The 71,787-nt window shown below is 41.4% G+C and overlaps 2 protein-coding genes across 6 annotated transcripts in view; one reads left to right on the top strand and one right to left on the bottom strand.

Annotated features, from left to right (window-relative positions):
• Nucleotides 1-3,083: 3,083 nt before the first annotated feature.
• Nucleotides 3,084-31,537, top strand: PLEK (pleckstrin). 2 transcript variants are annotated; one of them, XR_004903717.1, is made up of 10 exons: nt 3,084-3,242; nt 15,698-15,853; nt 16,038-16,219; nt 17,849-17,940; nt 20,894-21,078; nt 22,662-22,766; nt 27,469-27,552; nt 28,404-28,473; nt 29,803-30,181; nt 30,919-30,930. XR_004903717.1 is itself a non-coding variant. In XM_028516339.2 (9 exons), exons 1-9 carry the CDS (start codon nt 3,201-3,203, stop codon nt 29,937-29,939), a joined length of 1,053 nt encoding a protein of 350 aa, XP_028372140.1. In that variant the 5' UTR covers nt 3,084-3,200; the 3' UTR covers nt 29,940-31,537. The 2 variants fall into 2 exon arrangements, 1 of the variants encoding a protein (XP_028372140.1); XM_028516339.2 differs by having other exon boundaries at nt 29,803-31,537.
• Nucleotides 31,538-67,569: 36,032 nt separating this feature from the next.
• FBXO48 (F-box protein 48) overlaps nt 67,570-71,787 on the bottom strand; it is a 4,946-nt gene continuing 728 nt past the window's right edge. The window contains exons 2-5 of one of the 4 annotated variants that reach the window (XM_036028060.1): nt 71,555-71,659; nt 70,895-71,004; nt 70,136-70,465; nt 67,570-69,654 (exon numbers count right to left, since the gene is read on the bottom strand). In XM_036028060.1, the coding sequence (XP_035883953.1) occupies nt 69,457-69,654; nt 70,136-70,429 (492 nt within the window). In that variant the 5' untranslated portion in view covers nt 70,430-70,465; nt 70,895-71,004; nt 71,555-71,659 and the 3' untranslated portion in view covers nt 67,570-69,456. Of the gene's footprint in view, nt 69,655-70,135; nt 70,466-70,894; nt 71,090-71,534; nt 71,660-71,787 lie in introns of all 4 variants that reach the window. The other 3 variants (XM_036028059.1, XM_036028058.1, XM_028516798.2) reach the window with 3 other exon arrangements.

Below are 71,787 nucleotides of genomic sequence, written 5' to 3' on the forward strand. Positions count from 1 at the left end.
AGCATTTGATTAAACTATTTTTAAAATTTTTTATGTTTATTAAGTTATTGGGGTGACATTAATAGGTTCATATAGGTTTCAAGTGTACATTTCTGTGGTACATGATCTGTATATTACATTGTGTGTCCACCACCCAAAGTCAAATCATCTTCCGTCACCAAATATTTCATTCTTTATCTCCCCTCTCTTCCCCACTCCCTTCCCTCTGGTAACCACCATACTGTTGTCTGCGGCTATGAGTTTCAGTTTTATATCCTACAGGAGTGAAAGTCCTAAGTATGTCACTGATTCAGACAGTTCCCTCTACTGACCACTAGGTGTTGCTAAGCAGGCATGATGACCTGTGGCAGGGAAAGGGGGAGTGGGAGCATCTAATCCATCCCTGGTAATAATGTTCAGCTGATTAATAAATTTAAGCTACTTGATGGCAAGTCATTTTACCTAGTCCAGGGCATATAGAGGCATTCAAAACATAATTTTTAAATAAATTATTCAGAACACAGGGGGCTGCTTTTATACTGTACGCATCTAAAAAATATGATATTTCAGTAAAAATTCTTTAAGACCTTTGACCACATTTGGACAAAGGGAGAAAACATTAGTGTTTGGAAGTCACTTGGTTAATTAAACACGAGGTAAGTTTAGCTATAAAATCAGACTTGGTGAATCTAGGAACTGTTTCCATTGCCTAAAAAAAATGCAGACATCGCAAAACACTTGTTTACATGCAGACAGGACAAATCATCCCTTTGTTTGGTTTCTGTTTTGCTCAGGTGCCATCGAATGTTGATTTTTTTCACTCTTACTCACCCAAACTTTCTAACAATTGTCAACTAAGCTGGTGCAATAAGAAATTGATAACAAGCCATCTATAATTTTATGTAATGTACATGAACATAAAATGAAAAGTGAAAATGGAGGGACAATGACTACTGGTTAGATATGGAGTTGGAAAGGAGGAGAGTGAATCAGGAGGCTGTTAGAAAACCCCAAGAACAGATCTTCCTGTTGCTGAATTTTCTGGGTTTTTACACGCAGGGACCTTTCACTCTTCTGTTGTTCAAAGTGTCCCAATTTTTCTTTGGGGGGTGAGCCCTCCCTGCCAGGCACTGTCCTGAAGGGGCTGGACAGTCCACATGCTCTCCTGTCAGGTGGCTGAGAGGTAAGCACTGAGCCAGGCTTGTTCCATCAAAGGCCTGGTTGCTGGAAACTATTGCAGAGCTTGAAAACCACCGAAATTCTTTCAGCTTGGTGTCTCAAAGAAACCGCCCATTAGTTCTTGCTTCCCGATTTCTATCCTTTCAAAAACCTGAGTCTTTATTTTTTTTTCTTCAACTCTGTGAGCCTCTATTTGCCTATGTTAGTCAGAGTTGGTTTCTGTTGACTGCAGCCAAAAAATGCTGACTGATGTAATGAGGAATGGGAACTAGTCAAAAATCTAGTCCTATGTTTACTCCTATAATCTCTGCTGAATTTATCATCGAGAAGGATCAGAATACATGTTATTGTCCTCATCTTACAAATGAGAAAACTGAGGCACCGAGTGATTACATAACCTATTTTCACATGGCCAGATAAACATTCTCAAAGTTTTTTGTGTAGAAGGCTAGCTTTTCACAATTGAATTACTTTCCTAGGGCTGCTGTAATGAAGTACCACAGGCTGGGTAGCTTAAACCAATAGAAGTTTATTGTCTTACAGTTCTGGAGGTTAAAAATCTGGGATCAAGGTGTTGGCAGGGTCATGTTCTCTGTGACTCTTCCAGGACAGAATCTTGCTTGCTCCTCTGGCTCTGGTGCTGGCAGGCGATCCTTGGCTTGCAGATGTGTCGCTCCAGTCTCTGCCTCTGCTGTCACGCGGCTGTCTGCTCTCTGTGTTTTACCCCTCTTCTAATAAGGTCACTAGTCATGTTGGATTAAGGGCCCACCTACTCTAGTATGACTTCATTTTAACTAAACTAATCACATCCCCCAAACCCTATTTCCAAGTAAGATGATGTTCTAAGGTACTGGGGAGTAGGATTTCTTTTGGGTGGATACAGTTCAGCGTGTAATAAGAACGTTTGTAGAAATTATTCAAAACAGAATTCTGCAGTTAAATAATTTTGGGAAATGCAAGATTAAACAGCACTACAATAGGATTCTCTGCTGTAGCACTTGAATTTGTTCATCTAAATGGGAGTCACCAAGCCAGGAATGTAAAGTATAGTGTCTCAAACTCTCTGTCTCTCTCTCTCTCTCTCTCTATATATATATATATTAAAGATTTTATTTATTATTTATTTTTAGAGAGGGAAGGGAGGGAGAAAGAGAGAGAGAGAGAGAGAGAGAAACATCAATGTGAGGTTGCTGGGGGTCATGGCCTGCAACCCAGGCATGTACCCTGACTGGGGATCGAACCTGCGACACTTTGGTTCACAGCCCGCACTCAATCCACTGAGCTACACCAGCCAGGTGTATATATATATATATTTTTACAAGCTACTCTAGGATTAGCGTTTTGTGTTACACATGGTTCTCAGGCTGAGGGGAGGCGCCAGGATCCTGGGAGGTCTCTCCCTCCTGTTCTGGTTCTATCTCTTATCTGCTGTGTCACCTAGAGACAACTGCTTTCTCTTCTGAGCATGAACTGATTTATGTGTAAGATAGAGACAATCATAAACTTCTCCCCACGCGTTTCCTGTAAGGACTGCAATAAATGAGTCTGACTGAAGAACACCTAGAAGAGTACCTGGCAGAGAAGTAGGCATTCATTTAATAGTCACTACCTTCACTATGCTAACTGTTCATTTTGAATTTCTTGGCATTTTTATTAAGCATGTTCAGAATCTCAAGAATGATTTCTAGGCCAGGACTATTTCTACCAATAAGATTTTCTTGTTCCTTTTCCTCTTCCTTTGACCAGTTTTCATCTCTTTAAGAGAATGTGAGTTTCTTTACGGTAATAAAAATACCCACCTGTACTTTTCATAAGTCTCCAGCATTAGCACAGAATGGGTCGTTTCCCTCTGCATTTCCTTATTCTGATCTTCCACCTCAGTGAGGGGAAGAGGATGTGATCATGTGAACGCCAGCCAACGGGAAATTGTGAAAGGGACCTCACTATAGAAAAGCAGACCACAACTGCCTCAGCCCTCAGAGGAGGCTGAGCTTCTGAGAGAACTTTCTGAGTGGACCCAGCTGTCTGTTTGTCCAGCCAGCATGGAACCAAAGCAGATCAGGGAGGGCTACCTTGTGAAAAAGGTAAGCAGAAATGCCACCTACAAGGGTGTCAATGGAGATAGGGTTGGGGAGGACTGCAGTCCAGCTTTGCACTCTGTATGCTCTCATTTTAGGAATGTTTAATGCCACACCTATCAGGCTGGACTAGGAGAACATCGCAGCATGTAGAATGTTCAGGAGGAAGCCAGCACAGGTCCCTCTTCATTCTGGTTCGTAAAGGTGAACTAATCCAGCTCAGGTGTCAGCACAGCTTGATCTTGTGGGACACAGGCTACGGGGTCTAGAAGGTGAAGGTCTAAGCAAAATTCCTCATGACTTACAGTGTCCTTCTCAGGAGCCACATATGCCTGTCATGCTAAAAGACTCAAACTCTTCTGCTATAGAGGTCACTTGAAGAGACTGTTTATTTGTTATTTAAATTCTAATGCCCTGCTTTTTTTCTGGAAGAGAGAGAGAAGAATGTGATCAAAGATGAGCTGATAGAATAATGCTATAATTGTAGCTTATTTCTTGGGCTTTTTTCTTTGAATTGGTGCATTAAAAACTCTCTTTTTTTATTAGGCTGAATTCTCTTCATTCACAATTCTTAGTGAATTTATATAACATGCCATTAGGTGGTAGATAGTGTGCCATTTTTAGGACTGGAAAATAAGGACTCAAGTGCACCAAGAAATGCTTAGTCTCGCTGGTGTGGCATCAGGAAATTAAATTTTATTAGTACTGTGGTTTTTCTTCCGATGGTGAGCATGTGACACGTCACTGTGAAACTCCCCAGGGTGTGAAGTTCACACACAGTACTTATTGTCATCCTGTGGCCAACACCTACACAAATAAGCACACTCATACTGATCCAAGTGAGCTACACAGGTCAGAAATGAACTGAATTCAGTCCATTCCTTTGGATGCCCAGCTTTTTAATTGAATGATGGCCTGCTGTGACTCTTTTCGGTTGTTTGTTGATTTGACATTTTCGCCAAAATGTCCTACTCATAAGGGCATTAAACAGCACACGTCGCTGCCTGGTTCTCTTTTAAAGCTGGAAAGGACCTTAGATCATCTGGCCTCATTCTATCATTGGCAGAAGAGGAAATTGAGACCCAGAAGCTGGGTGACTGCCCAAGGTCACACGGCTGTGACAGACCAGGAACCTGCTTTCCTGAGACCTGAGTTTCTGACTTGTATGTGTGATATAATGCATGTGTCACACACACACATATATTATATATTGTATGTAAATATGCTAGGAACCTATGCATATTATGTAGTAGGCACTACATAAGTGACAATGGTTATTAGTATCAGTGTTGTTATACATACACTGCAATAGATGGACGCCCTCTTCTAGATTTGCGTGGTGATATATACTGGTACCTGGGGTAGTTGTCAAGTTAATAGTGAAGAAAGGACTAGGGAAACCTCTCTCTGACAGACCTTGATGATAGTTTTTGATGTTAAAGCATAGCAGGCTGTCATGTATGGATCTCCCTCCTTGCTCATTTTTTTCTTATGTGGTTTCGGATATCTGGGTGGTAATGAAAATACCTTTCTCCTTATTCTTGTTTTATGAATTTTATAATTTTATTGGCAATAAAGATGTTTGGGGTGGGAAAAATACAACATTAAGAAAACTCTGGTGAAAGGATTTTATCAAGTCAAAAATCTTGGGGTCAGCGGTCAATGGTATTTACTATAAAATGTTTCCGCTTTTCTTCTGTATGAGGTAACTGTCTGCATTCTACGATGCAGGTTTCTTCCTTTGCCTCCTGTCTAAGATCTCTAAATAGAAGTGACGGCTAAGAGAGAGAAGAAGAAGAAATACAAAGTTCTGTCATTTTGCAATTTTTGTCACTTAATAAGAGCCAGATTTCCTTGCCTCAGAATCTTGCCACTTCTGAATTAAAAAAAAAACAACAAACACATAGAGATTACTATGGGGGCTAAAAATAATGAATACTTTTTCTTCCACTTTCTATGTTCTAGCTAGGCTAATAACCAAATTAACAGGGAACATGTAATGGGAGGAAATCAAATTTTAGTACATGCTGATGAAAATTCACATAAGCATGAAAATTCCAAAGATAGTGAGGCAACATTGGGTATATATGACTTTTTTATTGGTTTTCAAGGTCTGTTGTCTCCATTTTCCCTCCACTTCTTTTCCCCACCCCATCCACCCCCATGCCCCACCCTCAATCCTACCTTTTGGCTTTATCCACGGGTCTTTATAGTGTTCCCTGGTGATCCTTCCCCTTCTCTCCCCTGTTATCTTCCTTGCCTCTCCCCTCTGGTTACTGTCAGTTTATTCTTTATTTCAATGTCTCTGGTTCTATTTAGCTTGTTTGTTTTGTTGATTAGGTTCCACATATAGGTGAGATCATATAGTATTTGTCTTTCACTACCTGGTTTATTTCATTTAGCATAATGCTCTCCAGTTCCATCCATGCTGTCAAAGAGGGTAGGAGCTCCTTTTTTCTTTCTGCTGCGTAGTGTTCCATTGTGTAAATGTACCATAGTTTTTTGATCTACTCATTTACTGATGGGCGCTTAGGTTGCCTCCAACACTTGGCTATTGTAACTAATGCTGCTATGAACAAAGAGGTGCACAGGTTCTTTTGAACTGGTGTTTTGGGATCCTTAGGGTATAATCCCAGCAGTGGAATTGACAGGTCTAAAGGCAGTTCCATTTTTTGTTTTTTTGAGGAAATTCCATACTGCTTTCCACAGTGGATGCAAAGTCTGCATTCCCACCAACAGTGTATGAGGGTTCTGTTTTCTCCACATCCCCTCCAACACTTGTTTGTTGATTTGTTTATGATGACCATTCTGACCGGTGTGAATTTAATTTGCATCTCTCTGATGGCTTGTGATGTTCAGCATCCTTTCATATGTCTCTGGACCCTCTATATGTCTTCCTTGGAGAAGTGTCTGTTCAGGTCCTTTGCCCATTTTTTAATTGGGTTGTTTATCTTCCTGGAGTGGAGTCATGTGAGTTCTTCATATATTTTGGAGATCAAACCTTGTCCCAGGTATCATCTGCAAATGTATTTTCCCATCCAGTTTGTTCCCTTTTCATTTTGCTGATGTTTTCTTTAGCTATACAGAAGCCTTTTATTTTGATGAAAACCAATTTGTTTATTCTTTCTTTTATGTCCCTTGCTGTAGGGGACATATCAGTGACATACTGCTGCAAGGAATATCTGAGATTTTCCTGCCTACGTTCTCCTCTCTATATACAACATTTTTGACAAACGAGAAAAGAGGTGGAAGAGGGGGTCTTAGATTTCAGAAGTGAGAATAGGTGACTTACAGGTAGTTGAGAAAGAGCAGAATGTACATGGCAGGCAAATCCTTGCTAGGTGACTTAGGAACAATGGGACACAGGGTATCTAAACTAAAGGCCCCTGCCTGAAGCCCTCCACTTACCACATTTGATTCAAATTAGGTTAAGGCAATATTCTAAGATTTCCCTACTGCAGTAGGTTTTACTTTTCTTTTTTTCTTTTTTAATAGTTCACTTTTATTGTATTTTTTCCGTTACTGTTTATCCCCTCATAACCTCTTCCACCTCCATCTACTCCTCCCTCAACACTATTGTCCTTGTCTATGAGCTCTTTTTTTTTCTTGTGTCTCCTACCCCAACCCCCACTCACTGTCCACACCCCGCCCCCGCTGGAGCTGTCAGCCTGCTCTCTATTTATGAGTTTGTCTCTATTGTGCATGTTACTTCACTTGTTCGTTTGATTCCAGATATGAGTGAACTCATATCTGAACCTCTTGGGCAAGAAAGTGGGGAGGACCAAAATTTCTTTCTGAGTTCTTTTTGAAAAAAAATCCTCACCTTAGGATATGCTTATTGGTTTTAGAGAGAGAGGGAGGGAGGGGGTGGAGGGGGGAGAGAGAGAGAGAGAGAGACCAAGGGAGAGAGGAAGAGAGGGAGAGAAGCGCTCATGTGAGAGAGAAACATCGATCTGTTGCCTCCTGTATGCACCCCAACCAGGGATTAAACCCGCAGTTTATGTGTGTGCCCTGATCAGGATTGAACCTGTGATCTTTTGGTGTACAGGATGACACTCCAACCAACTGAGCCACCTGACCAGGACTCTGAATCTTATTTCTCAGTAACCAGCTCAAAATTGATATCCCAAAAGGCAGTTTCAAGGTAGCAAAACTTTGGTTCCCTTCACCACCATGTAGTAGCCCATTGCTCTGTGAATATGATCTCATTCAGTTCAACCATCCTACACAATAGTGTCCTTATCCCCACCTTACAGATGAGAAAACTGAGGCTCAGAGAGAGTAAGTGACATGCCCACAGTCAAACAGCTGGTAAGAGGACCACCTGGGATTCAAACCCAAGCTTATTTAACAGCAATGCCCATGGTCTCATTGACCCACACAGCATGCTGAAAGGCAGGATTACCCAAGCCAGCAAAAGGAAGGTCAGGTGAACTTGCCAGACAGAGTGAGAGTGGGGCCTGGACAAACTGTATGATAGGCAAGATTGGGTTTCATGACCTCAACCTCCCTTTCTCTCTGAATAGGAGTTACTTCCAGCCAATAAACATAAATGTCTTTTGGAGGTCATTGAAAACATTCTACTAATTTATATATGCTTATAAGGATAGCTTAAAAAAAGAGAGAGGAGTAGGTTATGCAATTAATAACCTGGACTCTTCCATGTCATGTCCCAAACCAACCTCATTCCAAGAGGTTTATGGAGCAAACTGTTGTTGAACGTTTGACAACCAATGCAGCAGGATGGACCCAGAGAGCAGCTTAGGGTTTTGAGTGGCCCGTTATGCTGGGAGAAAGCACAGGAGTTGGGGCGCCCAAGGCCAAGTGGGTTGGGCAGGAAAGAATAGGGTCTACAGAGAGGTGTGGTAGAAGGAGGAAAGCCTGGGGTCAAAAAGAGAACAGGAGTCAGGGCTAGACTTCTTTCGTACAGCTACCTTGTCTTCTGGACACAATACTGTTAAATAATCTCCAGTGATTTGCACCCATTGATTCCCAATGTCATAATAGCTAACAGATGTGGTAATTACCTTGCAGCAGGGACAGATTTAGTATTTAATGCATTGATGCACTTATAAGAACCCTACAAAGTGGGTACCACTGTTGGCCTTACTTGACAGATATGGAAACTAAGGTACAAAGAAGCACAGGTTTGCCCAAGGTCACACAGAGCTGTGCATAATCATGTTACCTGTGGCCCTCTTGGGCTTTTACTGCATTGATTTTTCTTTTACAAAGCATTGTTGTTGTGATGGGTGGTACCCAGGAGAACTGTATGCCAGAATGATTTCCCAGAATTTCCTAGAAAACTATGTAATCTTATCTGTCTATATGGTAATCACTTTAGACCCTGTGCTACAAGCCAGCCGTAGTGTATTATTTCATTTAATCTTTTCAACAATGGAAAGCAATACAATATTATCTTTGTTTTACAAGTGAGGAGACTAATGTTTAGAAAAATCAAGTAACTTGTCCATGGCCAGACAGCTTGAAAGTGGCAAAGTCAAGATTTGAACCAAAATTCTTAAGACACCAGAAATCACACTATTAAGTACTCAGTGCCAATTTTTTTATGTTTACTTAGTATGATTTTACTGAGAAATTGCCCAATCTGAGAAATTTTATTAATGTAGAAAAATATGTCACTGAATAGATTAGTGTCCTTGCCTTCAAAGAATTGGAATAGGTACATAATAACCACTTATCCGGGATGTTGTACAAGTGATTTCATGGATCAGGCTGGAAAGCCAGAAAATAAAATTTACAATGCAGCAGAAATAAAGATGTAACTTAATGCAACACCAACTTAAAATAACATGTCCCATGAGTGTGGGATAAGTGATCATACTAACTCACAGTTCTGCTTTAGCTAAGAACGTAGGTTTTGACCATAACGTAATTTTCCATTGAGTTCCCGCTCTAAGTCAATACCTGAAACGAGAAGTGTGAGGGAAAGGAGAAGTTGAAGGAGGTGTCCTCGCTCCGTGGGAAGTGACTTGGGAGGGGTTCTAAACACCAGAATAAAGTTGCCCCAGTGCTTAGCAGCGGGCTGTGGCTTCTCACAGTGAAGCTGCTCACAAACAGGAGGGCGTGCCCCAGTGTGTGCTTTCTTCGACTTGAACTGGAGTCGTCAGTCGAGGTCACTCCCTCCCCCGGTAGACGGTGAACATTGAAGAGCAGAGACTGTGTCTTACTCACCCCAGCACCAGGCCAGGGTCTGAAGCACAGGAGTTTCTCTACCATTATTTGTTGAATGAACATGTCCCCAGGAAGGAAACTTGTCTAAATCATAGAAACCAAGCAATCAGGGGTCTATATTGTAGTTACTTTTAATGTGTTAAAAATTTCTAATGAGGCTCTGGCTGGTGTGGCTCAGTTGGTTGGGCACCATGCCACAAACCAAACGGGAAGTTCACCGTTTTGATTCCAATTTGGGGTTCATGCTGAGGCTGCTGGTTCGGTTTGAATCAGGGTGTATAATAAGGCCAACTGATGTTTCTCTCTCACCTCTATGTTTCTCCCCCTCTCTTCCTCTCTCCTTTCCCCTCTTTCTAAAATCAATAAGCATATTCTCATCTGAGGATAAAAAAATTTCAATGGGTATTCATTTTTAGATGATCATGTTAAATATATTTAAAAAATTTATTTACCTTTGGCTTGTAGGTGAGACCCAAAGGTTGGCAGGGGTATCTTGAAATTGAAGATCTCCATATAGATAATAGGAACAACAGGTTTTTTTGGAATAGATATGTAGAACCTGAGGGGTGAAGGAATATTAAGTATTGAAATGACTTGTAGTTAAATTTTCCACCCGAGGCCTGCGTTTCTGTTGCTATTCCACAACAAGCATGCTTGAATATCTCTTGTGTCAGAGACCTCACTAATTTAACTTTCTCTCTTAAGTAATACAGCAAACTTTTTTTCTGAAACCTTCACAGTCTGTGACAATGTTTGACACTCTGAAGACAGTCCTCACCTGCTCTGCCTGTTCCTTTTGGGGCTAAAACCTAGCCATTTCTTCAACAATTTCCCAAAAGAGATGCCATCATGTCACTCTTTTGAACAGGCTCTGGTTTATCTATGGCTTTGAGGTTTCCTGAGCTTAAGGTCATTTTCTAGGCACACCTGAGAGGCACAGAATTACAGGAAATAGGTAGCGCGTATTGAGTGCTCACTATGTTCTAGATACTGTCATAAGCAATTTACGTGGATTATTTTACTTAATCTCCTAATAACCCTGAAAAATAGTGTAGCATTGCTCCCATTTGCCAGATGTAGAAAATAAGGTGCAAGAACTTGCTCAGGGTCACACTGCTAGAATGCGGCAGAGCTGGGGTTCAAGCCTGGGCCATCCAGTTCCACAACCTGCAGTCACCTACTGATTATGCTCCGTTTAACTTCAGAGTATTACTTTCTCACTGTAGATCTTATGCTCCTATATAGCCTACAGTGATTTTAGGGTTTTTTTCAACAGCCCACATCAAACTGCTGAGTCATAAAGCTCCTTTTTTCATTCCTATTTCCCCAAATTTCACCAATACACTTTATAAATCTTAAAACATTTTTATCAAAGAGTTATATTTTATTTAATTTTTGTTTCTCTGAAGACTATTGAAAGAATACATTTTTATGTCTATTGAGCCTGAATATTTTTCTTTTGAAAATGGCTTACTTAGATTGTTTGCCCATTTAAAAGGTTGAGACTGTTCCTATATTTTTACTGATTCTAAAGAATTTTTAAAAACATATTAAAGATATTAACTTAATTATATGATAATATATTATAAATATCCATATTTCATTTTACAGGGTTTTTAAAAAATATATTTTATTGATTATGCTATTACAGTTGTCCCACTTCCCCCCTTCACTCCCCTCCACCCTGTACATCCTCTCCCACCCACTCCCCCCCTTTAGTTCATGTCCATGTGTCATACTTACAAGTTCTTCAGCTTCTACATTTCTCATACTATTCTTACCCTCCCCGTGTCTATTTCCTACCTACAGTCTATGCCACTTATTCTCTGTACCTTTTCCCCCTCTCTCCTCCTCCCACTCCCCTGTTGCTAGCCCTCCATGCGACCTTCATTTCTGTGGTTCTGTTCCTGTTCAAGTTGTTTGCTTAGTTTCCTTTGGTTTTCCTTTAGGTGTGGTTGTTAATAATTGTGAGTTTGCTGTCCTTTTACTATACGTGTTTTTTTTAATCTTCTTTTCTTAGATAAGTCCCTTTAACATTTCATAAAATAAGGGCTTGGTGATGATGAACTCCTTGAACTTGACCTTATCTGAGAAGCACTTTATCTGCCCTTCCATTCTAAATGAGAGCTTTGCTGGATAGAGCAATCTGGGATATAGTCCTTCTCTTTCATGACTTGGAATACTTCTTTCCAGCCCCTTCTTGCCTGTAAGGTCTCTTTTGAGAAATCAGCTGACAGTCTGATGGGCACTCCTTTGTAGGTAACTGTCCCCTTATCTCTTGCTGCTTCTAGGATTCTCTCCTTCATTTTTACCTTGATTAATGTAATTATGATGTGCCTTGGTGTGTTCCTCCTTGGGTCCAACTTCTTTGGGACTCTCTGAGCTTCCTGGACTTCCTGGAAGTCTATTTTCTTTGCCAGAATGGGGAAGTTCTCCTTTATTATTTGTTCAAATACATGTTCAATCTGTTGCTCTACCTCTTCCCCTTCTGGTACCCCTATAGTTCAGATGTTGGGACGTTTAAAGATGTCCCGGAGGTTCCTAAGCTTCTCATCGTTTTTTTGAATCCTTATTTCTCCATTCTTTCCTATTTGGTTGTTTCTTTCTTCCTTCTGGTCCACTCTATTGTTTTGAGTCCCAGTTTCCTTCCCATCACTATTGGTTCCCTGTGCATTTTCCTTCATTTCTTTTATGGTAACCTGCATTTGTTCATGTAATTTGTGACCAAAATCAATCAATTCTGTGAGCTTCCTGATCACCAGTGTTTTGAACTGTGCATCTGATAGGTTAACTATCTCTTAGTCACTCAGAAGGATGAGTCTGGGGCACTGTTTTTTTTTTCTTCCATTTGAGCCATCTCTCTCTCTCTCTCTCTCTTTTTTTTTTTTTTGTCTGGTCGCTCCTGTTATAGGGGGGGGGGGGGCAGAGCCTTAGGTGTTCACTAGGGCTGGGCGCCCCAGTCGCTAGATTGTGACATTGTATGTGAGGGTGGAGTCGAGAGGGAACAATGGCGGTAGCTCCGTTCTCCATGGGACCTCAGTCCCTTCCCTGGGATCCTTGGTTGCACGCTCTGCCCTGCTCCACAATCGCCACCTCGCTGGGTCTGCCAGCTGCCGCTGTATACTCAGGGTCTACCCGCTGTGATGTTGTGCGCACCAGATGCCTTACACGCTCCCGGCACCGTGACCTGTGCCCGGCTGCTTGTCTCCACCCCTCCTACCAGTCTGGATAAACGGGTCTATTTCAACTTCTTGGCTGTCCCACTTCCATTCAGAAATTTTCTATCAGTTCTGGGTGTTATTCTGCCTCTAAATTGTTGTTGTTCCAATCCTGGTTGTGCCTGGAGGTACGGTGCATCCACCTATGCCTCCATCTTGCTGGAAGTCCTCACTTTACAGGGTTTTATTATTGTACAGAAGTTCAACTTTTTATAGTCAAACATGTTGTCCTTTAAGATTTCTTCTTCCGGTGTTACACAGTGTCGGACTCCTATGCACTGAGCTATACTAGTCCCGTGATGACCAACAGTTATTTACTGGGAAATTTTAATAAATCTGACTCAGCATCTAAACCCACCCACTGCAACAAGTAATTGTATAAGGTTTCATCTATAATGGGAAAAAACAGACATGTGCTACACAATTATTAAAGCATTTTGTGATTATGTGAAATTATAGTCATATAATTTTATGAGGTTATGTGTATAGCTACCTAGGTGGCCCGAAAAAAATGATTTAGATTCTAATTACTCAAAGATGCATGAGAACCAAAATGAAGATGACACCTGAGGGGAAGTGGAAAGAGCACAAAATTGGGACTCAAGGAACCTGGATCCTAGTTCCAGTTCCACATTTCTGGGTCAGGTGTGATGTGCCCTGGACATTGCAGGGTCACACTTCCAGCTTTGCTCTTGGGTGAGCGCCTCGTGGGCTGGCGACAGGAAGGGTTAAATGCAGGGCAGCACAGGGGAGGTGCTGTCAGGTTGCTGCTGTGAGAATCTGGCTGCTGTCGCTGTCATAATGGCTGGGAGGAGAGAGATCACCCATAGTCCCATCATCCTAGCCTGACTAGCCCTGACCAAGTCTGGAAGAAAGTTTGCACTTTATGAGGAAGCTCTCATTTCTCTTGTTTTACAGAGGATCCGGCTTCTCAATGTGTATAATGACCCTGAGTCCCAAGTGACACATCCTCCTCTGACAGACCCCTGAGGCTACGTTTGAATTAGAGTAGATTTACTTTGTCTACAGAAGTGATGTAGTGCTGGCTAACCTCTCCCAATTTATCCCAATTCCAAAGTCAAGAGCCCTGAGGGACTGTGGCAGTTATTAATCTGTGATAGGCCTGAGGTAGAATATAACATTTTGGACTTGAAAGGCATTTAGCAGTCATTTATTCCAACTTTTTACTCCTAGGTCTGTGAATATAGCTCTTATTATTATTAGTTATTTTAATTATTTCATTAAATTGACTTGTCTCTGTTTCCCTTAAAGTATACCCCTAGTTTTAATATATTGTAGTGTCATGTTTTGTCCATATATTAATTTTCCCCAATTACATTTGAAAAATGTCAAACCCACAAAGAAATGAGAAAAATGGTACAACGACCTGTATGCTCTTCACCTGGATTTATCAGCTGTTGACACGTGGCCATGTTCGCTTTCTCTCTCCACATCTCCACATTCTCCATAAACATGCACACATATTTTATGAGAAGAAGTTGCAGACCTCCTGCTACCTCACCCTTAAATACTTCAACCAACATATATCCTCCACGAATTAGGACATTCTCCACAGCTTTCCAGTGGATGTGCTGTTCTGCACTCCCGCCTGCCACGTTTGGGAGTTCCAGTTTCCACCCTTGCCAGTTCTTGCTCTCCTTAGCCTTTTACGATGTTAGGTATTCTAGTGCGTGTGCACAAGTACCTCACTGTGGTTTTCACGCACATTTGCCTGATGAACAATTATTTTAACACCTTTTCAGAGGCATTCTGGAGAACTCTTTAGTGAAATGCCTCTTTTAGTCTCTTGCCCATTTAAAAACTAAATTGTTTGTATTTTTCTCATTGATTTGTGGAAAGTCTTTATATTCTGGGTCTGTGTTTCTCCCAGATAAATGTAAAACAGAAAGGCATTTAACTGAACTTATTTCATGTGTTGGGATAGTGTCCAACCTCACCTCTTTTCAAGAAAGGAATATAGTCCAGTGTTAGTACAGAGTCATTCTGCCTGTGCAGAAAAGAGATAGTGTTTTATTTAATTTTTTTTCAGTAACTAAAATAAAGGAAACAGTTGGACAAGTGAAATGATAGCCCCACAAGTATTTACCCTTTTTGCATAACTAGACTTCCTTTTCAGGCAACTGGACCTTTATATAGACCTCTTTGTGTTTTCAGATAAGCAGCAGGATCTGCTGCAAACTGGATGATAATTCTGTTTGTGGCAGTCATGGCAGGGTGACCTCATGGGTCCCAAGAGGCAAAGCACCCTATTTTCTTCCTTTTCCAAAACTCTCCCAAAATATAGACAAGAGAGACTTCCTTGAGCCAGCCAGAATGGCTCTTTATTGCTATAGGGGCAGTTGACATTAACCCAAACTGACAACTTTTCAGTGAGGATTTTCCTAAAAGCTTCACGGACATGAACAGCAGTGCTCTGGCTTTACCGACAGTTTTGCAAAGGGTTTTCATACAGCTTAGCCATCCTGTATGCAAGCTGCTGTCTGAGTTTCTTTTTGACACTCACATTGAGAGAAAAACTGATTAGACCACAGGATGGATGTAACTGCAGCTAGCACACCACCATTTCTGGCCTCCACATCTGTGGTGAACACAGCCATTGGGACATGCCACTTTTTCAGTGAGTCCTGTCAGGCATTTCTAATATTCAGTGGAGTTGACACTTGAGATAGAATCTATTTGCCATCCCCGAGTGGAACTGAACACGATGGGCAGGGTTGGGAACAGAAAATAGGCCCCTGAAGGCTGAGAAGAATAGAGGTTCATACTTGATTCCCTTGGTAATGACCCATGGGAAGCTTATGGGCTAATTATAGACGTGCATACAGTTTATCTTAAGTTTTTTTAAAGTTCTAAAAGATTGGCAGTCTTCTCCTCCCTTGAAGGCTGCTTTCCCAGCACCCTGGTCACACAAACATGAGTTGCCTGTGCCCACAATGGCCAACACGAAGCCATTTACCCAGTCCTGCACCATCTATAGAATAGTTTTAGAAAACATTGTTTCATGGCTCTTTTTTTTTCTCATTACAGGGGAGTATGTTCAACACCTGGAAACCCATGTGGGTTGTACTGTTAGAGGACGGAATTGAATTCTATAAGAAGAAAAGTGACAACAGCCCCAAAGGAATGATTCCCCTGAAAGGAAGCACTCTCACCAGCCCTTGTCAGGACTTCGGCAAAAGGATGGTGAGCTGTCATTACTAGTCACAGTGAATGTTTCATCAGATGCTGACCTTGGGCCTGTGAAGAGCCTATAATATGGTGGTGGCTAGTCCCCCTCCCATCACCCACACTCCACCCTGCCGTGTTTCATAAGGGGCCTCGGGCCCTTGAAAATAATTATTCCTAATGGATGTGTTTTGATTTTTAGTTTGTGTTTAAGATCACTACGGCCAAACAGCAGGACCACTTCTTCCAGGCAGCCTTCCTGGAAGAGAGAGATGGCTGGGTTCGGGACATCAAGAAGGCCATTAAGTGCCTTGAAGGAGGCCAGAAGTTTGCAAGGAAATCCACCAGGAGATCTATTCGACTGCCAGAAACCATTGACTTAGGGTGATTTTCTGTGTTTGCTTCCTTCCACTCCTTCCTTTTTTCCCCTTTGAGGAACTCTCATAATGGGGACTGTTCCAAGGCTTGCTTTAGTCACCTCCAAAGGCTGTTTTCACTCTTCCAGGTGGACTAAAATGTTCACCTACATCTGAAGGAGTGATCATGGCTTCTCCAAGGCCTCACAACCAAGGAGAGAAAGCCAGTGGAGAGTACATTCCTCATTTTGGATAACCTTGGCAGAGAGAGAGAAAGAGAGTCAGAGAGAAAGAATTTATTGCATTTATGAAGTAGCCATAATAAGCCTTGAAAGAAAGGCTAGTCTTGAAAGAAAGCTTCAAGATCTCTAGGAAGGGAGGAAAAGACAGGTGCTATGCATCCAAGTATGAGAGGTTTCAAGTTCAGGTGCACACGTTCACACTGTCAGCAAGGACCAGCCAAGCTGATCACCCATCTTAGGCAGAAGCCATTTGTGCCCTGACCTGGTTTAATGTCCTCTGACATTGACTGGCTTGGAACTGAAGGTGATGGTTGTTGTCTAAAGGCTATTAGAGGTTCACAGGTAAACTCAGCCCCTGCCAGGGGTTGGGAACAGGGCTCCTTCCTTTCTTCCTGCACATTTCATATCTTCAATCACATGAGTCCCCCCGCCCTTTTTTTCTGGGATTCTTGTTGCTTCCTGATACTTTTGCATTTATGTCGAGTATAACCTGAAATAGGAGCCCAGTTGGAAAGAATTCCACTGGCTGCTAAAAATTTTCAATAAGTGTTCTGTTTACACAATGAGACCCTGAGAGGGACTGAAGATAAGTCCTTTCTACAATCTAACACAAGAATTGCACGTCACAGGAGCATGACAAAGTTTGCACACTGAGCTTGGTGAGACTGAGCACCTTCTCCCACCAGGAAAGCTTTTTGGTAAAGACCCAGGAGGAGGCACCTGGTCTAGCTGCAGCTGCTGACTGGGGTTGTCAAGTGACCACACTTCTGGCCATGGCTGTCAGAGCTGAGTGGGAATGATGTTCATGCTACATGGAACCACTCGATACATGGAAGTGCCCTTCTGTTTAGTTGCTTGCAGTTTCTCTGATCAGGCTATCTTCAGTTTATTACTTCAAGGACAAAAATGGGAACTTCTCACTATTGTGCCTTGTCTCATAATTATTAGAATAAGAGACAGGCTTAGTTAAAACATTCACTTTCCTAGAGGTGAATGTCTACTCTAGATGGTCCCTTGACGGACATTTAAAGAACTGGAACATGGGAATTGGGGGACATTAAAAACCTAGAGTGTGTATGGACAACTGGACCTGAGAACCTTTAATCTTTGTCACCTGTCAGGGGGCAGCTCTCTGTCTCAGGTGTTAGGTATTAAATCAACAGAGAGCTTAATGAATTTCAGAAATAATTACTACCTTCCTAGTACATTTTGTTGAATGCTGTGCAGGCCACAGAGTTATGTAAGTACCACCTCTGCCCTTTAACTACTTGTGATCTAGTGGGGAGATTAGAGCGGGGGCCCCAGGGGAGGGGAGAAGCTTATGCTCCCGGCCAGCCTCTCCAAGGCCGATGCCCGGAGAGGACTTGCTGTTCTGTAACACTCCCACTCATCTGTCTGTTTTTGTCTCTGTGCAGTGCTATGTATTTGTCCATGAAAGACCCAGAAAAAGGAATAAAAGAACTGAACCTAGAGAAGGACAAGAAGATTTTTAACCACTGCTTCACAGGTAAAAGGCCTTGCAAGTCTGAAAGGGGGGCAGCTGGGGAAGGCAATACGGAGTTCCTGCTCAGCCTCACGTATGCGGTAGGGGTGTGGGGAGCATGCTGAGGGGATGGCGTCAAAAGACAAAGACTGGTGAACATGAGAATTGAACTTCCCCAGTGTGGACGCACAAAGAAGGGTAGAAAAGAACTTTGTTGTCCAAGATATAGTTTTGGAAAGTCCAGCTCTATCAATCAAAGGGTCATTTTTTTCTCCCAATAAATGATGTTATGTTAAAACACACACAGAGTTGAATAAAATGATAAACAGGGAGTAATATAATATTATGTTATATATTACATTATAATATAAGATTTAAGAGACAATATTGAGGATGTCTCAGGCTGCACAGGGTCAGGCATTAAATGTTATGTGTTTAGGTAGATGCTGCAGTGGTTACAGACATGTTCCTTGGAGCCAGACTGCCTTTGTTCAAATCCTGGCTCTGCAGCTTGCTGTAAAACCTCAGGCCAATCAATAACTTAGCCTCTTTGTGCTTCACTTTTCTTGCTTATAAAATGGGAATAAACACCTACTTTACCAATTTGCTGTAATGTGCTTAAAACAGTGGCCGGCACACACTAAGCACTGTAGTGAGCCAGCTCTCAAAGTGGTTTACATGAAAGAGATCATGAGTCTGCAAAGATGATCAATTCTGTGAGTTCAGGAAAAAGAAAGAGTTCAGTGGGTTGTTGGGATGAATAGAAGATGGTGCCTAAGTCTGACCTTAAAAGACAGATAGAATTTCAATAAGTATTTGTGGGAAGAAATTCTGATGAGGTGGTTGAGCAGAGGATGGTGAGTTCAAAGTTGTGGAGAAAAAATATGAAGAACGTGCATCTGTAAAAGAAAATGACCCCCCTGGTAGTGCTGATGGTTCATTAGGGGACAAAATAGGATGTACAGTTGGGCCTAGGTTTGTCTGAGGGCAAGCATGGCTGACCTAGGATGGAGCCATCAAAGGAGGAGAACTCTGAGAAGAGGCAACAGCTGTAGAATCCAGTGGACAGATAATTCATACAAATGGTCCAAGTCAAGATCAGGAAGCTGGAGAGTGAGACGGTGTGACAGGGTAGTATCCCATGGGAATTCAGTCTCCTGGAGTGAAGGCAGGAGCCCATTAACATTGGAAAAGCCAGCTAAGATTTGGGCCCAGTACCAAGCCTGGGTAGTGGTAATGGAAACTGACAGGAGCAGGGCCCTAACTCTGGCAGGACTGAGGTCACCACGACAGAGCCTCGGACAAAGGGAGCAAGGTGGAGAGCAGGGATGGGGTTATGGATGTAGATCTAGGCACAAGGTCCAGCCCAGACCTATTTCCTGTGTGACCTGTTACTGCGTCCTATAGTACTGTGCTAGAACTTCCTAAGTCCTCCTGATTGAATGTCAGGTGGGTTCTAGAAATTCAAGGGTGGGGGGAGTCAAGCCTTCACGTAGGAGTCAGGTGTTCTCAGCAGCGACCCAAGTCTGTAGCAGAGACTGGGACCCAGGCACTCCTGATATGTGATAGAAGACCTTGAATGTCAGATGACAGGGAGAGTAGACTGAACTTGTCTTCCAAGCCTCTGCATGCCTACCTGAACAAGGGAGGAATCTGGGGTTAGAACACTTAAGTGAAGGCCCATTGAAGGTGTAACTCAGGCCTAAGGTCACTCAAATTCTCTCAGCCTTAATATTCTCATCTGTAAAATGTGGTCTGCAATTGTTGCCTTACCTCTTTTACAGGGTCTCTGTGAACATTAAAAACAGAAATTCAGTATTCATTAGCTTATCCCTCTAAAGAAAGAAAAGGAGACAAAAGTCTTTCATATACAAAGTTCATTGGAGGCTCACTAACCGACTGCTCTCACTCCTGTTTCAAGGATGGCATACTCTACCACTCTCTGTGGGATGCCTATGCTGTGGGCTCTCTGGTTGGCTACATGTGTAAAGAACATGTCATTTTTAATACAAAGCTTCACTGTAGCCTGCTAATAAGTAACCCAATTCATGGATTAAGTTCATTTTATTCTCTTTGCAATCCTCTCTGGAGGGAGAAGGTTGATTAAATGACTCTTCAAGGTCCCTGCTACCTTGCAAAAATGGTGTGACATTCAGTGCAAGTGTTATCATCAGATTTTAATTTAGGACATACACATCTGACCAAGTTATTTCCTGCTTAAAAACTTGCAGCGGCTCCTTGTTGCCAAATTATTTGATGTGCTATCAAAGGTCTCCCCTGACTCTGTGCCTTCCTCTTTCTATTGTCTCCTTTTGCCTTTTCTCCATCAACTCTGTCTCTTAGATCCCCAGCAAGGCTGCTTCATGCCTGTGTGAGTCTGTTCACCCTGCTGCTCCCTCAGCCTGTGCTGGTTCCTCTCCGCCCCTGCCTTTCAAGCTTGGCCAACATCTACTGTTTTCAAAGCCTGGGCCCAATGTCACTTCCTCTATTAAGTTTTTCCCAACAGTGCATGCACAGCCGATTTCCCCCACCCACCCCATCTGAACCTTCCTGAAGATTTGGCCCAGTAGCTCCACCAAATTGACCCACAGCACAGCAGCTGTTACAATTACTTACCACCCATCTCTCCACTGTTGATTACTCAAGTGGGTCTCCCTAAAACCCACCCCAGTACTTAGCACCTACGAGGTGCACAGTAAATGTTTGTGTGTTAATAGAATGAATGAGCGGGTTGGTGAGAACTATTTCTTTGATGATGCATTGCTTCTTAAAGAACATGTAGATTTAAGGAGAAAAGAAAAACATAAACCCTTTACATGGTTCCTTTGTTTCCAGGTGTCCATGACACTGATTCTGTTTTTCCTTCCTGGAATCAGACAAATCAGACACGTGGGTGCTCTGGAGCTTTCCAGAGGTGACTGCCAGTGTTTGTTCTTTGGTTAGGAGAGTTGACCTTCCCTCTGATGGTTCCATGCAGGTAACTGTGTCATCGACTGGCTGGTTTCCAACCAGTCTGTGCGGAATCGCCAGGAAGGCCTCATGATCGCCTCCTCGCTGCTCAACGAAGGGTACCTGCAGCCTGCTGGAGACCTGTCCAAGACCGCGGTGGATGGCACTGCCGAAAACCCTTTCCTGGACAACCCTGATGCCTTCTACTACTTTGTAAGTGAGAAAGCTACCTAGCTGCTCTTCCTGCAATGGAGATTGCTCTGGGCAGATTCTGGGTTGATTTCCGTTTATATCCACATATGTGAAGGAAAGGCCCAGCCCTCTACCAAGAGTTGTTGGATGTTTTTGACTTGGGAGCTGCCCCAACTCAATGCCTGCCACATCCAAGTGGTTCCGTTTAGAGGAAAATATTGTTTACTGGAATAGTTTTCTTTAAAAGGACTTTTAAAACTTTACTATATCTATTCTTATTCTAAGCAATAATTCATTTATAAAAACTGATTAGGCCCTAGCACATGCTGAGCACTCTCTGAGACAAAGGAGACAACAGCAGTAAAATCGCAGCCTTCAGGGAGCTTCCTTCCCTGAGAGAGATCCATAAAATCACAACATGCTTATTGTATCTTTCCAAATATACATTGAAATATGCAACTTAATACAAAAAGCATGCACCGCATTTCCTTTCCCCATCATCTTGTCACCGCCTGTGGTAGCTTGCTTGCCACAGATTGGGAAACACTGTATTACACTGTACGGACCTAACCTTGGGCCACATGGCAAATCCTGCAACAGTGGATTTCTAGGGGGATTTTGGTAGTTTTATTTCTATTTGGGGATCAGAGCACAGAAGTTAGGAAGTTACTTAAGAGCCCTTTACAAAAATTATGAATGTGAATGCCCCAGAGACAGTTTCATTTCACTTTGGGGGAACTTCCGCTGTCAGTATGCATATTTTTCAGACCTTTAATTTGGCTGTTTATAGCCATTTAAGTGTGGGATTCCAAAAATACCCATCACAGTGGCTCTTCTTCCTCTGTGTGATTCATTGCTTGCTTATAGCTGAGCAAGTCCCCAGTTCCCTGCTGACCTCAGAGAATGAGGCTGAGCACCAGCTCTTGGTCTTCTCAAAGTAGAAGGGGCTGAGTGGCAGAGGTCATGATGGAGATCTTGTTATTCAGTGTGTTGTAAGTTAGCCAATTCTACTTTCAAGGATGCAGCCCTGGGGTCCCGAGAGAAGGAAGGCTTTGAAGAAAGAAATGTGCTGAGCTAGGCTTAAAATACAGGGTGGGGAAAAAGTAGGTTTATAGTCATTCCTATGGAAATTAACACAACAATTAATAATATTGGTAATACAAGAAAAAATTCTGGCAAACACAATATAATGTATAGATGATGTATTATAGAACCGTACACTTGAAACCTATGTAATTTTATTAACCAAGATCACCTCAATGAATTCAATTAAAAAAAGAGTAAACTTGTGTTTTGTGTACTCCACCTTGCGTGGCTTGGGCAACCCAAGAAAATGAAGTGATATCAACAAGATCACAGAAGTGCAAACTAGAGAGGACAAGCCATTTAGAAGCAAGATGAGGTGGGAGGAAAAATGAGATGACCAAGGGCAGCCTCTAAAGTTCAAATTGGGGTACGAACCACAGAAGGAGGAGAAGGAAGAACCTACCCCCGTGCCTGGAAGTTGGGGGAGGGGGAGGGGTTGGGGTTTGCTGGTGAAGAGGGTACAAGTAGAAACACACCTAAGACTAGTCTAATAAACTTGCTATTTTGTGTCCCAATAGCCAGACAGTGGCTTCTTCTGTGAAGAGAATTCCAGTGATGACGACGTCATTCTGAAAGAAGAATTCAGAGGGGTCATTATCAAGCAGGGATGTTTACTGAAGCAGGTGAGTGACCACCACTATCCTTTTCTAGCCTTTCCCTCTCACCTGGTCCTTTTTCTTTCTAAACCACCAAGTGGTATTTTATTTGGCTCATAGTCAGCTAGTACATGAAACCCACAGAATGAAAGGTAGACAAATAGCTAAGGAGATGATCAAAGTGGCATTGGTCAGGAGGACTGAGGCACACAGGCAGAAGATGCACCTTGAAAAAAGGAAACTCCTTTTTTATCAATAGCATGTGAAAAAGAGGTGTTTAAAGAAAAACATTGACCTTTTAATTAGCTGGAGGAAATCAATTGGCTAAGAAATGCCATTTAAAAGACAGATGTGTTTCATAATAAAAGTACTTCCATTTGCTTATCCCTCTTCTCTACAAAGTAACCGGGAAACAGTTATAAGCCATACCTAGAAGAGGAACATCATATGTTATGAGAACAAGAAAAGGGCCAGTCCAGCCTGTGGGTAGGACATAGTGAGACCAAATCCAGGGCATGTCTGAGGCCAACTGTGTAAGAGCAGCAGCAGACAAAGGTCAAATCTAGTTGGGGAGCACGGACTGAGTCCTGGGGGAAGTCATGTGCAGTTACCTGAGTGTCCACAGGTATAGGTTACTGTTAGTCTGGGAGGCAAGAGTTGGGGTGAGTGGAATAGCTATAGTTAGTTACCAGGTGCCAAGGCGTGAGATTCCAAGGGGTAACACAGAGAGTGTGAGTGCTAGGGCTGAGGGAGAAAGTCAAGGCCAGCACCTAGTAAAGGCAGAAGCAATAGGAAGACAAGGGGGTGTTCAGGGTGAAATAATCTGATTTCAGCGCATCTGCTGCTGTACGAAGCAAGGTTGTGCCTTTCTGGTTGTGCTGTGAGTTGTCTTAAAGGCACTGCTCAGTTTATAACAGGGAGAATCTTGTTGCTGTAAAGAGAGTTTTGTGCACTGTCTATAGACCCCATGGGACTCATCTCATAAAGGGACCCTGAACCTTCAGGGCAAAGAGAGGGCAAAGAGAGTGTTGAACATATATTTACATTAAAAAAAAGGAATTTGAGCTAATTGAAATTAGGTGCAGATATGGATTTCGAGTTTCACCAGGGCAAGTGGGGAATTAATGTGGTAAACTCACCTTATATCAGGGTCCTAAGAAATAGTACAGCAAGAGTTTGGAAAGAATTCACAGACAATTCTCATAAGTTCCACAACAGAGTGACCAGTGACTAGATTAAAGGAGAGTCATAGGAGCGAGGCCAGCCTTACATGGGGAAGACGGACAGAATTTGCCTGCCACCGGCTTCTTCTTTGGTTCTGCCAGACACTCCTACCTTCTTGGCTCTTTGATTACAGGTGCTTGGAGGTAGCCATTAAGGCAAGAGTAACTTGGGAGGGAATTTCATTATTTTCTTTTTTTAAATATTTTATTTATTCATCTTTAGAGGGGAGAGGAAGAGAAAGAGAAAGAGAGGGGGAGAAACATCACTGTGTGGTTGCTTCTCAAGCACCCTGTACCAGGGACCTGGCCCACAACCCAGGCATGTGCCCTAACTGGGAATCAAACTAGTGACCCTTTAGTTTGCAGCCCATGCTCAATCCACTGAGCTACATCAGTCAGAGCTCATTATTTTCTTATGTTGATGATTCCTTCCATAATTCTATATTGTTATTAGCCATTAGTACCTTTTCTTGAAGTAGCTGATCTGACAAGCTCTAGTCTAAAGAGGAGCGCTGAGAAAACTGAACATGAAGGGTGAAAGGGGGTGAACAAAGACTGAGCTGGACAGGCGTCATCTGGGTAGAGCACCCCAGTGGAGACCCTGGGTGGTCAAAAACTGGCTGAGGATAGTGGGTGCCTGTGTGTGTGTTAAGGACAGTGGGGACTAGAAGTAGGCCTGCTTCCCTGTTTTCCCTCACCTCCCTTCGCTTGGCCTTGGATAGCTACAGTTTAGCCTTAGCTAGCCCAGCTGGTGCACACTGTAATCCTCTAGGGACCTGTCGGCACGCCAGGCCAATACAATCGAGCCTCTGGATTTTATAGTTCCCCACGGGTGTGTGGCCAGGGCTGAGAACCACAGAGCTGGCTTTTTTCTTAACAGCTAATTTACCCTATTACCAAATGCTACTGTACAAATAGTCTTCATTATAAACCTCCTTTAAACATGAAGAAAACAGCAATCTGTGTGCATTCAGGAATTTCGTTCTCTTACAATATTTTTTTCCTCCTTTTTAGGGGGACTGGGGGAAGGAACAAAAACCTCTTTTATTTGAATTGACAGCCCTCTTTAATATTTCCAATCTCTTAGTCCAGTGGTTTACAACTCTGGTTCATATCAGAGTCATCTGAGGGAATTTTTTAAAATGCCTTTTTGAAGTGCCATAAAAACTAAGCCACCCGGGGTCTAGTGCCGGGAGTTAGCCCAAGTTAACCTGCATGGACTGCTCGTAATGAAAAATGGCACCTGTGTTCCACACCTTAGATGGTGAAGTGGCTGTGCCCAGCTGGAGGTCAGGCCCCTCCCCGCCCTGCCTTTCCCTCCCCACTTCTCCCATCCCATAGGAAATCATTCTATTTGGGGGAATGTAACCAATTGAGGATGAATGAAATTAGATTATATTCAATATAATTCTTTTTAATATAATTTATTCTGTTGTCACAAAACATAAAATATCTGGCTTCTCAACCAATATAGATTCTTTGATGAGGAAGGACAATGTGTTACACTTTTTTTTTTCTCATATCTGTTAAAAAGTTCAGCATCCTTCTTGGTCTATAATAGGCAATAAACATTTGTAGAATGAATTCAATCAAATGTAAACAGATGACTTGGACAGATCAACAACAGTCCATGGCGCCCCCAGGCATACATGCCTTCCTTAAAATCCCTCAGGAAATACTCATTAGATGAGAGGTAGCCAGCCAGACCCCCACTTACTAACATCAAACTCTCCAGCATGTCACGTTGTAATGCTAGTGAGGGCTGCAAGGGAACGTGGTGGTTGGCTAGGGCTGGCAGATTTCACAGCTTCCATTACCTTCCTCTTCCTCTGACTCCTGAAAACTTGGGATTCACCCAGTAATTCCATGGGAGGATATGCTATGTGCATCTGCAGGTCCAGATGAAACAGTATGGGCAGAAACTTCAGGGTCCACATTTTATAGGCAGCACTGGCTAAGGCAAAGAGCAGACATTCTTATGGAGAATTTTGGAAGCCGATGCTTTGCAAAAACCATTCTGGACACAACATAGCAGATAGAAATATTCTAGGTTCTCCCTTATGACTACACAGGGTTCCTAGATTCATTCAACCTCAGGCAAGTGAAAGACTTGAGATGAGCTCCTTGATAAAACAACTGGCCAAGTAACTCAGACCCATTCTGGAAGGCTCTCTTTAAACTCCTCTGACCAGAATTATAAAGGAGGGACTGTTTGCTGAAATTATAAGTGTTTTCTTGCTTTCTACACAAGCACAATGAAAAATGTTGGAAAAGTTATTTATGTGCCTATCAATATGTGGCATGTTAAAGAACAAAATTCTTTGTATTAGCAAGATAGAAACTATATATCTTTTAATCTAATAACTTTTTTGCCTTCTGAGTTATTTAAGTCACTTGAATTTCTGTTGGAAGTCATACACTCAGGTTGACCGTGACATTTTAAAAAACTGCTATAAGCTAATTGAAAGGACTGCGTAAATTCAAGGCAATTGCAAAGAGATATGGAGCAGCTTCCATGAGCCAAGCACAGTGCTGGCAGGCATTGGACGACCAAAGACAAATCTTGCCCTCAAAACCCACAGTCTAAACAGTGTCAGTGTTTAATTCTGTTAGAAAATGCCAAGTCCTTTCTTCCCCATCATGTCTGGCACAACAAGCACTCCTTCTCATTTCCTTTGATGCTGCCTGATGTTAGTCCCTGATAATGTGATGCCTGAATCATTGCAACAATTTCCTAATGACCTCTTTTTACCTTATTATCTTGCCCCTGGCTTATCTTTGATCTAGCAAGCTGGTTCATTCTGTTTGTTATCACCACATTAACCTCTTCACTTCCAGTTCAATGACAACCCCACCTTTTATTTTTACTGAGTCTCTTTCTGCTTCTCCAACCTTGACTCAACTATTCCTTATGACCCCTGCCTTTTAGTCAGATTGCTCTTATTAATAAACATCTGAATGTGCCTCGTGCATTCCCACTGCTTTTTTGTTGTCAGTGGTCTCTCCCCTACCTCTTTGTCACTCACGTGGATAAGCATAGGTCTTTGCAAGACTTTCTTCGACATCCAAACCCAGAATCACATACCTCTCTTTTAATTTTTTTGAAATCCATCGTCTTCTGTAACAATTATTTGATTTGGATATTTGCTATTGAAGTTTTATACCTAGGCTATAAACTCTATGAAGAATAAGGCCATGTCTTAAGTCTTGTTATAGCCACCACATTACCTAGCAAAGTACATTGTATATACACAGTACTATCTTGTGTAATACCAAGTTGGAAGACATCTTAGAAATAATTCAATCCATAGTTTAATAATATCTAAATTGTTCATGGGACACAGTGCTATCTCTCTGACAAAGACCTGGGCTAGGGCCTGGTTTTTCTGGAATTAGTATTTCAACTATTTTCCTTTTTTTTCAATTCAGATTTATTTTTTGGTACTGTGTGTACAGAGTGATACTAAGAATGCTTCATTCTTTTCTTATGTTTCTCTTGGATATAGGGGCATAGGAGGAAAAACTGGAAAGTGAGGAAGTTCATTCTGAGAGAAGACCCTGCATATCTGCACTACTACGACCCTGCTGGGGTGAGATCCTCTGGTCAATAAATCCATTCTTCTAGAAGCCTCCACTGCATCTATCCACAGGGCTTGCCATCCCCTTCTCTGCCCTGTGGATGTGCCCTTTTTCTCTTCACCCCCTCACTTTTATTTCTCCCTGCCTTCTCTACCTTTTCCTACCTCCTCTTATTGCAAAGATTTGAGATTTTAGGCTTGAGGTCAGCATAAGCTCGGGGATGGAAGAAAATATCACTAAATTGTCATTTATTTGTCAACTCAACATAAATTTTTTTGTTTGCCCCTATGTAACATTTTCAGAGGGACCCAATCAGTTCAACATTTTGCTCCTGGTTTAATGTGCAAAAAAAAGTGATACTTTCTCTTCCAGGCCAACTGGATGAAAGCAGTGTTTAAATCTAGGCATTTAGACTGTTGAGTATTCAGAAGGGGGCTTTTCTTCAATAAACTGAGGGACCTCTAAAGCATAAAGACAACACCGTCTGTGTTGGGTCCTCAGCCTCTGTTTGCAATGAAGGGCTCTTTGATTCCCTCCCATGTGGAATAGTTGCATGGGGCCAAAGAACTGTGGAAACACGCTCATCTTCTCTTATGGGATGTGATGATTCAGCCCTTCCACCTTCCTTCCCACTTTCCTCTAGATATGAAGCTCAGATTGACTTATGTTTCTTCATTCTGCCTCCCTGGGTGAGGGAGTTGGGGATCTGGATGGGGTTTCTTTTAAGCTCCTTTTGCTTTTATCTATTTTGGGGGCCCTGATCTATACCAGAGCAAGTCTGTGGGGCTTTGGTACCAACAAGATAAGGTGTATCCGTACATTGTTCTTTGGAAACATAATGAAGGACTCCTCTCTCCCCTAGGGGGAAGATCCCCTGGGAGCAATTCATTTGAGAGGCTGTGTGGTGACTTCAGTGGAAAGCAACCCAGATGGTAAGAATGAAGTTTTGTCTGAGAGAGGTGTGTCTATTTAGGCTCCCTTCCCACACATGGGCATCCTGAGCCAACAGCTGTCAATCATTCCATTGATCAAGCATAAGCATGAATGAATCGCTGTCTGAAAACCTACTGTTTCCCTACTGCTGTGCTAGCTCTTTGGGCCTTGAGGAGTTGGAGAGATTTTGTGAATGCCTTGAGTAAATCTTCAAGCAATGCTGAGAAAAATCCTTCACATTAGAACTGGCTTAAATGGAGAAACTTGTTACCTCCTGTTGCCTGAAACTGGCCCATGACATTCCATGGGAGGCTTTTACAGACCAGAAACTTTCTCACAAAAAAAGAAACAGTTGTGCAGTGAGTGGAGGGTGTACCTGGGTTATTATAGTCAGGTCCATGCTAGTCAATTAGTGGCAGGGCCTTGGGTGAATCACCTAAGTAACTTGGGTCTTAGTTCCTCCTCTGAGAATGAGGGACTTGCACCAGATGACCTCCGGGTCCCCGACCACAAGTCTATGATTTGGTGTATGCGATAAGCATGGTGGTGTAGAGCTACTTCTCAGGAGCCGGCATGGTGGTATCACTGTGCAGATGTGGTTTAGACATCCAAATCCTGGTTTTGCCTTGGCATTTTGGGTTTATGGTGTTATAAAGACTGATGGGAAAACAGGGTAGCTGCAAAGCCTAGATTTTCTTTTCTTACTGCCCCTGATCTGCTCACTCCCCTCTCCCCATAGAGTTCTGTTTTAGTTTGGGGGTAGGGAGCATCTTGCTTTTTGATTCGAGGTGGATATTTTAAGTCTTGTCATAGTATTAGCCAGGTTACTGCATTCACTGTTTTAGCAGAGGCTCTAACTTGGCCTTTGATAAAACAAGTTCAGGCTCTACTGCTGGTACTGGTGGTGGGCCTGGCTATTTATTTACTTATAAATTTCAAAAACTATGTTAGGGTCAGCCCTTCATTTGTATTATGAGTAGAGGAATTACACACTAGACACTATTAGAGGTCACTCACTGAACACTCTTGGTATGCAAAAGTGAGACATTTAGTTTGTTTGTAAACTCTAAAGAAAATGTTTCTCTGTGAGTGTTTCACTTATTACTTAAACACACACACACAATCATACTACGTACCTGTCTATATAAATACTACAATTATATTATACAACAAATATATATGATCATTAAATGATGGTATATTTGAATATTACACAATCGATTTTCTTAGAACACTCAAAAAACTGGGATTTTATTCCTTGCAGAAGGGGTAAACTAAGTGGCCTTTCTGGTGCCGCATGCACTGTCATTCATGTTCTCTCTCACCAGGCAAGAAGAGTGAAGAAGAGAACCTCTTTGAGATCATCACGGCTAGTGAAGTTCATTATTTCTTGCAAGCAGCCACTCCCAAGGAGCGTACCGAGTGGATCAAAGCCATCCAGGTGGCCTCCCGGACTGGGAAGTGAGGATGCACCTGCAGCTCCTCATCACCCTCCTGCAGAAACCCCACGGATAAGCTCAGTCCAGGATCTGTTCAGCTCTGGTGACACATCAGCAAGAGAGGGCCCAGGGATGGGAACTTTTCATCTGTGGGGGTTCTAAATGTAACTAACCACATGTCACACGATGTTCACCTGCACCCGACCACATGGCTCACCGAAGTCTCTCTGCCACTCTCTGTGTCCCCAAAGCAGATATAGCAAGCTATGTGGGGTGGGTACACTGCTTAATCTCTCCAGACCTCAGATTCCTCTTCTGGGAAATGAAGAGGAAGGACCTCCTAGCTTAAAACCCAACAGCCTTGTGATTCTCATACCCACGGTCATCCAGCCGGTGTCCCTTCTTGGCTCAATCTTGGCCTTCAGAACCAGAGACAACTCCTTCCTTTAAAATTGTTCCCAAAAAGAGGCATAAATTCCTTTTTTTCTTTTCCACCTCATCCCCTTGCTCTTGGCCACAAGATTATGTATTAAAACACAAGAGACCTCTTGTCTTCCTTCCTCCCTCTACCCAGAAACTTCCCCTGAGAGCCAGCAGTGCAGTGGTGACTTTTAGGTTGGAGCCTTCTTTTCTTATTACATACAGCATGGAAAGGTATTATGTCCTTATTATGTCTTCTGAGAAAAGGACCTGAGGAAGCCAGGAGTAGCTGAGCTCTTTTCCACACCTTCGAGCCACTCAGAGCAGGCGTGTTCTACTCCCACTTCAGGCTGCTCTGCGAAGGGTCTATCTTTGTCCCTTTCAGGAGCATTTCTCTATCATTTATTATAATTAGGATAGGGAACTCCAACTCTTCAAGATTGTTTCATTTGAGTGTTTGCAGACAAAAAAGTGGCCATATGGATTCCATTAATAGGTTCATTCCATGGGTAAGGGGCCCGGGCAGCTGCCTGATTAGTGTGCCCCCAACCCCAGTTCCAGAGGGTGCAGGGGCTGGACCACCAGCAGGCAGTGTGGATGATGGGTTTATACAAAGACAGCACCAAAAGGATCTAAGTCTAGACAGAGCTAGTGGAGGTGGCTGTCAGCATTGACTAGCGCTTTCAGTTCTCAGCTAAGGACACTGTGGTTGCACCTGAGCTTTATTAAGCATAAGCTGTGGCGTTCCTGCTTGGCCTGGCCATGAGGGGCCCCATGAACCCATTTTCAACCAAAGTAATCTGACCTAGATTCAAACTGAGTACCTGTTTCCAATTTTTGTTCATGTCTACAAACTAGTGAAACTAAGCCAAAACAGAGAGATAAACCAGGGATGTGTGTGAAGGTGTATTTCCCAATTTCAGATTTTTAATTTTACGGCCCCAATGAGGAAAGGAGAGTAGAAAATTCTTCCTGCTTTTATCAGCTCTCTTTCCTCCCCCAATTTCACACGATATCCATGAGGTTCTTCCTACTCCCAGATTGTTTTATCAGTGGCCTACCAGGAAAAGACTGCCTTTTTGTGATTCTGTAGTAAACCGTTTTCTTAGAGCATTCACAGTAGTTTTTCTATCCAGTGTTAAACATATTTATTAATATGGAGTCCACTTTATGTTTTGAAATAAACATGACTGTGTTCAGTGTCTTTTTGGTGTGGCAACTCGAATGTTTTGCGTCCCATTAACGACTCTCCTTTGCTACGACCCACTTGCATTGATTGCAGATAATGCTGCTTCTAGTCTCTCAGGTCATCCCAATGATTCTATGATGATTTTAACAAGGTCAGTCTGTTCCAGAGAATAACAAAAACATGGGGAAAATAAAGATAAATCATAAGCCTGTATCGCTAATTTTAAATTTATGAGACCTTGATTATAATGTTCAGGCAAGCAAAACAGTCCATAAATGGCCACTAACTATTACGGTTACAGAAAACTATTCACATTGGGGAAAAATAAGCTTCCTACTGGGGGGCTGCTCTGTATGGTTGAGCAGGATGTGCACTGCTCAACTCCAGGAGGCTCTGTTCACATTGTAGTCTGGGTGACTGTTGCTCCTTGGGATTTTCATTGCACACTCTGCATATTTGTACACAGTGGTGTGCAGAGAATTCACAGTGTTGTTATGACTTCCTAACACAAGCAACTGATGATTCCTAGTGGAGCTAAGGGGTCACTTTTCAAGGTGGGTGTTCAGAGTATACATCTACAAGCTATATCTGAACCTCTTTGGCTCGGACCTTCTCAGGCATAGAAACAGGTGAATCCACATGGGTCTGAGCCCCAGAGTGACAGGCACTTCCTTCAGCAATGTCAATGGAGGGAGATGCAAACTGTCAGTTTCGTTTGAAGATCATTCCAAACCAAACAGAAAGTCGGCTTGGCATTTTACTCAGGATTCCAATTTAGATGGGGGGGAATAAATTGTAATATAATTACTTGTGGAAGAAGTAAGAAAGTATCTGTAAAGGAGAAAAATATCTTTTTTACATCATGCAGTTAACAGCAAGCCAGGAAAACAAAGCACTCAATCTGAAAAATCTAACACATTTTCGGGAAAAGGAATGGAATGAGGTATTGTAAGGTGAGAATCTTACACACAGATGGAGAATGCAGTACTGATTTAAGGAAGGATGGTAAGTGTCCCTTGCGTGCGTGTGCGTGTACACACACACACACACACACACACGGCCTATCCAGAAAGTATCCGGCCACACACTATGAAAAATAGAGCTTTTTACTCAAGAAAATACAAGATATAAGAAGCATTATACATAGGACAATGATGCCTCAGTCCCCTTCAAAGTAGGCACTTGGGATCTTACACTGTTCTCCCAGTCACCATCAGCTGCCCCATCATATTTTCCTGAATCTTATTGACAATCTGAAATCTCTTCCCTTTCAAAGGTGATTTTAGTTTTGGGAAAAACCAGAAGTCTCAGGACACCAAGTCTGGGCTGTAGGAGGGTTGGTTGAGTCACCTGAGTGATTTGATGTTTCACCAAAAATCTCTGCATGAGCAGGCACGTTATCATAATGAAGTTGTCAGTCACCAGTTGCCCATAGCTGAGGCCTTTTGAATCATCCAAATAATTTCCATGGAGAAATATCCAAGCTTAATGCAAAATTTGATGCAGATTCATTGCTCTACTCTCTCATTCATTTTGAATACAATGGCCACACAGTACACATGCTCACGCAAAGGGGTCTACCGCCCCCACTAACTAGTACAGTGAAGTCATTATTGTTCATGCATGTGCATTCCAGTCCATTCTCCTTGGCTTACATCGATGCCATGCAAACTGTCCTCGGTATATTAACGATGGTTGGATTTTTTACACACAGACCTTGTATAGTGACTAAAATTCTACCAACAGAGGATGACTTTCAAAAGCAGAATGAGGAACCTGCCTAGGTTAAAACAACAAACTGTTTCCCTAAACAGAGCACCTACATCATTTCCTTTGGATTTTGGGTAAGCCTACTATAAACAAAACCCTTTGTGCTGCCACCTGATGTCAGCCCTCAGGTAAAAAAAAAAAACCTCAGAAGGAATTAAGATTTTGGGTTCCATTTTGGGTTCTCTGAGCAAGGAATTTCAAAACTGAGTAGAGTGGATTAGAAGATGTCAGAGAGGACTGAGTGGGAGAAAAAGAAAGAAAGGAGTAGCTTGCTTACAAAAACGTGAAATGATAGTTCTCAGTGATTTTGGCTCAGTTTCAGGGCAGAAGGAAGGTAAAATTTAGATTTCACTGGAGGAGGGAAATGAGGATAGGAGGAGAGTGTTTATGACACAATATTTGCTTTTCCCTTGAAACTTAACTGAGTTGTTTGATGAGTGGGAAATGCAGTGGTTTGGAGCCTGGGACCTGTGTTTGAATGCCACTCTGTGACTTGCTGCATTTGCAACTATAGGAGTATTAACTTCTTTACCCCTAAAATGAGAATAATAATGTCCCCCTCATAGGGCTTTTGTTAGTACTACATGAGCTGCCTGTAAGTTAGCTGGCATGTTTGGGCACCCATCTAATCCTAATTTCCTTTCTTCTGGCTCTGCCATAGAAGCCACTCATGGGAATCCAAGTTAAATATTTATTGAACATTTATTACATGCCAGCAATGAATTCTATAGTGTCATTTGACATTTGCTTTCCATAAATTATATATATTTCATAGAATTATTTTTGCCCATAAGGTATTAATTTCCTCAGTTAAAAATTGCTCTGTCCCAGGTCTTGAAAATATAATCTTCACAGGCTCTGTGTCAGTGGGGTTCAACTTTTGGTTTCTGTCAGAGTAGTCTGCAGGATTCTTTCACTGAACATAAGCCTGTGTCTCTGTTTCAGGGATTCTGATTTCCTAAGTGTGTGGTGGGGCCTCTATGTTGGCACTTCTACTTTTAAAAGTATATGTGGGTAATTTTTATGAACATTAGAGGTAAAAACTACCAATAGACTGCTTGAATCTCCTCTGCCTACAGTTTAGACACTAAAGCAATAGCCTAGCATTTGAAGCTCTTTACCAACTGGCCCCCACCTGCCTTTCCTAACCAATGTCCCCTTTGCCCACTGTCCACTCCAGACATACACCCATCTCACTCGTCATTGGCAAGACCATCGCGCTTCTGGAACCTCCACTTGGATGATCATGTACCCCCAGGGCCTAGAACACCGTCTGCTCCCTGTCTCTGCCTCTCCCATTCTTACTCTTCTTTCAAGGTCCAGCTTAATGCCTTAGCTCCCTCACCCCCTGCAATTCTCTCTATTTCCATGGCAGACTTTATGCCTCTGAATTTCTCTATCACCTATTTGTACTAGGAATTTAGCAATAGTCACCTATTCTGTTGAAGTTATTAACCATGCTTCCTGTTTCAGGGTTTGTGTTCTTTGAGATCAGAAAAGTGTCTGTATTTTAGAATTTTTTTCAAATCCCTTCTAACACCTAGTTCAGTACCTGTGCCTACAGGTGCTCTATGAATAGCTGTAGGTCGAGCAATGTGAACAAAGGAATTGCCAGTCACAAGAAGGAGGCTCCTCATACACTGACTCGAGCTTTGGGGGAGCATGGCAGCTGTCACAACAAACTTCCTGTATAGAATGGCGGACACCATTCTAAGGGTTTAACAACCCAAGGACATGTATATCATATTATTCCCACTTTTTGGATGAGGAAATTGTGGACAGAGAGGTGAAGTGATTTGTCCAAGGTCACACAGCTAGGAATCGCCAGTGTTGGGGTTCTAGCCCAGTCTGGCTGGCCCCAGGTTCCCAGAGTACATGCTCTTCACATCCACTTTAAACTTCCCCTTCATAATAAGAGGAGTTTAATGGTCTGACTATAGATGCCGGGAACTTTGTTATGTACTACATAGACTTTCGCTAATGTTTGCAACAATCATGTAGGCAGCTTCACCCCCATTTTGCAAATGAAGAAAATGAAGTTAATAAGATTACTCAAGAGCCCTGAGCTGGTAGCCTAAGGAAATTCAAGCCCAGATCTGCCTGGCTTCTAAATCCACGTGTTCAAGTGCTCAGCTCTGTCCTGGATGTGTGTGGCTCTTACCACCATTGGGCTATGTATGTCGTTGCCAAGAGAACGCCCTGCTTACTGCACGCACTATTCATGCACTATCAGTGGCAGCAACATTTCCTGTGAGGCCACAGCCAGCTACAACACAGGGCTCTAGGTTTTTCTTTGTTTAAAGGGAAACCTCTATGTTCAGATACAGTTATGCAAATAGCTCTGCCCTGCTGATATTGGTTTTGAGGCTTCTGAGGAATTTTATTGTCTAACATATGTTCCAAAGCATTTTTCTAACCTGATTAGTGTGTGTGTGTGTGTGTGTGTGTGTGTGTATCTCCTAACTCTGTTGATTTCACCGTGTGCATGCAACAGGAATAAAATTGCCGTGTGATCAATGGTTATGTTTTGTCAATAATAAGAAAGCAACAACATCATAAAAGAGAAGCGTGTTATTGAAAAAGATATATAGATGGCAAATAAGCACATTAAAAGTCACTATTTTGAATACAGTGGATTGAATAAAAGATATTATTAAAAGTAATTTCACCTAACTGTCTGGATGATATTTAAGGTGAAGATCTTGAAAATATGGAGCAGATCCTACATCCAACCCACAATAAGCAATATGAGCAAGAAATATATGTGTGCTGTTTTAAGTCACTGGGGTTTAGGGTTGTTTGTTATTGTGGCATGGACACCCTCGCTACCCTGACGGGTCGACATGGAAAAGGAAAGGCAACAGGGGTGAGCTTCCTGGCTATCCTACCCTCTGAATCTCCATCAGTGTCAACTTTCCTTCTTTAGATTCTTCATCCTCATGAGCTACAACCAGACATATCAGAATCTTAAACAATTTGTCTTTGTAAGTGGACTTGGGTCTAGCAGTAATTTGAGAGATGGATGGCAAATCCAGTATCACTGTGTGGACTTTCTATTTTCTGTCAGTGTCTTGACACTCAAGGAAGGTAACTTTCTTACCATCTTATCTTTGGGTTAGTTAATGATGTCAACATAAGGCCAGAAGTCTCACTGTCCCAGTTTGGCCTTTTTTTTTGCTGTTACAGTGAGTGACTCAGAACAGCAGCCCATCCTTTCTGCTATGCCTCCCTTCCTGTTTCCCTTGCTCTCGGGGCCTCTCTATGAAATGCTCACATCAGTGTTTTCCAAGCAAATTTTGACCATTGCGTGCAGAATATTTGGACTGGAAGGACAGTGGCAGTCAAGCCTGTTGTCCTAACTCAGGTGACAGATGACAGGGTCACAGCAATGAAGGTGAGGTAGGTGAAAGTACATTTGAATCAAGAGTTGAACAAATATTTACAGAAGGTCCATCATATATCAGGACCTGCACCAGGATGAGAAGTTGCTAAGCTTTATTCTTTGCCCTCAAGGAGCTCCGTTGCTGATATTGTGACGCCATGTGACTGCTGAGTGCTATGATACGCAGATAAAGAAGAACTGGGCTGTTTAGCAAAGGCTTCCTAGAGGTGGTGATAACTGAGTAAGCCTTGAAGGATAGATAAGATTTAGCATGCAAAGAGGGTAGGGGACAAATATGAAAGGTGCTTAGGAGGAAAGTCAATAAGAGAGAAAAGAATCTAAGATGATTTCTAGTTTAGCACTTAGTGACCTTGGAAATGGCTATTTCATTGGCAAGTGTAAGAAACAGAAAAAGAACAGCCTCATTAGTGGGAAAGATGATGCATTCAGATAGAAAAATACTCAATATAAAGTTCTAATTAGGAATCTAGAAGGGACAGTCCAGAAACAGACAAGGATCTAGGACTGAAGCAAAGAAGAAAGATCAAAGTAGAGTTTTATGTCTTGGAGTCCTGTGTTTGTCTGTGAGTACTGGGAACTGTCTTAACAGATGAGAATGCCCAGAGAGAAGAAAAGTCCATGTATTCATTTACTCCGGCACTCAATATTTACTGAGAGCTCCTGACGCATTAATTGAAGGAAAGTGAGATCAACCTGGATCAGTGTGTACTCTAAAGGCAAACAGGCAGGTAGACTCCTCCTTTAAGAAACTGGACTCGGCAAGTCAAGAAGTAAATAGCTGATAATTAGATGGGCTAGGAAACCAAGAATACACTTTATAAGGATGAGATAGGCTTTCTGGAGTTGAAAATTTAGTTGAATTGTACCTACACTTGAAAAAAATCTTTTGTCAATGAGAGAAATGTAACAAAAATTTCAGTTGGTTGTTGGCATAGCTACTACTGTTGTTAAAATTTTCAGAGGTTTCAATCATATCTACTAATGCTCCTCCTTATTATCTGACTCTTTTGCCCTGCAAATAATGGACTTAGAAGGCTTTATGCTTCAAAATAAATTGATTGGACAAACCTTAACTGGACATCTCCTGAGCTAGGTGTTATGCAGGTGCAGAAAAGTCAAGACCAATCATACCCTCCAGGGCATAGCATCTGTTTATAAGGATCAATGCCAGTGAACTGTATAGATCCATCACCATGATGAAATTACACTTCCATTTTTAGAAAATACCCCTAAAAGTAAGAAAGTGAAAATATTGAGGAAAGTCTAGAACTGGCTTGAGCTCTGTTTGTGCTAAAGTAATTAAATAAGTTGAGCTTTCCCCTTTTTCTTGTAGGCAATGGAAAATCATTTGTTAAAGGGGCCTGTGTTTGAGTAGCTTAAAAGGAAGTCACTTAAAGGATGGGGAAATCCGTTAGTAGGCTATTGTAGTTTATCTGCATGGGAGGTAATGGGGTGTAGGTAGTAGAAATAAGAATGAACACAACTATTTCAAAGGAAGAATCCACAGATGGTAGTGACTGAATAAGATGGTGAGCAGTAAGTGGACTACGGTATCTTGATCCTCTGAGAAGAGTAGTTCTTTAACAGAAAAAAGAAAGCCATAGAGTGAAGGTGGGTTTGGGACATGAGTTTGAAGGCCAGGTGAGAGAGTAGGGGTCAGGGGTCTGCTTTGATTCATAGGGAAAGAAGTAAAAGCTGAAGTCCTTGGAGATGTGTTTATCAAAGAAGTGTACGTAGAAATAAAAAATTGACACAGCTTTATGTCAGACAACTGGGAAGACCATGCGTGGAGATCAGGAGCAAGAAGAGGAGCCAAGAAAGGAAGATGTATAAAGGACCCACAGACAAAGCCAAAGGGGGGTAGTATTGAGGGCAGGAGGTGGGGGTGGGTGGGGCAGAGGAGAGTGGTGGGGGGCAAATGGAGACAATTGTACTTGAGCAACAATAAAAAAAATAAAACAAAAAAAGAAAGAAAGAAAGAAAAAGAAAATATATTGCTACAAGGAAAAAAAGATGTGGTCTACATGAAAAGACTCTCAGAAGACTGAGGAGAATTATTTTGCAAGAAAAGGAATGTGGTCAGCAGTGTCAAATGCATAGAGATTGAGACTGAAGCCTCAAAACAGCAGCTGGGTTTGGTTATTAAAGCACCGTGGTGACTTTCAAGGGAGCAGTTTCAGAAGGATGGTGAGGAGAAAAGTCCCAGTACAGAAAATATGGTGGGTGTGGTGAAAAGGGGAAGCACTGGTTTTAGACTGTTCATTCTGAAGGTTTGTCACGGTGAATTGCAGAGGACTGATTTGTAGCTTTCAGGAGTAACAGGGAAACTCATTCATCTATTTGTTCAATGGGCCCTTATTTAGTAGAGCTCACTAGGTGCTTGTTTGCTGCTGGGTGAATAAGGGAGGCCAGATCCCCATTGTTACACAGTTTGCATTCCGGTGTGGAGGGACAGTCTGTAGACACAAGGGGATACCATTGGTGGATTGATCTGATTACAACTTTTGAGTTCCCTTTGGCTGCTTGGTGAGGAATGGACTGTGGAAGGCAAGAGGTGAAGTTTAGACCCATGAATAATTCAGGCAAGGGAGAGGGGTGGCTTAGACCAAGCTGGCAGCACTGAAAACAGAGAGCAGGAGCCAGATTTGGAATATGTTTTGGTGGTGGAATCATCAGTTAGGATCTGCTAAATGTTGGGAAAAGGGGGAAAGACATGTGAAGGATGACTCTTGGGGTTTTGACCTGAGTGATTAGATAAACAGCAGAGCCATTTGCTGCTCCAGGAAGACCGGGGGAGGTACAGATGGAGGGTGTGGAAGGGTGGTAAGGTGGAAGGGGTTTTGTTTTGCTCATGTGTGACATGTTTTGAATCGTCCAAGTAGAAGTGGGGTTCAGAGGATTGGTCAGAACCAAGTTGAAGATTTTTCTCTTAATGGACAACAGAGTATTTGCAATAAATTGTAGACTGAGGGTAGGAATGTACTGTTGAGAAGAAACAAGGAAAATGAGGAAGGAGGGTTTGAAGGAAGTGAAGAAGGGCTGGACTCTGGCCCAGACAGAGGCTTGACATGGAAAGCAGAAGGGACACCACTGACGCAAAGACGGAAATAAAGACAGATGTGGCAATAGAATTCTTTAGAGGCTGAGAGGAAGCAAGAGGGTAGAGCTTATGCTGAATGACCTCTGTCATCTGTCTAAATGAGAGATGAAGTCATCTGCTGAGGGGGATTTGAGGGAGAGGAATTGTTAGAAGCTGGAAGAGAGGTTAAGGATAAACATTTTAGAGAGTCAGTTGCAAGAAGTGAACATCAATCTCCCTGTGATGCAAGGAGTAAGAAAATTCCTCGTCCTCAGAAGTCCTTAGTGATCCTAAGGCAAGAATGAAAAACCCAGCGGGAATGAGTTGGGCACACAGGCTGAGTGGAGACTCCGGCAGTAGGTAGGCGTCTGTTGTTAGACTAGGTTAAGGGCATGTGTTGTATGCGGATGGGCCTGTGTATTGAGTGGGGAGGATGGGCTGGGGTCCTGGTGTGGGCAAGATGCCGGGTGTGTTTTCTGCAGAACAGAGATGTGTTTCTAAAAGTGTGGTTCACAGCCCAGCAGCTACAGTGTCCCTGGGGGTCTGTTAGAAATACAGAAGCTGGGGTTTTAGGCCAAATCTCTGAGTAGGAGCTTGCATTTTAATTAAACCCCTAGGTGATGTTCTATACATATTAAAAATTTGTATTGAATTTATTGGGGTGATATTGGTTAATAAAATTGTGTAGATTTTAGGTGTATAATTCTACAATATGTCATCTGTATGTTGTTCACCACCCAAGTCTCATTCCATCACCATGTACCCCCCATACCTTTTCCCACCTCCCCTACTCCCTTCCCTCTGGTAATCACCATACTGTTGTTGTAGGTGTCAAAGAGTTTTGCATATTAAAATCTGTAACAAGCTATTCTGGGAAATGAGGTTTTCAAAGGTTAAAACTTAAAAAAACATAAAAACTGTATTTCTGCTGAAGATCTGAGGATATTTCTTTTCTTTTTTTTTAAAGATTTTATTTATTTATTTTTAGAGAGGGAAGTGAGGGAGAGAGAGAAAGAGAGAGAAACATCAATATGTGGTTGCTGGGGGCCGTGGCCTGCAACCCAGGCATGTGGCCTGACTGGGAATCAAACCTGCGACACTTTGGTTTGCAGCCTGTGCTCAATCCACTGAGCTATGCCAGCCAAGGAGGATATTTCTTATAAATTGGTTTATTTTCATTTTCAATACATTTTTTATGTTTTTATGATTTACGAAAAAGGATGTCCACTTGTCTTGGAAGAGGAAAATACAGGCGTGTATGAGAAAGAAACCAGTGTTCAACCACATTTTCAGGTCTTCTTACAACACTAGAAGGAACAGAACAATTATGAGGGTCTCCCGGAAGTTTAGTTTCTCACAGGGAGTCACGCAGGGAGGCAGCTACCATATTTTGCTGTGTATAATGTGCACTCATGTTTTAGGCCCAAACTTTCAGAAGTCTTTCATTTAATTTTTAATTCAATTATTTATTTACTTATATTTAGAAACAAAACCACATCATATTGCAGAATATTATTTGGCTTATGGATAGCGTTGTTGATTCCTAGAGTTATACTTGTAATACATAAGCATAAATAAAAGAATTAAAAACACCTATATAGATACACAATTAGTATAGATATAGAATAAGAATTAGTGCCATGCACATCCTTATTTTCCCCTAAAATTTTTGGGCAAAATAGTGCTCATTATACACAGCAAACTATGGTACTTCTGGTTAGGTGACCTTCTAAGGCAGTTCTTTGGCCTAGCCTCTGTGGGTATGCAAATAATAATACATAAGGTTAATGTAAGGATTACATTAAAAATTCATGAAAATGCTTTAAGACAGTTGCTAGCACATGATAAAAGCTCAAAAATGTTTTATTATATATTAGGACTGTATCAGGGAGAAAAGTCATTAAGCAAAGCAAACTTTAACATAATGCATGGCAGCTCCTGCTTGGAGATCTTTGAACTACTTCCGGTATAGACTATTGTCCTGAAGGTACTCGCCAGCCATGAAAGTTCAGAGGGAGAGCCCTGGAGAACTGAGGAAGCAAGATACATCCTTGATCTGAAGGACTGGTCAGGGAGTGTAAGCCAAGGTCTAGGAAAAGGGGAACAAGATGTGGAGAATTTAATGTGGGGAGTTAAAAGAAACAGAGCCAAAGTTCAGAACCAGGGATGGAGAGGAAGATTCTCTTCTCCCACTTTTGGTGTTGTACCTTTTCCCTATTACATAAATCCTCAGCAGCAATGCAACTGCAATTGCAGTAACATAGTGGCAAATTGAAACCGTGGAAACCAGGAAATAAACATGTGAGCCGCCCTCCAGTTGGCCCTGACTAGTGCTTGAGAAATACGGAAATCCCCCTTTTTTCCTTGTGGCTTGTCCACAGATCTAAATGAGCACTGGTGAAACACAATGATAAGTGTTCAGCATAACAATGTGTAAGGTTAGGGGCAGTGTCTAATTTGCCATGTGGCACATGTACGCTAGAAAGAGCACGTACCTTCTAATGCGCTTAGTAAGTATTTAGAAAGTGCCTCTAAACTAAAGGTTCTACTCGAGCCATAGCAATACTCTGTCTATGCGTGAGACAACAATGAAGAACCCTGGTCTGGCTTCTTTCACAGCCTTTGTCTTCCCTGGGGGGTGAGTGGCGGACAGCAGTTATTTTCGTGGACTGGTAGATTTGTTTGCAAGTGCAAAGATGGAACAATTTAGGTGGGTACAGTTTTAACCATGTACTTGCAATTCTGGGGGAAAATACACATTATCATGTATTGCTTGAGGAGTGACACATGTGATATTAGAGTTTCCTAGGGTTTAACAAAATAACATCCAATTACAGAATATGTGGCTTGGACCAGTAAGCATTGTTTATTTCAACCCCACCTGACCTGTTTCTGAGGTAGTTCCTTTTTATCCCCATTTTACTGATGAGGACACTGAGGCTCAGAAGGCTGAAGTAAATTGACTAAAGAGTGTGTGACTAAAGTAGTAGAGATGGGATAGAAACCTAGGTTTTGTACGTTTAACCGATGCTATGTTTTTGCTTTTTGCTCCTGATATGCTTCCTGGGTGTGTCATTTAAATCCATTGCTATACTTAGCATCTACTGTAGCAGGAGTTCTCCAGCTTTCTAGGGTTATCCTTTCTTTCAGGATCTGATAAAAATTATTTCAATGCTGTATAATTTTCTGTGAGAAATCTAGAAACCTCACTGATTTTTCCAAAACTTCTAAAGGGCAGAGGGAAAGACTTCCTTTCATCCCTTCTCATTCTGAATTCTTCCTCCTCTCTTACTTCTTGTCACCTGTTCCCCTAAACATAAACCAGTTACAGTTCACTCTCTGTATGCAGCCTCCTCCTATACACTCACACAGCTCCTCCTTTTCCCTTCCCCTACACCACTCCTCTGAAGGTGTAACATGCCCACTGGGTTATCTGGAAAGCAGATACTGAGACAGAGTTAGAAATGAAAGAGGCTTATTGGGAAGAGGAGGGGTAATTCCATGAAAGATAGAGGGAGAAGGAAGCCAAGCTGGATATGGAAAGCTTTCAGACTGCAATGAGAATCACAGGGTGGCCCAGAAAGACAGTAGCAAAGGTTTATCTTCCCAGTGGGCACAGCTTTGAGGTCTGTGTGGAAGAATAAGTGACTCAAGGTGATAATATATTTGGACTCATGAACAGTGGCCAATGTGCAGACTGTCAGGGACCTGTAAGGAAAAAGACTGAAAGATCAAAGACAAGGTCTGAGGTAGTGGCATATGAACATACAGAAGTAGATCTGAAGTGTAAAGATGTCTCTATCATATGTTAATATTCCACAAAAGCATCCGCCCTCCAATTAGTTAGCCAGTCCTTGTCTACAGGCATGGAAGAACCCTAGGCACCACAGAACCACAGGTCGCAGTGGCAGGGATAGAGGTTATGCACAGCGCCAACAGCATTCACTTCCACATTCCATGGCTGCTGTAGCTCCTGCCACCTCTGAACGGCCAACCTGTGAGAGACTGAGATCAATGGCAAGCCTCTAGTATGGCATTATTCTTCAGGAGACCAACCAGCCACTGGTCAAGCTGACTGAAATGGACATCTTCCATATCTTGGAAGGACGAATGATTTAGTCTCATAAAAATAGACATTGATTTGGAGTCTAGATTTCCCTTTTCTGTCCATGGAGTCCACAGCCAGCATCATTATCCAAAAGTTCACACAGTGCCTGATTTGAAGCATAGGGTCCTATACAACAGAGCGTTCAACCAGTAGACCCACTTTACAATGACAGTTGTAAGGAAATGAGCCCAAGACTGTGGGATCCATTAGTCATATGACATACTGTGACGCCTGGAAGCTGCTGCAGTGGTAGAATGTTGGAATGGCCTGCTGGAAGAGTAGCTGAAATGACAGTTCAGAGGCAATACTCTGCAAAGACAGAGAATGTCATCTAAGATGCAGCATATCAACTGAATCAGATCTCTGTGTGACACTCTGAGAACCGGGGGTCAAAGCAGGTGTAGCCTCACTTAGCACCATGCCTAGTGGCCCATCGGATGACTTCAGGCCACCGGTCCTTGCATTTCTGGAGCCTGTCAAGTTAGAGGTCTTCATCCTCAGGGAGCACATTCTTGCAAGGGGACAAAGCAAAGTCCCAACCAAACTATACGTTGCAGCTGCCACCTGGGCCTTTGAATTCCTTGTGTTTTGGGACCAGCAGTCAAGAAGTGGAGTCAGTGACTTGAAACAGAATTAGGAGTGCAAGGGGCTTATTGGAAGCAATTCTTATGAAAGAAAAAAGTGGGAGGATTAGGCAGGGAACACCTCCCACTATGCTCCCAGCTAGGATGATAGCTCTGTCAACATAATGGGACGCTCCAGAGCAGAGATGGCCTGTGAGTGGAGTCCCACACTGAGGAGAAAGGGCCAAGCACTAATACTCCACCACGATTTATTACTTAGGAAAAGGGGGTCTTTGGCTCACAAGCTGAGGTGGATGTGAAAGTGCTAACTAGCCATTCCAGGCTGTTAGCTAACTTCAGCCTACGCATGGTAAGTTTCCTCTTGAAGGGAGGCCTGGATGCACGCCTCCTTTGCAGACACATTGTCCTACGTGATGGACTTCTACCAAAGCTTTATGGCTAATGGAGGGGAATTACCACAGCATGAGTAAGAAAATAAGTTAATTTGACATTTAAAACGTTTTTAAAAATTTCTTGGCTCTTTCTGTGGAGAGGATGTGTTTCCCCCCACTCCCCACCCCAGATGGGGTTCTCCATGTGCCCGGGTTGCTGGCAGTCTGCTTGGGCCAGCCCTGTGCAACTCAACTCTTCCCTTAGCTCCTCCTGATTCCCAGTCCCAGCCCATCTTCTCTAGGCACAAGGAACAACTTGTTCCACGTTGCTGCTCTACCAGGTTTCAAACCACCGCATCTAGGTTAGTCAGAAGCTTCCCTCTCGAAAACAAGGGACTAGTGATGAGGTTTCTAAAAGAAAACTGCTGTTGCCTCTGAGATTAAATCTAGTCTGTCTCACTAGCAGGTAGAAAGAGTTGCAGTTATTTAGTTCCCTCCCAAATCTGTAGCCCAGATCTTTCTCTCAAACTGCCTGCATCAGTCAGGGCCTAATCATGAGAAAGCAACTGCACACTAAGCCGAACACTGACAGTTTAATATAAAGAGTTATGAACTACAACAGGGGATTGGAGTAGTACAGTATTGGCTAGTGGGGAGCACAGAGAACAGGTATACAGAAATAGCACATACGAGGAACAGCCATGACACCTAAGGCTGAGCTAGAAGCCAAGGGAGAGATTCCCTCAGGGCTAAGACCCAGCCTCGTTTGGGGAGCCATGGCTGATTCCCTGGATGGCAGGAGTCACTCACGTGCCCCACTGTGGAACTTGCTGGGAATCCACACTCCAGGGTGCTGGGGAAAGCTGCTGCAAGTGGGGAAGGGTGGTGTCTCAGAGAAAGGATTCTGCTTGGGAAAGGCTGGAGAGTGGTATTAGAGGAAGATGCTGGCTGTAGGGAACTGCTGATTGACTTGTCCTTCAGGAGCCTGGGGCTAGGGAACATGCTGCAGGAGCCTGTAGAGAGAGAGAGAGAGAGAGGGAGAGGGAGAGAGGGAGAGAGGGAGAGAGGGAGAGAGGGAGAGAGGGAGAGAGGGAGAGAGAGAGAGAGAGAGAGAACGCAGTGGGACCATAAGTCTCCAGGGCCTCCTACTGCCAAAGTTTAACATTACACCAACTGGCAAAAGAAACTATTTATATTTACCAGGACCATTCCACTTCTACAGAGCAGGCAATGAAGGGTGAGTCTGGAGCTGGGAGGGAACAAACTGATAACAGAAACATCCTCCAATCCCTTTTCTCTTTCTTGAGCCTATCCCTAGTCCAATTCACTGTCAAGCCCTTTAATGTATGTTGAAGCCATTTTCCTTTCTCCACCTTCAGAATTCTGTCCTTGGCTTGCTTCATAATAATCTTTCAAAGCCTCCTAACTGTTTTTTTGTCTCATTATTGGTCCCCTTCAACCTATTTTCAGCATCTACACAGTCAGTTACTTTAACTCTAAGTTCGTCCACATGAGGTGAAGAACTTTTAAAGATATAATCCTGCCTATCTTCTGAATCTCAGACTCATCTCTAATCATTCCCTTGCTTATCTGTGGTGGACACTAGTGAACTATAGGATGTCCTTATTATTCAAACCCTGGTTATTTCAAACTCCAAATCCAGAAGGTTGTATAGGAAATGAAACTAATATAAATAACACCAACATTTTACTAATGAGCAGGCTGTTTATGAAATCATGCCCCTCTGAAACATCCCTCCCACTTAATACCAGTGTCTATGGCCTCACATCACATGAGTGGGTTGTTGGTGAGCCACGATGCTGGCTGATAAAAATATCTGGCGATAGAATGAAAAAAAATTACAAGAATTCCAAAGGAATCAACTCTGGCTTCTCTTCATTTGTTCTGAGTATTCAGGGTTCAAACCTAGGGCCGTTCTGCCTTCTCCCTAAGGTGATATCTGATTGTGGGAGGAAAGTGTGGTATTTATGTAACATCATATCAGATGGGGAGAGGTATTTGTTTTGTACAGATTTTTTAGAACAGCCTTTCCTGTATTTCAGAAAACATTCTTACAGATCCTACCCTTATATTTCCCTAGTGTCTAGTTGACTTTTATTTTTTAATATATTTTATTGATTATGCTATTATGGTTGTCCCATTTCCCCTCCACCCTGCACACCTCTTCCCACCCACATCCCCCCCTTTAGTTCATGTCCATGGATCACACATATAAGGTCTTTGGCTTCTACATTTCCTATACTATTCTTAACCTCCACTGTCTATTTTCTACCTACCATTTATGTTACTTATTCTCCATAACTTTTCCCCCTCTCTCCCCATCCCAGGGCCCTGTTGATTACCCTCCATGTGATCTCCATTTCTGTGGTTCTGTTCCTGTTCAAGTTGTTTGCTTATAGTTTGCTTTTGTTTTTGTTTTAGGTGTGGTTGTTAATAACTGTAAGTTTGCTGTCATTTTACTGTTCATTTTTTTATCTTCTTTTTCTTAGATAAATCTCTTTAACATTTTGTATAATAAGGGCTTGGTGATGATAAACTCCTTTAACTTGACCTTATCTGAGAAGCACTTTATCTGCCCTTCCATTCTAAATGAAAGCTTTGTTGAATAGAGTAATCTTGGATGTAGGTCCTTGCCTTATGACTTCGATTACTTCTTTCCAGCCCTTCTTGCCTGCAAGGTATCTTTTGAGAAATCAGCTGACAGTCTTATGGGCACTCCTTTGTAGGTAACTGTCTCCTTTTCTCTTGCTGCTTCTAAGATTCTCTCCTTATTTTTAATCTTGGGTAATGTAATTATGATGTGGCTTGGTGTGTTCCTCCTTGGGTCCAACTTCTTTGGGGCTCTCTGAGCTTCCTGGACTTCCTGGAAGTCTATTTCCTTTGCCAAATTGGGGAAGTTCTCCTTCATTATTTGTTCAAATAAGCTTTCAATTTGTTGCTCTTCCTCTTCTCCTTCTGGTACCCCTATAATTAGGATGTTGGAATGTTTAAAGATGTCCTGGAGTTTCCTAAACCTCCCCTCATTTTTTTTTTGAATTCTTATTTCTTCATTCTTTTCTGATTGGATGTTTCTTTCTTCCTCCTGGTCCATACCATTGATTTGAGGTCAAGTTTCCTTCCCATCACTACTGGTTCCCTGTACCTTTTCCTTTATTTCACTTAGCATAGCCTTCATTTTTTCATCTAATTTGTGACCAAATTCAACCAATTCTGTAAGCATCCTGACTACCAATGTTTTGAACTGTGCATCTGATAGGTTGGCTGTCTCTTCATCGCTTAGTTGTATTTTTCCTGGAGCTTTGATCTGTTCTTTCGTTTGGGCCATTTTTTTTTTTGTCTTGGCACACCTATTACTAGTAAGGAATGGAGCCTTAGGTGTTCACCAGGGCGGGGCAACCCAGGTCGCTGCATTGTGATGCTGTATGTGGGGAAGGGGTCCGAGAGGGAACAGTGGCGCTTGCTCCACTCTCTGCCAGTTTTCAGTCACTCCCCCCACTACCCACAAGCAGATTGGGCCCTTCTGATGCTGACTCCTGGTGGGTGGGCCTGTGCACGCTCTAGGACCCTGTGGGGGTCTCTCCAATGAACTCGCCTGTGAGGCTGGGAGTTTCTCCCAATGCCGCCTCAACCCCCACAGGTGTTTTCAATCCGTGGTTTGAGGCTTTATTTTCCCCACACTGGGGCCCTGGGTTTTGCAGTCCGTCCTGCTCCCCAGTTGTTTCTCCTGGTTTATCTGCACACGAATGTGGGACCGCCCAGTCTTCAAGCCACTGCCTCACCGGGTCTGCCTGCTGCTACCTTGCCAGCCAGCTGCAGCCTTGAGTGCCCCGCTCCACAATCCACTGCCCAGCTGGGTCCTTCAGCTGCTGCCTTGCTGCGAGTCCTCTCTGCCTGGCCGCCTGTCTCCACCCCTCCCACCAGTCTGGATGAACGTGTCTTTTTTTAACTCCTTGGTTGTCGGACTTCCATACAGTTTGATTTTCTGTCAGTTCTGGTTGTTTTTGTTTTTAAATTGTTGTTCTCCTTGTTTTGGCTGTGTGAGGAGGCACAGTGTGTCTACCTACACCTCCATCTTGGCCAGAAGTCTCTAGTTGACTTTTAAATGAACTTTATCCAGTCCTGCAGTGTTGGCTCAGTTGAACATTATAATAGTTTATTTTCTCAATAAAACTTAGCACTTGCTAATGAAAACATTGGCCTGTATAACTGTTATCTCTAAAATGGGTATCAAAAGCCTAGTTTGGAACTGAAAGCTGAACATTGTTTATTTCTTCCTTTTATTTTATTTACTTTTTTTTTGTAGCTGAGCTTTGTTCACCCCTCTGAACAGGTTAAGGGAGCAATAACAATTACCATGAATAAAAAGTGCTTGTGATAATATTTCAAATTATTACCCTGAATGTGTTAATCTCATAGATATTATGTTGCATAAAAGAAACCAGCCCCCAAAGAATATAATGTATGATTTCTTTTACAGGAGGTTTAAGATCATACAAAACTTATGTTTATAAAAGCCAGAACATTGATTACTTTGGGAGCATGTTATATAATCTGAGAAATTGCAGGAGAAAATCTCATTAGATGCTAGAATGTTCTATAACTTGATCTGGGAATTGTATATTAATATGGGGAAGACAAGTTTTTTATCTGTACACTTAAGATTAGTGTGCTTTGGAATGTAATTTTATATTGTCTTTCAATGAAAACTAATACATTTTTAACTAACAATAGTGTTAGTTTACTATTGTCATTGTAATAAGTCACCAAAAATTTAGCAGCTTAAATAAAACAACACACATCTATTATCTTATAACTCTGGATGTTAGAAGTCCAACATGGGTCTCCCTGGGCTAAAGTCAAGGTACTGGCAGGTCTGTGCTCCTGTCTGGCACCTGTCGGGGAGAACCCATGTTGTGCTGTGTTTTGCCTTTCTTGAGTTTCTCGAGGTTTCCTCTGTTCTGTGGCTGGCGATCTCCTTCCATTCTCAAAGCCAGCATTGGCCAGCTGATGACATCTCTCTGTTCTGATCCTTCTGCCTCCCTCTTAGCCATTTAAGTACTCTGGTGACTGCGTTTGTCCCACCTGAATAATCCAGTATAACTACCTGTTTTAAGGTTATTTGAATGGCAATGTTCATTCCCTCCTACCATGTAATTTAACATATTCACGAGCTTCCAGAATTAGCATATGTGTGTTTTCAGGGTGGGGGGATGTTGTCCTGCTTACCACAATTATGCTCTGTTACAGTTTCTTAATTTATAAGTAAAGTTTTCAACATATAATCCCAACCAAAAAATTAAAAACTATGAACAAGAAAACCTGGATCCCTTTTTCAAGTGGCATCTACCACAATGGGCTTTTTTCTAGTACCAATTATTTCTGGATCTGCTTACTCTAGTGCGTATGTGTTTATGGCATGACCTGTGATGGCTCAACCTCCTGTCCTGTCCATTCCCTGAAATATAATAGAAAATTCAACTATAACGAGTATTAAACACAGGTTTCTGGATGGGGGGAATGCAAAATGCATATCAAGAGAGAAAAAATAGCTTGGTTGTAACTTCCATCTCAAGAAACACCAAGGGCAACTCACCCCTCACTATAAAAAATAATTTTTCCTTTGTTGCAGAAGGACCTTTTCAGAAGCAACAAATATACGCCACCTCTGCGGTGGCCTACTTGACCTACCCAGAAGGCTGACTCTCTGGACTTCTGGCAGTGGTTCACTTGGCCTGCATGCTGTTCCCCTGGTAAGACAGTCGGCACATGTGATAAGCTGTTAAAGACCCAGTGTACATAGGGAATATGCCACACTTTTAGACATTACTTGTGAACTGTTTTCTGGGTAAGACAAGGCACACAGTTAAGGTGGTTCATACTGCTTTTAATTTGAAATGAGGTTGACTGATAAGTCCTCATTCCTTAATTTCTATGTAGGCTGTCTTGTGTTCCATTGGTGAAGCACTGCAGTGATGACACGGGAGTTGATGGACTACCAGACTACCTGGTAAATTTGTAGTCCTGTGCAGTGTATAGCTAGAACAGCAACATGGAGTTTTATCACAAATCAGGCAGTGGGAAGAGGCTGGAAAAATGCCAAGCTTGGATTTGACTTAAACTTCGCTTTAAAAAGGAAAAGGGCTTGCCCTGGGTGGGTAGCTCAGTTGGCTAGAGAGTAATCCCAATGACCCAGGACTGAGGGTTTGATCCCTGGTCAGGGCACATACAGGAATCAGCGAATGAATGCATAAGTAGAACATCAAATCATTCTCTCTCTCTCTTTCTCTCCCTCATCAATAAATTTTAAAAATTTATACTAAAAAATTAAAAGTAAAAGAGCTTCTAAAAAATGGAAGCTTTTAAATAGAGAATGTAATACTGATTTTTCCAGGCATGCCATGATGGAATCTAAGAATATCAAAGAAAAGAGAGAAACAAAAACAGGGCACACACAAGGAACTAGAAGTGAGACTGGAACTGGGCTCCTCAGCAGCAATGTTGCAACAAGAATAGATCAATGCCTTCAAAACTCTGGGAAAAATTTATTTTTACCTGGAATCCTGTATTTGTCTTCTTGAAGGCATTGCTCCTTCGATTCCTAACCACTGTGGGTTGCCACAGTGCACTTGACTTTGATTCTCTTTGGCATCTCTCCCTGCATGCATTGTAATCCAACTCCCTCTTCCTCTGATAAATCATTTCTCACACCTGCATCCCCTTTCTGTTTTCACGCTGTGTTTCACTCACATACTTCCCAGTCATATTGAAGATGCCGTTTGTATTGCAGTTTCTCTTTCTTCTTGTTTTGGGGGAATCTGCAATTACCTATAGAAAGGTCTTTTCCCTGCTCCCTTAAAATGAAAAGATTTTCCCCCTTGTTTTACTCATTCAGTTTTTCAACAGCTACTTATTGATTGACCACTCTCAGCCAGGCTAAGGAAATAAAACAACAGTAAGTCCCTAATGGCTTCCGTGACAACTTTTCAGCAATTCCAGTTCTACTCTATTCCTGCGGACAGATGACAAGGTCAGGTGCTTATTCTCAGGAAGACAAAAGAAAAGGCACATTCGAATTGTCAACACTCTGCATCTTACACACACTCATGCAGCTGCCGTTATTCACGCTTGCATCTGTTCTCCGTGTTCTTTCTCCTGATGAAAGCCTCTTCAGGGCATCAGAACCTGGAAAATCCTTCCCAGTAGATTCCCCCCCACGTTCTCACTCTATTTTCATTTGCCTGTACATTTCTTATCTTTGTCAAATGAGTCAGCAAAAATGTAACTGTTCCCTTATTTGACTTGTTTCATGTGTTTCAGTGTCTCACTGAAACGCAGTGGCCAGGGATGCTATTCCAAAGTCCGTGGCGTCTGCGCAGATGGTGCCCACATGGGAAGGCGTCTATTCACCCCTCCTGCTCCATCTGGACACCCGGGTGTTAGCTACAGATGCTCATTGGTTGGATGCTTTGTATACTTACACTTACAGAGCCTGTGGTTTTTTTTAAAGCTGAAATTTCTAAAATCAATAAAAGGGTCAATTAAAGAGTGAAGTCTCACAATGTGGTAAATATAGTTCATTAAATTTAGGCACTCTCGGTGGGAATGTGGATTGGTGTAGCCGCTGTGGAATGCAGGATGTAGTTTATTCAAAGAATTAAAAAATGGAACCGTCTTATGACCCAGTGATTACACTCTTGGGAATTTATCTGGAAAAAACAAAAACAAAAACACCCGAGACACTAATTCAGAAGAATATATGCACCCTTATTTTCAAGTCAGCTAACAGGAATAAAGAGTCTAGGCCAGTGATGCTCGTTCAGTGAAGGTGGTCGGGGAAGTCATCTCCAATGAGGCAGCAGGGGAGCAGACACCTAAAGGAAGAGAGTGAGCTGTGTTGATATCTGGAGGGAAGCACCCAAAGAGAGAAAGCAACAAGTGCAGAGGCCTGGGGTGGGAGTGTGCCTGAGGAGCATTACGGATGCCGGTATGGTGAAAGCTAAGAGTGAGTGGGACATGGGGGAGAAAAGGGACCTGAAGTTAAAACCAAACCAGCAGTGGAGTCCAGGTCATGCAGGATTATTTAAGGAAATACCATAAATAAGTAAACATTTCCAGGCAATGTATCCTAAAAGTTCTCAGGCATTTTCTCAACTCCTGAGCAACAATATTTCCAGTTTGAGTTATAAATGCAATAAGTTGCACCTGCCAACTTATTAGATGCATAAATAACCTCCACATTGTTAAAATCAGTGGTCTCATTAGTCCTATCCTTTGACCTACCAATGGCACCTGATGCTACTGATCCCTCCTGCCTCCTTAAAGCATCTCACGTACTTCCTAGTTTCCCCTCTGCTCCATTTCTCAGCCTCTGTGCCAGGCTCAGTGCTAGGCACTGGGAATGGAACAGGGAATAAGACAGGCATGATGGCACCCACGATGCATAGGCATTAGGGAAGGAGACCAAGAGACAAAGAAAAAACAAGTAGAGACATAGATAAAATAAAATAATTGCATAGTGTAGTAAGTACTGCCTATGAAGGAAGCAGATGTTGAAATGAAGAATAATGGAGAGTTCAGTGGGGAACCCGCTGTGGATATTGCAAGCAAGGAAAGCTTTACTGAGGGCAGAAACTTCAGTCAAGACTTAAAAGTAGGTGTCCAATTTGACCAGGTGTCCAGTTTGCTCAGGACTTTCCTGGTTTTAAAACTAAAAGCTCTGCAGCCTTGGAATCCCTTCAGTTCTGGGCAAACCAGGATGGTTAGTCACCCTATTTGAAGGATGAGAAAGAATCAACTTTGCAAGGAGTGGAGGAATAAGCAAGCACCCTAGGAAGAGCAGACTGCACAGGGGAAAGGCTCTGAGGTGGGAGGGAGCTTGGTGAGGTCAAGGAAGGGTCAGTGCAGGGAGGGAGCTGCAGGAACTGGTGGGGAGGAAGAGCTGGGCAGGGAGCAGGATATGAAGTGGGGGCTCTGCTACAGAGTTTTGACTTATTTGAGGTGCAATGGAAAGATATTGACAGGTTTTTTGTAGAGAGTGATACAATTTGGTATTTTTAAAAGTCATTTTGGCTGCTATGCAGAAAAAGTATAGAGGGGGTGAAGATGAGAAGATTAGGATGATATGGCAGTAGCCCAGGTGAGCAATGAAGTTGAAGAGAAGGGATGTAGGGAGGCAGAAAGGACAGAACTCTCTGATGGGTGTTTCCTGGGGTTTTAGTTTGAGCAGCTGGATACATGGTCTAGTGAATGGAGGAAGAAGAGGTACTTTCTGTCTGACTCTCCAACCCTTCTGTAGACTAGCGACGCATGCCAGAAATTGTAACTGTGTGGGTTTGTGCAACTCCTTACAAAAGGCATTCTCTCCAGAATTTCAAATATGTAACCTACATAAATAGGAAGCTTAGAGCCATGCAAAGTTGTCATCTCTGAATCTCTGGTATAACCCAGTTAATTTATTTTTAGTGAAAAACACGGACAAATGATCTCCCAAGCAGAGATAACTAGAAGGAAAAGTATCTAATGTTCCCATGTGTGGTGTGGGCCCCCCACAGCTGTGTAACTTCTGCACCCTTAGATCCTGCCTGCCTGCCACTAGAGCTCAGGCGTTGAAAAAAGAAAGAAGGATTTTGAAAAATTACTATGGACAAAAAAAATACATTTAAAAAGAAAATGGTGAACAAAACTTTAAGTTAATAATTAAACAAGAACTTCAAATAAAAGGACTGAGCCAAGAATTTTTCAGAAAATTAAAGTAATAGATTTGGTTCAGAATTAAAAGATAAAAAGAAAAGTATAAAAGAGACATAACTAAAGAGTTAAAGAAACAGATTAAAGATAAAAATTAGGGCTTAATAAAAATATATAAAAAGAATAAAATATACATTGCAAAATCAAAAACAGGATGAAAAGTAAAAAATCTAGACCCCAATATTTAGAAGGGTGAAATCTGGTAAAGCTAAAATAAACTAAAGGATAAATATAAAAAACAAAAATAGAAAGGTGGCAAAACACTAAAGGAGGAAGTGCAAAAAATCAAAATGTTAAAAGCTGTTAGGATTAGACTCCAATTCCCCAAGTATTTGTGGAGTGAAGGTTTGGAAAAAGAAACTCACATTATTTAAAAAGAAACAAAACTGAAAAGTCACATGATTGACTTGCTGCAGGTGGTCTCTGGGTTGAAGTAACTCCCATCGGTTGGGGGCCTCCAGGAGCCTCCTGACCGCAGACTGAACTGCCAGGGTCTAGGATCTCTTGAGTGCCTGCCTCTTCAATGCCGGTGGCAGTCTGTGGGGCAATAGCGAGTAATCAGCTTGAAGCTTCACTGTGAACTAGTGTTAATATTGCTATTGCCCTATCTCTGTTTCTATTTGTTACTGCACAAAAATGGATAATACAGAAACCACTGGGATGGATTGTTTCTTGAGTATGAATGTATTGTTAATGCCTTCTGCAACTTTAACCTCAAAACAGAAATCTCGAGGCTGAGAATGATAGGGAAGACAGCCCGATTAGTCAGAAGGCCTCCTCTGAGACAGTTTTCCTTTTCTTACAAAACACTCCCCCAGCTATGTAAGCTTTTAAAACTACCCTCCTGGGACTCAGAGCAGCCAATAATTGTGAAAAAGAACAAAGTTATAGGACTCACACTTCACAATTTCAATAGTTAATACAAAGCTACAGTAATCAGGACAAGGGCATACTGGCATAAAGAGGGATAGATAGATTAATGGAATAGCAGTGAGAGTCCAGAAATGAACCCACATAGCCACGCTCAAGTAATTTTCAACACAGGTGCCAAGATCATTCAATGGGGAAAGAACACGTTTTTCCAGCAAATAGTGCTGGGACAACTAGAGAGCCACATACAAAAGAATGAAGTCCCCTCGCTCGCATCATATGCAAAAATTAACTCAAAATGAAATACCCAGTATAGGTGAATCTATGGAGACAGAAATTAGGTGAATAATGGCTGAGGTGAAGGTGGAGGGATGAGGAGATGGGACATGACTGTTAATTCTCATGACAGTTCCACGAGGTAGATACTTTTCAATCTTCATTTTACAGATGAAAATCTGAGGCACAGATAAGGTGCCCACACAAGTTAATAAGGGGAAGTGGCAGGAGTGGGATCATTCCAAGGTTGCTGGGAGGATACCAGCTGGGAGGCACTCACCGTGGGGCAGCTGCTGTTATCTATAAACAGTGATCTTGAGTGGTGACTCGTATCACAAACACACTGTGTGTTAGGCAGGGTCATGACAGCACAACAAATACTAAGTCCTATTGAGATAAAACTATACATCATACTTGGGTATATTTTCCCTTCCATTTTGAGATGTGACTATTGTATATATAATAAAGTATGTAATCCAGGAGATGAATATCAAAATTTAAATGTGACCAGTTTATTTTTTTAAGATTTTATTTATTTTTAAAAGATTTTCTTTTTAGAGAAGGGAAGTGGGGGAGAAAGAGAGGGAGAGAACCACCAATGTATGGTTGCCTCTCGTGTGCTCCCCACTGGGGACCTGGCCTGCAACCCAAGCATGTGCCCTGACTGGGAATTGAACCAGTGACCCTTTGGTTTGCAGGTCAGCACTCATTCCACTGAGCCACACCAGCCAGGGCATGACAAGTTTATTTTTAAATGAAATGAAATCTTGCACATGAATTTTGATTACCTTGTTCAACTCCCCAAAGCCCCTCAATTCAATTTTCTGCCTAAATGAGTTTTGAAGGGAAAGAATAAAAAAACATAATTCTAGAAGGGTTTTTACCCCTGGGTGAATTCCTTTCACAGCCTTTTCATATAGGGAAGTAGAATTTTTTCACAATATTAGTAAAAGGGTGAGAAATTTCTTTACACCTAAAGACTGGTAAACCATAAATGTTTAACTCTAAGCTCTCGTAACAACAAACTCAGAACTCACATCTGTGACTTCAGTAGAATATACTCACACTTACAGCCCAACATCACATAACAGAACTACAGAATCCGTAGAGACACTGGCATGTAGGTTTAAAGAACAAATCTGTGGAAAAGAAATAATACCTCTATAGAAAAACATCTGCACAGAATAATCAGACATTCTTTTTAGGACAAAAAAAAAAGCAAAATTAAATTCATGTGTTCTTAATTGTGCCTTTGGAGAACAAAGTAGAAAACTATTGGGTGGTCAGGTCAGAACTGAAAGGCAGAAAAGGATAGAAATTTTATTCATTGGAGTATATATTCCATGACATCTTAAATTTCTAGCTGTAGAGGCTGTGAGGCTGTTTGTCATTTTGGGGTTGTACCCTCCCCCTGTTCTTTTCTGGGAAAGTCCCACTTCACTCTCAGCCCAACCCTCCCACCTGGAGGTGAAACTGATTAGTTTCAGTTCTGTTATTTGCAACTAAAGGGTTCAGACAAATTCTGACTTCCGAGATTTTCTAATTAGCAAACCCAGCTGGAACGAGGAACTCTCGCCACTCTAGCTCTTGGTCTGGTTTCAGTAGAAATATTGCTCCCTCTACTGGAAACTGTTGGCATCGACCAGGTCGTAAGGACGGTGTGGCAGAAACAGCTCCTGTCACTCTCTTCCAAGTGCAAGCTGTTTGACCTTACTCAAGTTATTTCCCTTCTGTGAGCCTCAATTTTTGCATCTTTAAAATATTAATGTTAAAAAACTACTTTTTGAGACTGTTTTATGAGTTAAATGGCCACATAAAAGCTACTTAATCAATGGAAGATATTATAAGGAAATTCTAGGGAAGAAGCCAGCCTGTTCCTAAAGTTTTCAAGGTTGTAAAATATTGTTAGTTTTCCGGATGTGAGAAAATATACACATATTATGTCAACCTAAGAAGCTGTTGCTGTAGAGTGTAATTTAAAACACTACCTAAAGACAAGTGGAAATATTCCTTGGTTAGGGATATAACAACTTAACATCATAAAGTTGTAAATTATCGCTAATTTAACAGTACTCCAATATGATTTAAATGGCAAAACATTCTCTATTTTTCCCGGACCCTGGGAGAAGGAAGTCCTATAGCAGCATGAGGAACTAGTGCAGAGTAGAAATGGGTGCACTGTGGGGTACTTAGGCAGAGTGGGCTGAGGAGACTGGGTTACCTGACAATGTCACCATTTAGTCAGCAACTGTTTTGTGGTCCGTGAGGACTGTGGAGTTGGAAGGCGGGGGTGGGGGGGACACACTGTAAGACTTAGTCTTGCCTATTAAGAGCACTCCAGTCATTTGCACATTAACTCAGGCTCAGCACATTACTCAGTCTTACTGGGTTGGGGTTGCCAGGTAAAATGCAGACATTCAGTTAAATTTGAATTTCAGATAAAACTGAAACTTTTTTTTAAAACATAAGTATGTCTTGTGCAACATGTGGCACATACTTATACACAAAAAGTTTTATTGTTTATCCAAATTCAAATTTAACTGGGCATCCTGTATTTTTATTTGCTAAATCTGGCCACCCTGCTTGGAGTTCCTTCCCCCTTCTTCCCTTCTTCCTCTTTCCTGACACCCAGGCAGAGCAGGAGGCTTGAGCAGCAGCGTGGCATCAGAGGTGCAGCCTGCAGCCTGCATGCAGCCTTTCCTGAGAGGCCTCTTTCTGCTTCGGGCAGTAGCCTCTCCTCTCAGTGCATGCTTTGTCCCTATAATGTGCAGTCTGCTCTTTTGGCAGGATCAGGGTTCAAGGGCAAGGGGTCCTCCCATTCAGACTCTGGCCCACCTTACACTGGTTTGCTCTAAGGACTCTGTGGCATCCTCTATTTCTCTCCTAGCTTTGGCTGTCAGTCCCATGGTACCTGCTTTGGGATTGTGACCTTATATCCCAGCTACTTCTGTAGCTTTCTCATAGGGTGTTGGCACTTTGTCAGGTCTCCTTCAAGTCCCAGTGAGCTGAGGGAAACTTGAGGACTAGCATTCTCTCTCCATTCCTTCTGGAAGTTCAGTTATGAATATGTTAAACCTTTGTACAGGTGTCACTGGAGGGGTTCCATGGCACAGTCTAGGAACTCCTGGTTCTTGACTCCTGCAGGAAAGAATTCAAGAACAAGTGGAGCGCGAGTGAAAACAAGGTTTGTTTAGGGAGGGAAGGAAAGAGGCCAGGCGGAGTGTTCCTTCGGAGTGGTCTCACAGGGCATCACATCTGAGTGGATGTGGGCACGCTTGTGAGTTGCGTGCTGGGTCTGTTTTGAGATTTCATGTTTCCACAGGCAGGTTGTTCTGAACTTTGTGGTGCCCACTTCTGTCTCTGCCTTCTGGTTGGGAGCAGGTCTTCTTCCTAATATGGTCCATTCCAGAAGTGTCATGGCATTCATCCCCTTCCACCCCACTTCTACCTATGCTGTGAGTTTTCGCTATAATGATGCTAAAATGAGCTTTGGGGGTCAGTCTCTGGTCAATTTTTCCTCCATTTTGGAATGATCTAGTTTTAGCCAGTCCTTGCTGTTGACTCCTGCAACCACGACCACAAACTGTTTTCCCTTTGATCATGCGTGGAGGCGGGGGTTCTGATGAGAGAGCCTAGGGGCTTATGGCCTGTGACATTCTTGTAGCTTCTACCTCCTCCTTCCACTGTCAGTTTTCCCTGACTTCTTTCTATACTGCCTCCTTGGCTGAACTCCTTTTATTCTGCTTTGCTTCATTGTGCTTCACAAATGTAGTGTTTTTTATAAGCTAAAGGCAAGACCCTCCCTCCACCAGCAGAAGGGTTACTCCTCACTTTATTGCAATAGTTGTTGTATTCCCGTGGTCTAGGACAGAACCAGCAATACTTCTGAGGTATGTCTGTATTCTATCCTGCAGTGTCTAAATCTTTCGTTAAAAGTTTATTTTTCTCTCTGCATTTCAGCTTAAGCATTTTTCTATTTTTTCTATCTCCCTGGTCACAAATGCTCTTTCCTGCAGTGTTCTAATCTGCTATTAAACCTATGTTCAGTTTTTATTCCTGTTAGTGTGCTTTTCAGTTTTAGAATTTCCATTTAGTTCTTTTTTTTCTAATTTTCTGGTAAGATTTTCCATTTTTATTTTTTCTTCATCTTTTCCTACATTTACCTGGATACATTAATCATACTTATTTTGAAGTCCTTCTCAACAAACTCTACTACCTAAATCTCTGTGACTTTGGTTTTTTTCTCTTGACTTTCAACCATTCATTTCGGTCTTTTGGTGTGCCCGGCAATTTGTTGTTGGACGCAGACACTGTGTCTGAAAAACTTCAGGAGCTTCAGGTGATGTTATCTTTTTGTAGCACCAATAATATCCCTGCCCTCTGCTAGGCAGAGGGATTTGCTCACTGTGGTCAAATTAAGATTCAGCTGAACTGAGGCTTGTGCCCTCCAGGGTTTCATCTGAGAACCTAGGTTCTTCACCTGGGCTCCTCCTTCTGGTTGGTTCTTAACTTTAATCACTGGGTCCTCAGCAGAGTAAGACTATGCGCCAGCTCCATGCTGCTTCTAGGAGGCTCTCTGCCTACTTTCTTAGTCTGCAGTCCCACAGAGCTTCAGAATTCGGTGAGTGTCGTATGTAGGATTTAGGTCACTTCTCCCTTCTGGCGGAGCCCTGAGTCTCCAATTCTGTCTCTCTAGCCCTCCTGAAACCACCACAGGTTTGCTGGATTCCCCCACCCCCGACGGCCCTCCATCTCAACAAAGTACAGATTCTCCAGTTTTCTTTGCATCACACCTGGAATTACCAAATGCTTCTAGGTAAAAAAAAGGAAACTGCAGAATATCAGCTCACCTTTCCCGATTCATCCTTCTCCAGATCTTGGTCTCTGGCTCTGGTTGCCTCTGTAGCTGTCCAATGCTTTTAAGCCAATGTTTGCTGTTTTATGTCCGTTTTTTCCTACTTGGTCAAGGAAGTAGCATTGCTCTTAAACACTGTACAGGAATATCCTTACTGTCTTTTTAAAAAATCTTTTTTTCTACCCATTGCTGATGGAGATGTTATAAAATCTCCCACTGTGATTATGAATTCTTCTACTTGTTTTTGTAGGTAAATTAATTTTTATTTGTATATTTTATGCTGTTATTAGATTAATAGAAATAGAAAAATTATTTTAATCTTCACAGTGAATTGTGTCTTTTATTGTTGTGTATTTTTGTTTAAAAATCTCTAATAATGTGTTTTCCCATGAAGTTCATTTTGTCTGGTATCAGTTAGGCACACCAATGTTTTTTGGTTGGTATTTGCATGGTATATAGTTTTCCCCCCTTTTACTTTAAACTTTTCTGTGTCATTATATTTTGATATGTATGTATAAAAAGCATATAGTTTTTTAAAAATCCAGTCAGATGTCTTTAACTTTTCATTGGAACACATAGTGTACTTATTTATATGTTATTACAGACACATTTAGTTGAAATTTCCCATCTTACTATTTATTTTCTATTTATTGTGCTTGTTCTATGTCACTCTGTCTTTTCTTGTATTCCTTGCACTTATTATTTTTTATTATTCTATTTTCACCTTGGTTTTGTATATTAGTTTGGTAGTTATATATTCCTTAAATATTTTTTCAGGGTTATTTTTAAGTATTTTTACATAGTGATTATTTCACATACGCTTTACTTTTAAAAGTATAACATTAATTGGCTGTTTTACTCCCTACTCAGACAATGCAAGAACCCTGAATTTTCACTCCATTCATCCCCTCCCTCCTTACGTGCCATTGTCCTATATTTTTATTCTCTATACCTATTAACCATACAGATTTTATTCTTGTCTTATACTTGATATTCATTGAGATTTGCCCACCTAGTTACCATTTTTCTTGCTCTCTATTTTTCCCTATATCCAACCAGATAAAATCTGGGAACATAAGAGTTTGTCCAGAAAGTGTCCGGCCACATACTATGAAAAATAGAGACATTTATTGTAGAAGATACAAGATATAAGAAACATCGTACATAGGACAATGACGCCACAGTCCCCTTCAAAGTAGGCACCTTGGTACCTCACACAGGTCTCCCAGTGTCTCTTCTGCTGTTCAAAACATTGCAAACTCCTGTTGGAATCGCCATCAGCTACCCTGTCCTATTTTCCTGAATCTCTTCGACACTGTGAAATCTCTTCCCTTTCAATGGTGATTTTAGTTTTGGGAAAAGCCAGAAGTTGCAGAGCACCAAATCTGGGCTATAGAGGGGCTGAGTCACCTGGGTGATTTGATGTTTTGCCAAAAAACTCTGCATGAGATGTAATGCATGAGTGGGCACATTGTCATGATGGAGCTGCCAATCACCAGTTGCCCATAGCTGCGGACATTTTCATCTCGTCTCTCAACCAGTGAAAAACACTGAGGTAGTACTCTTTATTAATTTGTTTTCCCTGGAAGGGGGGGAGTTGTACTCATGATGGACAACACCTTTCCAATTAAAAATCACAGTTAACATGGTCTTGATCTTGCTGTGACTTTGCTGTACCTTCTCGGGGCATGGAGAACCAGGTGACTTTCATTGGAACAACTGGGCCTTTGTTTCCAGATCATTGTAGCCATAAACCCACCGTTCATCTCTGGTTATGACCTTCTTGAGGAAATCTGGTTCATTGGGAATGGTTTGAATCAAGTCATTAGCAACTGCAATATGATGTTCCTTCTGCTCTGGTATCATAGAAACTGTGGAATGATTTCTGCCATAACACATTTCATGCCAAGATCCTGCGTCAAAATCTCAGACACAGTAGTTTTGGGAATCCCTGGGCCAGCTTCTGGTTCTCCACTGTCAGTCACTGATTTTTGTTGATTCCAGCCCATACACATTCAGCATTCTCAGGTGTTGTGCTTGTTGCAGGCCTTCCAGAATGTGGATCACTTTCAACATATTCTTGACCGTCTTTGAAGCATTTGTGCCACATTTTTATTTGCACTATACCCATTGTATCATCCCTGAAAGACTTCTGAATCATTTGAATAGTTTCCATGGAGGAATGTTCAAACTTAACACAAACTTTGGTGTAGATTTGTCGATCTACTCACTCAGTCATTTTGAATGAAATGGCTGGCCACGCTGTACACATGCTCACTCAACAGTATCTACTGCCCCCACTGACGAGTATAGTGAAGTCATCATTGTTCACACATGTGCATTCCAGTCCACTCTCCTTGGCTGCCAGGTTACATAGACGTCACACAAACAATTCTTGTTATATTAACAGTGGTTGGACTTTTTCCAGACAGAATTTGTATTCCTTTTACCTTTTAAATATATTCCTTAGTTAAAGTCTGTGAATGAAGAACTCTTCAGTTTTTGTTTTCCTGAGCATGTCTTTGCCTCACCTTCCTTCTTAAAAGGTATTTTACCTGGGTACAGAATTTTAGATTGGTAGTTTTCTTCTTCTGAAAATTTCTTTGAAGATAACTTTCCTTTGTTTTTTGGATTCCATTATTCTTGTTTAAAAATCATTCAATTTCATTGTTTGTCATCCAAGGGTAGTTTTATTTTTCTTTGACTGCTTCCATTATTTTCTTTGTCTTTACTTTTCAGCAGATTTGCTCTGATACAGCTTAGTGAATATATCTTTTATCATGTTTGCAGATCGTGTGGCTTGTTGAATCTGTGACTTGAGGTCTTTCATCGGTTTTGGAAAGTTCTTAACCACTGTCACTTCCAAATTGCTTCTGCCTCATCCTCTCCTTCCTTGTCTCCTTGGACTGTAATTACGCCCACATTAGATTTTTCTCCCTTTATGATTAATGCTTTTCCACTATCCTCTCTTCTGTATATTTCCTTTTTATCTCTTTGCTTTTTTCTGGATATTTTCTTTGCACTTATCTTCAGATTCACTAATGCTTTCCCTCTCTTCAGCAGGGTTTAACCTGCTTTTAAACCCATCTGTTGATTTCTTAATATGTCATTTTATTTCTTGGTTGTAAAATTTCCATTTGGCTATTTCTTATTATTTTCAGTTCTCTGCTGGAATCTTCAATATGCCTTTTTATTTCATCGACTACTTTAAGCTTTGGGGTTTTTTTTTTTTTTTTGGAGACTTCATCTGATAACTCTAAATGTGGATCTTTTCTATTGTGTGACAGATACCGAGCCAGCAGTATCCATCGCTGCTGCAGATGCTTGTTGAAACACGAGAAAAACATACACACGGACAACCGAGTCCTGTGGAGAAATAGGTACGAGAACGGCCACTCTCTCTAGTGGAGAGCGCCTTGGCCACCCTCTCCAGTGGAGAATGCCTCATTCTCCCACCCAAGCAGTCTTTTATTAAACATACTGATACAGTTTGTGAACTACAGTCTGACAAGGAAGATAAAACAAGTGGTTAACTTTGAAGGCGAGTAGCACATCTCCCCCTGGGATTCTGAGATTTTGGGGTTTTATCATTTAAAAAGACTACAGGACCTAAAAGGCTAGTTTCATTTCCTGCCCGTGCCTTCATATTCTAATTAAAGAGCATCCTCCAGCAAGCAGATCTTACAGGATCTTTCATATTCTATGCCTCAGGCCTGATTACCCTGGGGGTCCACCAACTCTGGTCTGGACTACACCACCCCTATTATTTCCGCAGGCCTGAGTCGGGCAGAGGAGACAAAGGCAGCCGGGAGACTTGGATTTCTCACAATTAAGAACAAGGGCTCAGGCTTTGACAAAGCCAAGGGGGCAGGGGTCGATGTTGATCACCCCTTCATTTCCACAGCCCCCCAAATCCTTCCCTGAGGCCTCCACATGATCATGCTTGTCTTAGGTGATTCCCCCCATGGGAAATCTTACCCATCATTGGCTAACTGATCAAGCATTGGGGCCCAGGCATTAGAACAGGTAGCATTCATGCCAGGGAAATAAGTTTTGTCTCCTTAGTGTCTCCTGGTTTGGAGGCCTCTTACTCAGCCTTAGCTACAGGCGGTTACAGTTTCCTGAGACCAGGCAGGGCGAACCTCAACATATTGCCCTTTTCTGTTTGTTTTTATTCACATTATTATGTCTCCTTATACATGTATGTGTATGTGCATGCATGTGTGAGACATTGACTTTTAAAATATGTTTCTAGAGATGAAGTAGAACCTAAAATGTTGATCTCCCTCTCTCCAAGGAGGATGATTGTTTTCTTTTGCTTCTGGCAGGTTATTCTGGTATCCACTCAACCCAATTTCAGTGGTTGAGGTGTTTTGAAAATTTTCCAGTGAGTGCCTATGTATTTCCAGGTCACTCCCATTCCTGAGGTGTAGTCCTAAGTCCCAAACTACAAGAAGGAAAATTGCCAAAGAGGGGGGTTACTGGTTCCCCTTCTCTTAAGGAGTCCTAGATTCCACTCATTGTCCTCATATCCTTGAGATGCTTTCAAAATCTATTTTATCATTTAGCTGCTCTTGCAGAAACTGGCAAATACACCCATGGCAAGGTTAGCATCAGGCATAGGCTTACCTCTCTGGTTCTCTTTCTTTCCTGCACACCGGTCCTGTATTTCTTTATTATCTCTTTAGCACTCTGATACCTTCAAGTACATTGATTCTTTTTCAGAGGTTTTCAAGTTATTCTAAGGAGGAAGGCATGTAAGAATGATCTGTTCTGCCATTAGCAGAAATGTAAAATCTATGTGTTTAATATTAACTTCCCACAGATTTTCTAGATATCTGTAATGAACAGTATTCCTTATTAGTCTTAGTTCTTTCTGTTGCTTCAGTGTAAGGGCTGTCAAAATGATAAAAGGCACTATACTGATTAGAAGCTTGGTTGATTTCTGAAGTCAAAGAGTTTTGGGTTTAAATTTTGGCTTTACATTTTTTTATTTTTATATTTAGATTGTCTGGAGAAGAATTTGGGGATGATTTTCCTGTGTTCTTTGAAAATGTAATTGTGAAGCTGAAATAAGGTAATATCTATAAATCATTCAGTATAGGATTAGCCAATGGGGATAAACTCTAGAAACAGGTTGTTGAAAAAAGAAATCTTGGCTCTATAGAAAAATTTCCGTCTCAGTGGAGAGATTTGGTGTTACCATCTCAACCAAATGATCAGACCTACCTTCTAACATAGAACAATCAGACATCGTGTGCTTCTTAATGTGGTATAATACAAAGTATATTACATCACCTGTGTGCTATAATTGCTATACCTGAAGATGTTATACCTGAATCAAACCATGCTGAGACAATCAGTCAAATCAATTATTGCACATTCTATAAGATAACCAGACCGAATTCTTAAAAAAGTCAATATCCTGAAAAACAAAGCCAAGGGCAGGAAAACACTAGTAGAGATTAAAGAGACACAAAAATGATATGCACATGTAAACCTTATTTGGATCTTGAATTGGAAAGAAATCTATAAAATCTATTTTTGGGGTCATTTGAGGAAATTTAAGTATAGATTTTAAATTATATATTATTGAATTAATATAAAATTTTAGATGTGACAATGATATTGTACTCATTAAGATGTATGCTGAAATGTTTAGGAGTGAAGTATCATCACTTTTGTAACCTGTTTTCAAACACTTCAGCACAATTAATAAATTCGATGTGGAAATGTTAACAACAGGTATTCTAGGTGAAGGGTATACATAAGAGTTTTTGTCATATAATTTTACTTTTCTGTGGGTTTGAAATTTTTCAAAATAAAAAGTTGGAGGAACATTCTTCGCTCTTCCACTTGAGTTATTCATTCTGAGCTTTTAATTCATTCAATAAAAATTTATTTAGCACCGGCTATTGCACACTCTTCTAGGTTACTGAGTGATGATGAACTACCTCAATCATTTGCTAACTTTATTTCCTCATTCATAAAGTGGGGATACAGTAGTAGCACCCCCACAGAAACTGATACTTGATGCAGAGCAGGTACTCAATAAGTATTAACTATTATAGTAAATCGACTTTTAATTTATTGACCTACCTCCATCCATCTGATGCTTTTGTTCTCTCAGCCTCATGTTAAAAAAACTGTGACCTTTCATCTTATGCACCATTCTTCCCAATCCATGTCCTGACATTGCTACCCATCTTATGTTTGTTAATACTATTAGGCATTTGAAGTTTGGGGGAGAAGGTATTACATAAAGTCAAAACAAAGATGAAATGAAAGTGGTTAGGGGTATATTTTTCAAATTAACCTGTACTGATGTGACTATTCTAAGGTCTACAGTTTGTATTCATGTAGATTTTATTGATGATTATGCCCTGGTCTTAGAATGGGTTATAAACTAAAAGCAATTAAAAAAAAAGCCTTCTAAATTTATTTTATTATTTTTATTAGGTGAGATTTTTTTGTTTTTTAATGTTTACTTTATTTTTAAAAATAGTACATCTTGAGCTGATTAAATAGTAAAAAACTGGAAATTCCTTAGTACTCATCCTAGTAATCTTGCCTCTTTTACAAACTGTGCAAACTTAACACGTAACTTTATCTATGACTAATAGCAGTCCTCCCATATTACTCCACCCACTCATGTTTTCAGAAGCTAATGGCTCAGTCTGATAAATGTACAGTTTATTCTAAGCCCAGACCATAAAACTTATCTTTGAGTTCCAAAACTTTGCTTTCAGTGTAGACTGTGATCATAGCTCATAACTTATTAACTTATAGTAGTACTATACTACTAGTAGTATTGCAGTAGTATTGTATACTACTACTACTATAATACTACTAGTATAATAGTATACTATACTTATTATACTAATACTACTTAAATACAGTATTACAAATATCACACTAAAGACCCAATAATTAAAAGTAATAAATGATACTTTGGGGGTTAAGTGTATTTTCAAGTGTTTATTTAAAAAATTAAAAAATTTAAAATTCTATTTTTCTCTTACAGCTTTTGAGAAGACTAGGACAATTATTCATATATTAGCACTGATATCAAGCATATCTCATATCTTGTGTGTTGTACATTGCATTTCAGTACTCATCTATTAACAATATAATAAATTAGTTTTATTACATATTCTGGGTAGACTTAAAATAAATAATACAGAAATAATTTAATAAATCTTTATGGAATACCTACTGTGTTCCAGGCTTTGGGAACACAAAAATAAATAAATGGTCCCTGCCATTTAGAGGCTCACAGTCTAGAGGAGGAGACAAATAAAACAATTTAATGTAGTCTGACAGCTCGGAGGATGGAATGTACAAAGAACTAAGGGGAACCTTAGCAGAATCACTTAATCCAGAATGGTAGAAACTAGAGATGGTTTCCAGATCAAGATGGTGAGTTTTACAAAAAGACTGCCAAGGAAAGAATTAATGGTGGGTAATAGGAAGAACATTCCTAAAGACAGGGTTGCCAAGTAGTCTTACAGAGGGGGCTGCCCGATCGTGAAGGCCCCTTCCAACTCTAAGAAGACAGTAGGAGACAGTCATCACCTGCTTCATCCGACAAAGGGAATTTGTAGAGAATGGGGTATCTGTCTGATTTTTGCCTATTTGTTAAATACTGGTTTCCTAGATTCTAATTTTCATGCTATAGAGCACAATTTAAGAAGAAAATCCCATACTAACTGTTTTGTAGGTACCTTCTACTATGGTTCTGGCCAGGTTCAGAATGAACAATCTGGTATAGTGAACTACTTTTAAAAACAAGAGAACGAGAGTTAAATTAAAAATTCCTGGAAAGCTATAAACTTTAACTAAGTCTGGTACTTAAGTTTCTTTAAAACAATATTTTTCTTTCTTTTAAATGTGGAGGGCCCTGGCTGGTGTGGCTCAGTGGATTGAGTGCTGGCCTGCAAACCAAAGGGTCGCCAGTTGGATTCCCAGTCAGGGCACATGCCTGGGTTTTGAGCCAGGTCCCCAGTAGGGGGCATGTGAGAGGCAACCACACATTGATGTTTCTCTCGTTCTCTTCCTCCTTTCCCTGCTCTCTATAAATAAATAAATGAAATCTTTAAATATGGAGAAACAAAAAGGAGCTAAGTCCTTTGTCTTGGTTATCAATTGTGTACAACACTAGATGGTGCTATAAGGCTGTAAGAATCAGAGTTTTGCTAAGAAAAATAGAATGGCTGTTCAGTTTGTTTCAGTCCCTGAGGGCAATTCTAGGTCTGTAGGCAAGTAATGGGAGCCTTAATCTCGCAAGTTTTAGCCCTATGGTCCGATTAATTTGAAACTAAACCACAAGTTTAGTACATTTTAAAATGGTTTCAACGTTTGACAATTCAATCTGATTTCACTGAAATGGAAATTTTAAAGTTTTTGAAATATAAACTTGTATACATTTAAACATATTGCTATTAATTTCATTGAGGTAATCTTCCCATGAGCCTAGTTATGCCTACTATTTACTGAATTGCTAAGACAGTTTCTTCAAATGGTTTCCTGAATTTTCGAATTATCATTAAGCAAAAAATACCAAACTCTATTATCATTAGTGTACCACAATACACTAACACAAATACAAGAAACAATACATTTTGGAATCACTCCACTGGTATATTATTTCTTATATAAAAAAACATTTCATGATTTTTCCCCTTATAAAACCAGAAAAATATTCTTTACTAAAGTGCCAAGTAAAAATAAAGCTTTACTTTTATAATATTTTCTACTTAAGTTTTCTTTTAAATGTTAAATATTTTAAAAGGTAAACAAAAAAAGAATGGATAAAAACATACATTTTGCCACCTCAGAATCATACTAGTTTTAAACTCTCAAAGCTATGATATCTTTGTGATTTTTGCATCTTTTCAGTTCTGCTTCTAGAATTTCTCCCCATGTTTCTGCATCCATCGGGTACATGATTTTTTCTGGCAGGTTAATAGGAGAACATATGTTGCTGTATCTGCCACTTAGCCATTCAAGCTTCACTTTACTCTTCTTGTAATTCCTCAGAAGTGTATCCTGAAAGAGGTAAGCCGTCATCATTAAACAATGTAGCATGTTGCTGCTCGGCAGAGTTTGTTTCAAACCTGAGAAGCTGATTGATAGGGTTGAAAAGATCACATATTTACATTGATAAACACATATACTAATAAATTTGTGTGTGTGTTTGTGTGTGTAGATATACATGTGTATGTGTATATCTATAGACTGAGCCACAGTTTGTGGGGGGTGTTGGATAATGTGAAGTGAAAAGAAGTAGCCACTTTCCTTCTGGTTAACAGGAAAATGCCCTGGCTTAAGACTTAAAAAATGTTAAAGGATAGATGGGGGATAGTGTGGTGTGCAGAAAAAAAATAATACAACTTTAAGTTCAAAAGCCAACCCATTCTGAAGGTCATTCTGCATGTGAATACTACCTCCTCCAAGCAGAAGGTAGAGCTGGGTTCAAACCTACCACCATATTATTAAGAACACTGCAGACCACAAAAATTAAACTTACCCTCCAGGAATAACCACTTTTTAGATCATCATCTATTTCTTTTTTGCACACAGCTCTTACAGCCAAGCAATGAGGTTTCCATAAGGAGTCATCGACTCTTATTTTGTCATTCCAGCTCCAGCACGTCATTGAAGCCCTGCACAGACTCTGAACATCCAGCCAGCTGAAAATACGTAAAGTAACTTCTAGAGGCAGCCTTTCAAAAAAGTTATTTTGACTCTCTTCAGGATCCACAGAGTTCAATTCTGTGTCAGAAACTCCTGAATTGTTGTTCCTTTTGGTGTTATTCTGCATAGCTTGATGTTTTAGTTAATTATCCTCCTGGGTAACCTAAAAGACAGAGTTTAAACTTAGTCTCTTCAGGTCAGACTATGGATCCCACTCTGAGCCAGATGCTTTCTGGGAATTAATTTTAAAACTTTTCCTTTCCTGACTCAAGCTTCCTATTCTGTAAAATGGGGCCAAAATGATCCTCTCATGTATGTTTGTGCTAGGATTAGCATGTAAATCACTGAGCCTCACATCTGAATTGCATACTGGAGGCACTCAACAAATGTTAACTTCTCTTCTTCTTTTTAATATTTTTAGTAAAAGGGTTACTAAACATTTGTCTTTGTGCTTGCTCCCAAAGAAGATTTTCTAAAAAAAAAAAAAAAGAGAGAGAGAGAGAAGTGATTCTTAACAGACTACAATTTATTGAGTTTAGTAGAAATGCCTATTGTGAGAATATGTTCCATTCCAAATATTTATTGAAAATACCTTGGGAAATCTGTATGATTCAATTCTATCAAGCTCCTGAATACTTGTCTGTGGGAACTGATGCCTTGCCATTAAGTTCTTCATCTGAAATTTGTGAGTTCATCATAAACCTGATGGACATTTTGTACTTCATGTAAGAGATGTTTATCTATTTATACCTGATGGGTAGGTGCTTACATTGGACACAAATACTATCTAAAATGGACAAGAAGTCAGGGTCAGGGTTATGATGATACCAAGTCTCAAAAATTCAATTCAGTTATCAGATTGGTGTTTTAGAAATGGCCTGTTGAAGCTATCCTGCAGTTAATTATGAACCAAGGATAATAGTGGCAGAGGCTATCATGCAACAGTGACTAACCACTATAAACAATGTTTATTACTCACCTAGGTATATAGCACGTGACAGGAGATTTAAAGTCCAGTTTCAGCTAATTTACCTAAGATGCACAGGCTTCCAAAACCAGCTGAGCTATTTTTGCATATAAAGACAGCTTATACTCACTTAAAATCAGTTTATTCCATTTTGCACTTCCTTTTATAATAGGGATGGTGGTGTTAAAGGAGGAGTTTGAGATACAGCTCCATACTTCTTTTAACTGAGTTCAAGACAATTCCCCTCTGTAGATGAGCTACTCACCTACATGTTTCTGGACTTACCAAGACCACAGTTGCTTCCATTCATTTGATTGTTTATGATCCAAATTAACTGAGGTGGTCAGAATTTTAATGCCTCTGTTCAACAGAGGACTTCCTCTTGAGGATCTGGGGAAGAAAACAAAGTGGTAAAATGAAGTTCCTGAGTCAACCTCAAGTTTTTGCCACGCCCTTCCCATCAACACAGGATCAAAGTCACACTACTATATTCTCCAAACGAATCTTATATTAGGAGA

This window comes from Phyllostomus discolor, chromosome 6 (genome assembly GCF_004126475.2).
Source record: "Phyllostomus discolor isolate MPI-MPIP mPhyDis1 chromosome 6, mPhyDis1.pri.v3, whole genome shotgun sequence".
NCBI lineage: Eukaryota > Metazoa > Chordata > Mammalia > Chiroptera > Phyllostomidae > Phyllostomus > Phyllostomus discolor.

Coding starts and splice junctions, on each gene's coding strand:
- PLEK (XM_028516339.2), top strand. CDS start 3,201: ATGGAACCAAAGCAGATCAGGGAGGGCTACCTTGTGAAAAAG. Junction 15,854..16,037: donor AGGACTTCGGCAAAAGGATG/GTGAGCTGTCAT, acceptor TTTGATTTTTAG/TTTGTGTTTAAGATCACTAC. Junction 21,079..22,661: donor CTGATGCCTTCTACTACTTT/GTAAGTGAGAAA, acceptor GTGTCCCAATAG/CCAGACAGTGGCTTCTTCTG.